Here is a 72,089-nt window from a genome sequence, read left to right as displayed (position 1 = left end):
TATGCTAAAAGATCTCTGGAATTTTTTAGTATCCACATCTGATTCACGACACCTTTAGACCAGGAAGTTTCATCATATCTTTGAAGCCGATCTTTGATTGCTGATAAAGTAGATGTTCATAATTAAGATTGTTCTAATCTATTTATGCTAAGAGATTTGACTATGATGCTACGTTGTTTTTCAGGTTTCTTTAGATACGAATAACTTATTTTTTGGCCTTTTTCTTGACCTTGATATACAAGATTCTTTTCTGATTTTACATATAACTAAGAAAAAATCTGACAATTTCAGGCAATGCAATGAAGTAATAATATCAAAAGGTTCTACAATCGCATTTCCTTATAATATGTTATGTAAATATACACGTTTCTATTAACAATCCTAACTTTTCTGATTGCTTCCATTAATATATCCCCCAGAACTGGAAATTTAATAAACACAAGATACGACTTCCCCCACCTAATGTTTAGACTTATATCTCGAATTTGACATACACATTCATCTCACTGTCGTTTCTATGATAAACGAGAATATTTTAATTTTAAAATTATAAATTCCCCCTACCTTAGAAGTATGTTCTATGACATGACTAACATAATAACGTTACGGGCATCATAAATAGTTACCAAAGGTACCGGGATTATAATTTAGCACGCCAGACGCGCGTTTCGTCTTCATAAGGCTCATCAGTGACGCTCATACCTAAATATTTATAAAGCCAAACAAGTACAACGTTGAAGAGCATTGAGGATCAATCAACAGTGAAGCAAGATGTTTTATCATTTTATTTTGACAGTCAAATAATAAAATCTGAGCCAAAATGTAGCAATTGTCTTTAACAACTTGATGTAAATTCATTGTCCTTTATATCATTCATTTGTTATTTGTCTAGATGAGAGGGTGACATTAAAAAAAGATGTCACCCGCTAAGCCATGTGATAGAGTAAATTAACACCATCGTATTAGCCAATCAAAATATGGCAATTTAATGTGATGTATGATTATATGTTATTGTTCTATTATACATTTGATAATACTTTAAACGACATACGACAAAATTTAGAGGTTTTAACTATATATAGATTCTTCAAAATTATAAAATACTTAGGTCTGTTTCCGAAATTAATTCTAGCATAACTTTTGATTTGTTTACCCTGAACACCACCATACCCCATGATAAATTATAATTGTTTTGAATATACATTGAATGGCAAAATTTCTTCATATGTTACGTTTAAGTTTTCGGACGCCAAACTAACGAAACATGTACAATGAATGCGGGTTTTTTTTTTAAATTTGAAAGATGCTTTTTGTGATTTATAGTAAATGTTTGTTAATTTTGAAATTGTTACACAGTGATGACAGCTGTCATCATATTTTGATTATTCACAAGTATGTCTGTTTTCTTTACGCATTGTTTAAAAAAAAACGGAATTTGATGCGATTGTCAGATAAATGAGAGGTTCAGTGCTTTAACACCAGGTTCAATCAACCACCTGAACCAAGTCACGAATTTACAATTGTCCATTCGTTTGATGTATTTTATCGTTTAATTTTGCTATTTGATTAGGGATTTTCCGTTTTGATTTTTCCTCGGAGTTCATTATTTTTATGATTTTACTTTTAGCTTATTTCAGTAGTCATAAGAAAACGTTACTATTTTGTCCTATGTAAAGGTCAGGACAGTTGTATAGATCAAATAAGAATAAGAAACAAAGTAGTATGGTGGCTAGAGATTGTTTTCTAAACAAGAATCTTAATTATTCGTCAAGTTTGTAACATAGGTCTTTACTGGTTCAGATCAGGTGGTGCCACATTGGCTGCCAATGCAAACTTTAGCGACAGGTGTTTTAAAAAGCACTGCAGATGGAAATCTGCCTCGAGTAAAGATGGTTATATCGTAGAATCCATAGCAAAACTATTGCAAATTTCGCAATTTTAGATTTATACTTCATATTTGGGATCGTGTATCCTTTCTTTGTATATTTATATCACGTTCGACGGGCTGTCGGCACATTTACATGTGTGCTTTAGTTATATTGAGTAAAGATAATAGTTGTATTTTCCAGCGGTTCATACTTTAAATTGGGAATATATTGTATTGTCGTTAAATTTTTATAAATACTCATTAGGGATGACAAAATTGACAAATCAACAAGTCGAATTTTGTGTTACGATATATTTGTGTTTTCAAGCGCTTCACTTTCTGAACCATCGTACAACCTTCTGATAATTGCTGATTGCAATTAAAGTTCGTTGACTATCTATGACGGATAAAAGTTCAACATTACATTTTTTTTATGATATTTCATATAAAACAGAATATCATATTGATTTGCTCTGAGAGTTCTACACAAGTATGACATTTGTAAGATCAAGAAGTGTCACATTGTCTGAAGACAGTTTGATAACAATTATTTCTCTAATCAGTTAATTGCACATCTAGGATATGCTATATACACAATAGTTCATGGTAAATTCAAGCAAAACGACTTTCGTTATTAGTCATGGAGATATTATCTGCAGTTTGTGGTTTGCTCGTTTTGGCAAAATATGGAGTAACTAGTTTGGACAATACAACTAATTATGATGTGCATCCAGAACAGAACAAAAATTTCATGCGTGACTTAAGTTCATCTCCTGAACCAAGTGTAGCAGATTATTCCGTGGAGAAAATAAATGAGTATGAAACAGCTAGAAATCAACAATTTTTAAGTGTTTTGTCTACACGTAGTTCGTTATCTGAGTATTTGAATAAAAGAATATTTAAATTGATTGTAATGTAACTGCGACATCGTTTTGATTAACCTGGTCTAAATATAATTTGTTGAATCAAAGAAATAACGAATGTTGTATTTTGTAAAATAATTGAATTAATTTAGTATTTAAGTTTTGCTTGCTCCATGGTAGAATTTTCCCTGAATTTCAAGAAACATTTAGACGCAATATAAAATTCCTCACCCAAATTCATCATTTACTTTTTGTATCCGTTTTTATAAAACACTATGACATGGATAAACGCGGGCCTGTATGATCTTACAAACCAGAGGATCATGGGAATAACGTATAGAATAAAAGGCAAAACATATAAATGAAAGTTGTCTCATTGACAATAACATGAATTATACAACATCTCCTTTAAATTGTCATATTATCACTGATGAGTCTTATGTAGACGAAACGCGCGTCTGGTGTACTAAATTATAATCCTGGTAACTTTGATAACCATCATACATGTTTTGATCCTTTTTTGTGTCATCAGTTCTTAATCGTTTTCAGCTATTTTTAACTTGCCCGTCAATGAAGAGCCATCAATTGTCAAAATATATAATGCGCATCTGGTGAAGTCAACTTCGTACCGTATTATGAGCTTTTTAATATTCTTAATGTCTTCCATATTCCATATAAATGGCACATTTGCTGCACTCCCTGACTTAATATTCACAAGTAGTGTTTCTTAGTTTGTCTAGAGTAAAATCTCATCAGTGTTTTTATTGGTCTTTTTTGTAGGGTAGACTGTTTTCAAAATATGTATAAAAATAAATCTTGTTGACGAAAGCAGCAAGAAGTAGAAAATTTCTTTGTGTCTGGTCTTTTGTATTCTAAATATTTTAAGTAATGAATTTATATCTTGCCTATGTTGCCATATATAACTTGAAAGTTTTATTGGCCGTGTACAATTATGTTTGCGAAGTGACCAATCGTAGCCACAATCCAGTCCTACTTTTCCCGAATATAACCTACCGAATTAGACTTTATCACAAGATTTGTATTTACATGAGGTAGCACTCCACAGTTAGAAAAGAAAATTAAAAATGAGCAACAAAATGTTTTATCATCTCCTATTTTTGGATTTCTAATACATTAACCTTACTGTTTGTGTTGTACATGTGCATATGTATGTAATCAGTATCTTCCATAGATTTGATTTTTCACAGTTAAAAGGGTGAAACATAATTCCTTTTATGTGTATCCATGGCAACATTCTGCATTTATTTACAATAAAATATTGCAAAAAGGGGGGTAAACATGTCACATATCCCCCCAAAATTTGGATCAAACTAGAATTTCAATGCCTTTAAGTGATACCTTTTTAGAAACTGTTTGCATAGATCTTCCTAATGATCAAATAAAAAATGGGTGTCTTTCGCCTCATTTTTTCGTAAAATCCAATCACAAAGTTCGTGCCATAAAAAGTTGGAAAAAAACATTACAATAATTGCCGGACCAATGTATGGTATGGGCATGCAAATACGGACTGTCATACAGAAAACAGCCTATATTACATGCATTACATAATCTTGATGTTCATATAAACCCAATACGAAGGCTATTTTAGTACTCAGCTATCCAAAAATGAATTTTATTTCACACTAGCTCTCATATTTTAAAAATCCACAGGGGCCAAAATGCGAAACTACACACCTAACTGTGGAGTGCTACCTTAAGGTGAAATTTTTCCCCTCCTGCCTCAATGTGTAGTATATTTTCTATGTTCTACTAGCTGTTACGACTAAAATGATACCTTAGTTTTTAAAATTGGTTCAGTAATAAAGATTTTATGAAGGTTAGCAGTTGATGTTGAAACGCGACAAAAAGTGATTTAAAAATTAATGCTGGATCATAGTGAAAAACTTCAAGTCTGTCTCATTTTTGGGGTAAAATTCAAAAACTTTTCCCTTTTTTCTGTTTAAAATCATAATAAAACTACATTAAAAGAGAAAAATTATACAATTTTTAGGTATTTGAATGCATCTGTATGTCAATTTTGCTGTAAATAGCATACCTAACCTTGTTTTAGTAGCTCTCAAGCAGGGTATAAATTTCTAACAGTACCGGCATCAATAAATTAAATTAATGCCAAATTATGATATAAAATCTTGCTAAAAATGTTTATTTGACTTATTCGCATTCAAAAATTTCAAGCGATACATTCTGGGGATATCACATAAAGCGCTATATTTGATAACAAGATTGAAGCTAATGGAGTACAAATTTAAGACCGCAACATGTCTAAGTGTCAAAATGTGTATATTTGGTTGCTAAGGACAGTAAACAATAAAATAATCATGAATTGCAATCCTAGCAGAGTTTTTAACTTCAGAACTAAAACAAGAACATAAAAGACTTCAGACTTGTGGTGAAATTTATCTTAAAAAGTGCATTTCTGTGCTTTCTGATGTGCCATAAGGTAGCACTCCACAGTTAGAAAAGAAAATTAAAAATGAGCAACAAAATGTTTTATCATCTCCTATTTCTGGATTTCTAATACATTAACCTTACTGTTTGTGTTGTACATGTGCATATGTATGTAATCAGTATCTTCCATAGATTTGATTTTTCACAGTTAAAAGGGTGAAACATAATTCCTTTTATGTGTATCCATGGCAACATTCTGCATTTATTTACAATAAAATATTGCAAAAAGGGGGGTAAACATGTCACATATCCCCCCAAAATTTGGATCAAACTAGAATTTCAATGCCTTTAAGTGATACCTTTTTAGAAACTGTTTGCATAGATCTTCCTAATGATCAAATAAAAAATGGGTGTCTTTCGCCTCATTTTTTCGTAAAATCCAATCACAAAGTTCGTGCCATAAAAAGTTGGAAAAAAACATTACAATAATTGCCGGACCAATGTATGGTATGGGCATGCAAATACGGACTGTCATACAGAAAACAGCCTATATTACATGCATTACATAATCTTGATGTTCATATAAACCCAATACGAAGGCTATTTTAGTACTCAGCTATCCAAAAATGAATTTTATTTCACACTAGCTCTCATATTTTAAAAATCCACAGGGGCCAAAATGCGAAACTACACACCTAACTGTGGAGTGCTACCTGAGCAACACGACGGATGCCACGTGTTGAGTAGGAGTACCATACCATGCCGGAGCACATGATATCATTCCCAATTTTTTTAAGGTGTTCGTGTTGCTCAGACTTTTGATTTCTGTGATATGTTTTGTATATTGTAGTTTTTCTTTTGTTTGGTCATCTTCAGGTTGTCCCATGGCGTTTATTATTTTTTTCGAATTCTATTTTCGAATGTCACTTTGGAATCTTTCGCTTCTCTTTGGACGTATCCAACATACTACTGTTAGCCTTGATTTCACGCTCCTTGCATGGTCTCAGTTATATTACTCTTCAGAATAAACCTTTTTTATCTTATATATTGTCATAGTATTATTGTCCAAATATTTTATCAGCAGGGTTATCTTGACTAAGAAGTTATACGTCATTTTTTTTTTAACTCAACACGTTTACAAAAGTATCGTCTTTTTTTATATAAAAATGAAGAAGAAAACATATTTATACATGAGCTCTATATGCAAATAGCATGACATCCAATTTAAGGATCCTTCATATGTCAAATTGATTGATTTATATGGTAAATGCCAAATTTGTTTAACTAGGATTTGCAACAGCGTTTATGTCATTAGATGACATTCTATTCAATTAAATGAATAAATTCCATTATCCGAATAAATGTTTATCTACCAAATCACCTAGTATATCTCAGTCATTATTGATAGAAACTTGTTTTCGATGACTATAAGGCTACAAGTACATCGACTGTTATTGTAAGTCTCGGTGAAAATGTATGCAATTTTAGTTATTGTCATTCTAAATATATCTGGCCTGTTTTGAGAACACGCCATTCAATAATAAACACTAAAAGAATGGCAAATATGAAATGTCGGTCTATGGTGTATCTTTGGAAACAAGTGAAGAAATGTACTCTGTGGAAAATGTGTATAAAATCACTTGTTCGTTAAATAATTTCGTTTTATGGGTTTCTTCATGTCAAAATGCCTGGCGTTGGCTATGTTGCTTGTCTTTTTCACCATCGTTTAAAAACAAAATTGGATTTTCAAATATAAAGGAATCATAAAAGCAATAATTATTGTCGAAATGAGCTCAAAGTTCTCGAAAAATTGGTACCATTAATGTAATTGTTCTGAATGTGAATTTTGTGATGATTTTACTTTTTTTAATATTTGCATGAAATCAATTTTATTAGAAATGTCGATTAAAAGATACCAGAAGGACAGTTTAATAAACTCATAGATAGAAACAAAAGACGACACCATTGGTAAAAAAGTAAAAGACAAACAAACAAATAATAGTACAAAAGACACAATATAGAAAACTAAAGACTAAATAACACGAACCCCATCAAAACTAGGGTAAGCAGATCCTGCTCCACATGCGACACCCATCACAAAGCCGGAAATAGTCTGATTTGGTTTGGTCAAATCCGTGAAAAGGAAAAGGGATTGAAATAACGACATAAGGAACATATGATATCATCTGTAAATCACTTATTTAATAACAGTCAACCAACTCGTAATAATAGCCCTCTACTTTCACTTTTACATGTTTTATGGAAATATATTCAGGATACGTAAATAAAAGAAATGTTATTACATTGGGGTCGATTTGATAAGTGATATACTCAGTTCAAGAGTATTTTTGATAATACCAAAAACAAAGTCTCCTTTTTTAACTGTTGTGGTTTTGCCTCCATATAAAAGTGTTTATCCCTGTCCGGATTTAGGCAGGTGCATGATGGGTGTGCGTATACCATGAAATTGCAAAGTATAGGTTGTCCTAAGTCTAAGTGATAAAGTCTATCTAGAACATTTTACAACAGAGGTTGTCAAGTTTGCGACCCCCTCTTTCTTAAATCCTGGATCCGCCTCTGTTATCATTGTATTAACTGGATTTTCAAAGTAACAGGGTTATTACGATTTGACAACAGATAATAACTCACTAGTTTTCTTGCTCGAGACACATCAATGAACAAAAAGTTCAAACGGCGTTTTCATGGCAAAAACCTTCCAATTTAAAAAACGATCCTACGACCAACAAAACTTCCTTTCAATACCATACAATGGAAAGTTCCAAAATCTTCTTTTCTAGTTTAGTTAAAAAAACAAACAAAAAAATAATGACTATCTACCACTATTAAAAAAACTAATGCTTGCCATTCGCAAATTATTGCAAGGGTCTTTAACGTGTTGGTATAAATTAGAACGTCCTTCGGGAATACGTATTTATGTAATAAGCTGTCAAAACAAAATACAGATAAGTCTATCAAAATACTAAACACAATGATTAAACTACCTCAGCGCCGACATGACAAATTGTATTTGAATTTGTCTAGGCATAATATTAATAAAATCCCTGAGGAATAAAACAAACAAACCGTACAGTTAGAAAATAAATTTTATATTTTGAGACACGAGCTGTTTTGAAGTCCGATGTTGTAACGGGCATGGGGTTTGAACAATTGTTATCTTTTTGCTGAGTTCCTATATTGATTTCTGTATTTATCATGCCGTAGTAGTTCACTTTACTGGTCATTATAAAATCCTATATTGCTCTTATGCAATATAGGAGACGGGTTGTATTATTATGATAATAAGTCGCATGAACAATTTTAAGAGGTGGGTAAATAGTTCATATTACAATAACAGTATTTAATGTACGATAGTTGCTGTATAGTTGACGTATATTCATTATTTATCAGAACGAAACACATATTGTACTTTTTTTATAAACAATCATTTAAAAAAAATTAAAAAGTGACTTTTTTGTTCTCCAGCTGTGTTAATACAATTTATTGATACAATTTTTACAAATTAAGTTCACCTCTTCCTTAACAACCAAAAATGTTCTAGATTTTGATCATTGGTTTCTCTCTTTTTTCTTAAACCCTTAATCGGAACAAACATTATCGTCATAATGCTGTTTAACGTTGTTAAGGTCGACACTTTTGCGGAAAACAAATTTAAGCGTATTAATAGTTTTAGTTTTCTACTAACACCAGGCTTGCATTAACATTGCAATGTTTTGTATGTATCAGTGAAAGATACAGGTCCTTAACAATAGAAACAGCACTTTAAATCAATATACCTGTTGAAAACATTTACCAAAATTTATCTACTTCTGACATCATAACATGTATAATCTGTAAACTATATCTAAAAATTAAAGAGTTTGTAAGACATATCTGTGATTGTTTCAGATTTTTCATTAGTTGTTCTTTTAAAGAAACAAACTGTTAATACCACCGTTTTAATTTGTAGTATAATATCGACATAAATTATGAGTAAGACTGAGAATAGAAATGGAGAACAGAAGTTCATATGCATGATGCATTAACCCAACAATACAGAAAAACTGCAAAACAGGTGTTTTAAAGCTTACCATCCGGTTATGGTTTTGCTCTTAATTTTTCAGATCTTGGTCGTTGAATATTTATGGATAACTGTCTCTTTTGCATTCATAACACAACATCTCCTTATTGCCGATCTGTGTTCTTTCATTATGTTTTTTTATTTTTAGAATATGGTAATCGGGAGAATTGCGAGACAACGAATATGACAAATATTGGATCGTCTTCTACGAAGGGAAGATTATACCCTGTTCAAGAATCCGGTCAGTCATTTTTAATGTGGTTCAACGATTTAAATTACGTCACAATTGACGTTAGCGATAAATGTTCCAACCTCTTATTATAAAATATAAATATGGTTCTAAATCAAATGATTAACGTTACATATTTTAAAGACTTTCTTGGGCCTTGTCTAAATGAAGTAGTTATTCGGAACATTTTATGTGACCCCTATATGAAATACAATACTTAATTAATGAGTAACTTTATTCCGTACTTTTCCGATGTGAAGGTATATTTAATAGATAAAGATAAATATTGCACAGCAAGTTTCAATACATTTGTTGAAACGAACAATAATGTTTTAACAAATCAAGATATTTTCAGATTTTAATGAATCTGACAAGCTGCGGGTATAACGTTTACTTTACTAATCAACTTAGCATTGAATTTTCGCTGCAAAGTATTTCTAATAAACAAGACATTGTGAGCGCAGTTTTAACGCGCAACACATATAATGTAGAAGTCTTTATCATACTAAAATACCAAACATGTAAAGAAACGTTCATCAGATACGTTTATTCGCAAGGCTTGCATGTCAGGAAGAATAACACGTTTGTTCTCAGTATCGATAATTTAGTGAATCTCACTTATGAGAACACATGTTTTGGAGTCTATTTAGGGTGCAATGGTTTAGGCCGATACGAGGAAGCTGGTACTTTTCTGCCACATTCAACAGTTATGTACATAACTTCAGCAGTGGCACTGGTAGTTATATTGGTAAACACCTTTGTTTTATCTATCTTTCTACAAAAGGAGAACCGAACACCAGTGACCATTCTTTTGTCAGCTTTGGCAATATCAGATAGCACTACTGCGATCATGATGACCATTTCAACTGTAATAATCAATACAAAGTATGGTCACCACGTTGATTACAGCCCAACAATACCAAGGTGGCATCTATTTGACATTCCAGAATGTTTAATGAACATGCTTTTTCATAACTTAGCTTTTGGCTTTCATTTTGTGTCTATTCTTTTGACAACACTTCTAAGTTTACATAAAACTGCAGCTCTTCTATTTCCATTTAGGAGTAAATATTATATAAGTAACAAAAGCAGTGCAATATGTTCTATCTTGATATTTATCTGTAGTTTTTGTATATTTTCGGCACTTATAAGTGTCTTTGAGTCTATCTTTTTGGAGCCGATTAATGGCAGATGTTGTATTGATTTAGAATATAGTGATCATGGGTTTGAGGTGTACGTATATTTGAACTATATAGTTAATGGGTGTTCTATCTTAGCATGCTTAGTTGTTGCTTTATGCACAATTTATATAATATGCAAATTAACAATCATGAGAAGAAATCTCCCGTGGACAGATAATTTGACTGTTCAGAAAAAACATCGAACATCAGCAATATCAGTAGTTGTCATTTGTATCATATGTTTGCTATCCGAATCAGCGTTTGTTGTCCGAACGTTCGCTTATATACTAAGTCGCCAGAATATAAGTAATGCATGGGAATTATTTAAAATACTAACAAATTACCGTAACATCACTATAATCATTGGATGCTCATTAAATTTTGTAATTTATCTTGTAATGAGTAAACAAATGCAAGATAAATTACGGATGGGTTTGGTAAATATGATGCATCCATTTAAACGATGCTGACGTACGTTGAACTTTATTGTCATGCGTCAGCACTGATGCTATTATTTAGAATTGATAAATGTTCTGATACAGATGGATTGCTGTTTGTCTTTCGTCCCTTGCTAGGTAGTTCCTTCTTAAAATGCCGACTTGGATTCAAGGCGAGACATTTTCATTGCCCCTGGAAATAAAGTTCATTATGACAGAAATAAAGATTTTGAAACTGGTCATAAACGGACTAAGCTTAGCATTTATGTACATAAAGCATGACAATTGATTGGCTAACATTTTGTAAATAAGCATGATATCCAATCAAATGATGGCTGACATTTTGTAAAGAAGCATGATATCCAATCAAATGATGGCTAACATTTTGTATATAAGCATGATATCCAATCAAATGATGGCTGAAATTTTGTAAATAAGCATGATATCCAATCAAATGATGGCTAACATTTTGTAAATAAACATAATATCCAATCAAATGATGGCTGACATTTTGTAAATAAGCATGATATCCAATCAAATGATGGCTAACATTTTGTAAATAAGCATGATATCCAATCAGATGATGGCTGACATTTTGTAAATAAGCATGATATCCAATCAAATGATTTATGACATCGTTAGAATACGAATCACTTCCAATCAAATGATTTATGACATCGTTAGAATACGAATCACATCTGATAAAATGATGACTGACATTGTGTAAATTCAATTTACAATTGATAAAATGATGGCTGACATTGTGTAAATACAAAAAACAATTGATTAAATGATGGCTGACATTGTGCAAATACAAATCAAAATTGCTAAAAGGATGGCGGACATTGTGTAAATACGAATCACAATTGATAAAATGGTTGATATTCTGTAAATAAGCCTGACAATGGATCAAGTAGGGGTTAGAATTATATGGATAAGCCTGCAAAAGGATCAAGTAGGGGTTGATATTATGTAAATAAGCAGGACTATTTATCAAATAATTCATCAGCCGATATTAAATACATATGTAACACAAATGATCAAATGACGGCTGATATACTAAATTTAGATTGACATAGCATTAAGAGATAGAAGCAGTTTTAATGACTTGAAGATAGGGCGATAGGTTAAATTATAGATAGTTATATTGCGCATATGTTACAGCTGTAAATAGTAGAAAACAACGGGATTGGTCAGTCTTTGAAAATTATAGAGAGCTGAACAAAGAAACAAATCGATAATTTTATTAAAATATTATTATTTTTAATATATCGTAATGTTTATATGCATAAGATATATTACATGGTTGTATTATTGTATTATTAGTTTAAAACAATATTATCATAATGATAATTATGCTTTAGCTTTTTACCGTGTTGTTATTGAATAATTATTTTTTATGTAAAATTTTTTAATAAAAATTAAATAGAAGTTCTTATTAATTTTTTTCTTTTTTGCCTAACAAGTAATTGTTGATTTTAAAGTTAAAGGAACGTACTTTATTATAAATTATAAATGCACAATTATATAAGAATATAAAGCTTTTTATATGTCACCGTAGCTATTTATTAGAGTACAGCTATATACTAGTACTACAGTACATGTTGTGTGTACTATATATTTACTACCTTTTACGCATTCATTCATACATTCATATTAAAAAGAAACTTCAAGTTAACATTTGAAATAAATGATTATTATAATTATGTATTTTCAGTGTGAATAAAAGGTTTGCAACTTTACATTTTGTATTAATATCGTCACAATTATCAACGCCCTATCAATTAGGATCAAGTGACCATTTACCCTGTGACAGATCCGAAAATTTACAATTTTGAAATAAAACTTCATAATTGGAACCTCAGTGTTCCTTCTTAGAAAATACTTTTAGGCAACAAATATTCTTTATTGTAACCAATATCAATTGATAAATTAATTGATTGGCCGATTATTTCGTTGATTGTATAGATTTATAAATGAACTTTTTACATACTAGAAAAACACCGAAAAAGTATTTTCATATGTTTAAAATGAAAAAGAAAGAAAGTGCACTTATTAATACATTGGATGCGATTGCAAAACAAAACAGGGAAGTATATATGATTGCCATTAGACATATGCCAAAATTAAGATGAGAGACTTTTCAATTCATGTACAAAACGTCCAATAAAACGACAACTACGATCAATATAAAAAAAAACGATTATGCTGTTGGATTACAAATGAAAAAATTCTCAACAAAATACTAAATGACTACGACTTACAAAGGAAGGTTTATATTCGGATGTGATTTGAAAAAAAAAATTCTCATATAGTCCATACGTTTTAATTGAATAACAAAAGATGATCACAATACGAATAACCCAAAAAACATATGAAGATCAACATACGGTTTAAATCAATTATAAAACGGACTTTGCAATTAATAAATCATAACGGAGTTAACAGTTTTCTATAATCAAAGATCTTAATTTAACAACAATTGCCCCTGAGTCAAAAGCAAAACCCTCTAGTCGTCACAAAAAAATAACTGGTGTGGTTTCTAAAACGGACAAACACACAAAATTGTGGCGATTGAAAACTAGCCTTAAAGATATCGATTATCCTTTTCATCATGATCAGTAAAGCAATTTACTATAGATAAAACAAGTTTGATAAAAGAAAAATCTGAAAAAAACTTCACGATAATAGTATAGTACACAAGAAACACGAAGCAATTAGCTAAGCAAAAAACACTGTCGATTCACTATTACACGTTGGATACCAATTTTCGTAGGTTTCATGGTTCCAGATGAACCCCGAATTCAAATGATCAACTCATAAAATATTTTCAATATGGCTTCGTATACAGAGATTGGTAAAATAACGAAATTAAATATCGACGACTATGCAAGTTTTCAGCAATCCACGACAATTCATACCCACGAAAATTTATGAATCCACAGTAAATGAAAACTTATGAAATGATGGAGTTTGGTACTTAGGGGACTCAAGAACAAATGATATAAAATCCTATCTTTCTACATTCCAATAACGCCAACTTAATGTCGGAACAAACCTAAGCCACTATGCGATCTTGTGTTTTGCCCGGTGTAAACTAGCATATCATTTTATCTCCGCGGGAATAAACTTACGGATCGCTACCTCGTATGTATTCAAATGCCAACGAAAACCCATAGCGCAAGGTGATTTTGGTATATAATAAAGACTAGTACATTTAATTCTTAATATAAGATAGTACATTTATCTTGAATCAATGAAACGTCAGTAGTTTGTAATCCTCTAAATAATGTCCTTACCGGTTTTCTGGGTTTATTCTCATCAAGAATTTTTAAACAGAAAATGGATTTGGAGCTGTGGATTGAAATGCAAGTAGATACAGAAAGGGTTCAATAATAGGAAAAAGGGGAACTACGACTTCTATATCTATATTCCCTCCCATGGTTACACATCAATTTGATGCGACTGTCATACAAGTGAGAGGTTAAGCTAGCTATAAAACCAGGTTCAATCCACCATTTTCTACATAAGAAAATACCTGTACCAAGTCAGGAATATGACAGTTGTTATCCATTCGTTTGATGTGTTTGAACTTTTGATTTTGCCATTTGATTTGGGACTTTCCTTTTTGAATTTTCCTTGGAGTTTAGTATTTTTGTGGTTTTACTTTTTATCAATACAAAATCCTGGTATCTATGATGAGTTTATTTATGAACATGGACGACAAAGCCGTAAAAAGAAAGTCAGGTAATTGTCGTGTTATCCATTGCATGTTAACATTTGATGAGTAGTTGCAATCGTTTATGTAACAATTTAGGAAAAATGAACGAGACAGAGAGTACGACAAGTATGTAATATACCAACACATTCCAGTTGCAGTGGAAATGTCTTGCCTTTCATCCGGCAGTTCGATCAACCTATAATAAAATTGTATATTATCCTGAATATGGATGCAATACTTGTCATTGATCGTTTAACAAGCGACAATCATTAAATCAATCTCCATTCACTGTCATTGTTAAATAGTAAAATACACAGTTTTGGAGCAGTCAAGGTGAACCATATATATTTATATATTTAGTATTTGAATTTGAACTTCAATGCCTTTTACAAAATTAAATTGCACACACTCCTGAATATAATGTGGAATTTAATTTCTATAAAATAACTTACCTGTGTCGTCGAAAACCCAAACAGTATGGCCGAAGGACCCAGGGAAGAAAGAAAAGAAGTTGTAAGTTTTCAACAATTAATAACTTTGATATTTTTTCCTTTTTTACATTACAGTGGCTTTACAAAGAGTACCCAGTGGTAAGATAAAGAGGTTTAGTTCAATTATCCATGAATGTAAAAGAGTATTACACAACAGGGCCATTTTGATAAGTTGTTGTTTGTAGACCAATCCTTACAAAACTTTATGATATCATAACCCAATGTGTATATTAGAGGTTCTGATAGTATTTCAGCTGATAAAACTCTGAAGACATCAGGAAACCTCACTTTTGTCAAAACATGTAAATTTAAAAATGTTGAGTCACTAGGCCTCAAACAGCAACGTGTGGCGCTGAATAACATTTAAAGGTCAATATCATATGATAAAATATTTTAACAATATGATATAGATTGTTCAATATTCAGTATCCAGTAGGATTAGACAACTCTTATATTTTTACCATGGAAGTGAAAACAAACACAGGTAAAATAAGCCCTACTTTCACAATGCAGTAAAAAAATGAAATTTAGAAAACAGAGATAGGTCTCGATACAATATGTATAACTCTTAAATTACTCCAGTCCAGAAAAAATTTATCACAAGGACCTCATTTACCAATGATTTTACCTAACTGCAAAATTATGACGAAGGCTATTATTGGATTGGTTCAAACGGACTTCTGTGTAAGCCTTCGTTAGCATTACATCTGTCCAATAAAGTACATAATTATTTGAGCAGCAATATCAATAAAATACAGAACAAAACATACAAATACCAGCATACTAAAGTTTTTACTAGACTTTCTAAGTTTGTATACAAAAAGAACTAGCAAGCACATTCTTATCTGGTGTGAATCAAAATATGGTTCAATGGACCAAGGGATGACATGTCCTCCTGTGAAAGGCATGTCTTCCTTATGACTATCACAAGTGTTAATTAGTTCTTGAAAACTTTCACTTAGCATATCGTTTTTTTTAAACAATTAAGTTCTCACCGTGCCTTTTATAGTTGCCACTGAACGTTACACACATATTCATAATTCTCGAATATCATAACTAGCCTATTTAGTCATTGGCAACTAAATCCGAAATTTCCCGTCCTCATTCCAACCGACGTTGTTGCGTACTAATACATTATGCATGGCCAAATACACTTACCATATATACTTGGCTTTTACAAAACTACGCCAGCCGTGCATTTCGTCATTGGACACATTCGAATAAAAACAAGTAAAAAAAAGTTCAAATAAAGAACGAAGTTCAAGAGCTTTAAGGACTGAACATTTCGAAAATATACCAAATTCATCTAAGGAAATCTATTCCCAGGGTAGAAAAACCTTAAAAGAGTATTTCTCAGCTCTTTATATGGGTCAACTTTTACAAATTGTGAATTGAATGCAGGGGTTGTCTCATTGCCACACATACAACTTCAAATTATCTACATATTTCTTTACCCTGGGAAACATCGGACTAAAAAGGTAAGTTTACTTATGGCTAGAGGTATAGGGGAGGGTTGAGATCTCATAAACATGTTTAGCCCGCCGCATTTTTGCACCAGTCCCACGTCAGGAGCCTCTGGCCTTTGTTAGTCTTGTATTATTTTTAATTTTAGTTTCTTGTGTACAATTTGGAGTTTAGTATGGCGTTCATTATCACTGAACTAGTATATATATTGTTACGGGTCAAGCTGAAGGACGACTCCGGTGCGGGAGTTTCTCGTTGCATTGAAGACTTGTTGGTGACCTTTTGCTGTTGTCGGGTTGTTGTCTCTTTGACACATTTAACACATTCCCTATTTCCATTCTCAATTTTTGTAATTAATAATAATAATATACCAATATAATTCAGTTTTGGATCAATCTTATTAAAATCAGTTCTCATCACTTGCTCCTCGATTTTTTATATGTCGCCGTGTGATGAGAACTTATTTAAATAAGATTGGTTTTGGATGTAACTGGTCTTCTGATAAGTTGTTAATGTTTTGGAGATGATGTTGTCATGTGACCGAATATTAACGTTTATTCATGATTTAACGGGATTAAAATAAATGTTTGAGTTAGATAATAACATGAATAAGGAATGATTGTAAAATTTGTTCCGTTTAATCGAATTAACATAACAAATGTTGTGCACACTTAAAAACAAAAACACTCTACGCGGTTTATTCAGTGTGTACCAGTTTGTTATGTTATTCTTCATAGACAGACAAAATGTTACACTTTCCTGTAATTACTGACAGGACTATATTTCTATTAATGCAGGATACTCTATTAAAAACACTATTTAAAAAAGAATTGATTAAACAAATAATTTTGGATGTAACGCGTTTATTGATTGGTTGACCGTGTTTTGTCTATCAGCTCGTTGGCATAATTTTGTCATGTGACCGTGACGTTATCAACGTTTTTTCGTTCAGAATTAAATCATAAGAAATGACTGAAATATTTTTTTTCGGTCTATTTAAAATGACATTAAAAATGTTGTGCATACTTAAGAAATAATTCTATCCTGCCATGCTCTATGCTCATTTTAACATGGGTAGGCATTATATTTGTTAATATCTTAATACCGAGCGTTAGCGAGGTATTAAATGTTTACAAATATAATGCATACCCATGTTAAAATGAGCATAGAGCATGGCAGGATAGAATTATTTCGATTCTAATAGGAATATTTGAACTCTTTCACTTCGAAGCGGACCTATAGTAGACGCTCGGAATGTCACCATTTTGATTTCATGAGCCAAAAACGTTATAGGAAATCAGCAGTTTATCAATAAAAAAAGAACAGAAGCATTTAAACTTACTTTTAGAATGTTTTTATTTAATTTCCTAGCGAGCAACACCAACAAAAATGTCCATTTATGATATCTGGCGTTGTTCAAAATTCATCTGACGTTGCAATTTTAATTGTGACGTCAATCACGTGCAGCCCATGTTCTATATGAATTAGAACACGGCTGTGTTTACAAAGGGTAATAAGGACGTCATATCAGAATTTAAAATAACACGCTAGGCGGGTTATTTTGTGTACATTACATTTTTTATGTTATCTCTTAATAGACAGTAAAAATGTTACAGTGATTTAAAAAGACAGTGGAAATAGTTTCGAGATAACTTTGGAAACACAATACTTACCAATATTTTCTATTCATTTTTAATTGCGTCTGTCTCTTTTCTTTCCTTGCAAATGTTTTTTTCTGGCTGTATTGTGATCTCCTTGGTCCCTGGATTTTTGTCGGTGGTTTTTCTTGTAGTGTGTAATGTTATATATGCACTTTACACTGTCTCTGTTCGATTATACATCATTAGAGTCACAGTCCTGTAAACAAGAAAGTTCCCCCTTGTGAGCCCGATCATTATAGTCACAGTCCTGTAAACAAGAAAGTCCCCCCTTGTGAGCCCGATCATTAGAGTCACAGTCCTGTAAACAAAAAAGTTCCCCCTTGTGAGCCCGATCATTGGAGTCACAGTCCTGTAAACAAGAAAGTTCCCCCTTGTGAGCCCGATCATTAGAGTCAGAGTCCTGTAAACAAGAAAGTTCCCCCTTGTGAGCCCGATCATTAGAGTCACAGTCCTGTAAGCAAGAAAGTTCCCTCTTGTGAGCCCGATCAGATCAGAGTTGTTCCCATTGTCTCCAGTTATCTTTTACGTTATTGTGAGTTTAATCACTGTGTATCATCGCCACCGGAAATTGGGTACTAACGAAGCGGAGAGAAATAGAAAAAAAAGTAAACAAGTTAAGAATTCATTCAATTTAAAGCATTTTCATTCATTTGATGGGGGTGCCGCTTAAGAAATGATTTTCTGATATAAAATTCTTTAAATTATTAGGCCGATAAGTACAAAATTAATACAAGAGTTTGTGTAATACTCCAAAACTTGCCACTTAGTACCGGAAAATTTCGAGGTCTATCGTCCTCTGTCGCCCCATTCTCAAGAAATTGAACTGTTTTTCATTATTTTTCCAGACACATTTTTAGATTATTATAGTGTGGCATCATATTTACTGAAATTTCTTGTCAAAAAGATGTTTTTTAAAGAATATAGACCATAAAAAATAAAATCTAGGGTACGGCAACTTGCTCGTGTTGACAAATTTACTGTATGGCAACTTGTTTTCAACTGTATGGCAACTTGCTAATTTAAGAATAGTTATTTACCGCACTTTCAAAGAAAATAAAGTATTAAGTTCAAATATATAAGGTGGGGGGTACCTTTTTATGTTAAACTGTTTTTGTCCTTTTTATGGAAAGAGAATCGTCCATAGATATGATTTCCAATAGTAATAATGGTGAAATATAATTTCTTTTTTTTGTGTAACCATGGCAAAAATCAGCATTTATTTGATACCAAATATTGCAAAATAGGGAGTTGAACATGTCACAAAGATCTCAAAAACTTGAATTGGTCCAAAGGAAAATTTCAATCATTAAGCGTGATACCTTTCCTGAAACCATAGACATATATCTATCAAGAGGTTAGGAAATCATATGCATTTCTGCTGTTTTTTTCTTCATAAAATTGAATTGAAAAGATCGAGTGTCAAATCTTTGTTGAAAAACATTTAAAGATGACTTATAAAACATGTTAAAAAAATTCTTAATATTCATATAGACCCACTAGGAAGGCTATTATATTATTATTCAACTATCTAAAAATCAATTCAATTGTACAAAAACGTTCATATTTAGAAAATTTACCATGGCTATAATGCAAAACGAAACTTGAAACTGTGTATTGGTATACCTGAAGCTGTCTCCTAAGTGAGCAAGTATTTACCTACAAAAAGGGGTAGAAGTTTGTTTCTTGAAACATATAAATGAACCAAAATTTAGAAATTGAAATAAATACAAAGACTTTATAGCAAAGGTTACGGACTCAAGTTGGGTCACGCAGGTGCAACAAATGCGGCAGCGTCAAACACGTAGGGATATCTCATGCCCTTCTTTATATGTCTAACCAATGTAGTTATTCACAGGCACTTGTTTCTGTCAATGTGGGGTTACTATCCATACCAGTACAAAAAAATACTGGTATGGATAGTAAACCCCATATTGACCGAAACAAGTGCCTGTGTAGTTATTTCTGAGTTCTATTTGTAATGTATCCAAAACGTTAAAAGGAAAAGCCACTTCTTATCAAGCTAAAACCCTGGTCAGTCCTATGATGAAAATAATTTAGATGTATATGGAATGTTTGATAAGTTATATTGACCCAGAGTACCTGGACGGAATTGTGAAAAAAAAAAGTACATTTTCAATTTGCAATTCGTAAAATAACTGAACAGTTTGGCCTGGTAGAAGAGGCCAGAAAATGTGGACTTGGTTCTCAAATTGAATATGTCAAATTTGCTAGTCTAAGACTTCAGAAATGTAAAGATGGGCCTAGGCTTTTATATATCAACTCAGAGTTGTTAATTAGGACTTGGAGATGAAATAGTGCTTCAACTTGTTACACCTTACATGTTACTTTCTGATTCATACACTGGTTTTGATGAGTTAAAATAAAAATCAATAAACCTTCGCAATTCCTTTTAATCAAATTATGTAGGCAATGAGTCGTATGAATACCCTGACTGAGATGTAACCATGACTTATGAGAGCCCCCGCCATAAAAAAAAATGTTTGCGCCCTATAGTATTCACTCATTCTATCTGTTTGTTCCACGTCTTGACGATAACCCAAGTTTGCTACGACTGATTGACATAAAACATTTACTCAACAAAATAAATAACCAGAAAAAGCCTCCCTTTTGCTGTTTGTAGCATTTTCGATTATTCATAAAATACATGAAGTGTCCTTTTTTTGGAGTCAATCACTCCGTCTGCTTTTCCATCCGTTCATTTGTCTGTTCATGTGTCAATAAAAAAAAATATGGTACGTGCGTGTGTATTCTGAAAATTTGTCAGCTTTATAAAAGATTCCTTATGGAGCTTTGCATTTCTGCGACTTTGTACAGTGGTTTTCAAACTTTTGAATACATTGAAGATATGCACTTCCCCTTTTTATTGCTTTTGTGTTCGTTTGGAAAAGGGTAAATTAGTTGCTGTTAAGTGCCAGTCTTTGTAAGAATCAGGCAATTTAGGTAAAAATCAAAACATGATCAGAAAAAACCCACCGAGCTAATCATTCTATTTAATACTTACCATCATCCTGAGTTAAAAATTATTAGTCTTTCGTTTGTGTGTGTCTGGTAATATCAAATAACTCGGTTAGAATATTGGTTAGAATGATAGCAAATCACAGAGTTATCTCCCCTTATTTGTTAATTTTTAGTGCATTTCAACCAAATTGTATCTTATATTACCAGAACATAAAACAGAAATGAATGTTATTTTGTGCATAACTACATATTATGAACTGAAATCAGTGTCAAATTTGGTGGTTTTTTTGGTCATGTTTTCATCACTGCAACGAGGACTTCTGAAGTAAATTAACGGCATATATTTAAAAATAATTGATAAGTACGACATTTTGTTCATTTGTAAGCCTGTGAAGCTTTGATATCAACAAAATATCGCCGCTTGATATTATTTAAACAGTGATTAATTTCCTCTTAACATTATAATAAATTGCAATTCGCCGTACAGACAAAAGTTGTTATTTTGCAATTCGCCGTACAACGTCCTGCAATTCGCCGTACAACAAACAAACAATGTTTTTGTCCATATTCTTTTAAAAACATGTTTTTGACAACAAATTTCAGTAAATATGATGCCACACTATTATTATCTAAAAACGTGTCTGAAAAAAATAATGAAAAACAGTTCAATATCTTGAGATTGGGGCGACAGAGGACGATCGACCTCAAAATTTTCCGGTACTAAGTGGCAAGTTTTGGATTATTACACAAAATTCTTATATTAATTTTGTACTTATCGGCCTAATACATTAAAGAATAATATACCAGAAAATCATTTCTTAAGCGGCACCCTCATCAAATGAATGGAAATGCTTTAAATTGAATGAATTCTTAACTTGTTTACTTTTTTTTTCTATTTCTCTCCGCTTCGTTAGTACTCAATTTCCGGTGGCGATGATACACAGTGTTAATGTCGACCAGAATATGTGTGAAATATGAGCCAGGGCACTTTTAGAGAAGAGCTACCTGTCAATTTAAATGTAATAATACGTGGTCATTAAAATAAAAGTATAAATAAATGTTTTGGCGTCTTTTAACAAACGTTTCTAAGTCATTATATTTTATATATATTTCTTATAGGACGGAGAGTGTTCATTTTCACCAACATGCGGCAGGAACATTTGTATCGATGGCTCCACCGCTACATGGACTAACAATGACTCAGGAGGTCGCTTCTTTATTGACAGATCTTTATCTCCTGACAAAGAAATTATCTTAACATTCAGTGGTAAAGGTCATACTGAGGTAGGGATTATCTCAATAGATCCTATAACAATAACAGATGTCAGTCACGTGGAAAATATGAAAGAACTTACTGTTATACAGACAGCTAGAATCTACAAGCAAGAAGGAACGACAAAAATAAAAAGATCCAAAGAAGGGGATAGAATAATAACAGACGCTGAAGGCAGAAAGTCAAGGTCCAAAGTTGATAAAGAACAGAGCATCTGGATTACAGTCAATATTTTATTTGGGGACCTAAAAGTAAAGCTAGGTTAGAATACATACATGTTATATATTAATAGCTAGACATACGTATTATTCTGCAATGAGACAGCTACACTTCACAGAAACCAAAGTAAATCTTGAAGTCAAAATAAAATCTTAAACAACAAAAAAGTATTTTAGTACATTTGTCAATAATCTCTAAATGGCCCAAAGACTAGGAAAGTTGCAATATGATTAAAATACAGATCATGTGCTTTGCTTTCAGTGAGATTAAACTCTATTTTCGGTAGTCAAGGGTTATTATCCAGTCCACTTCTCACCGGAGTACTGGATAGCAACCCTCGGGTAGCGAAGATGCTGAAGCTCCAGGTTCTACTTTCCATGAAATACCTGCCTACAAAAATTTTAAGGTTATAACGACAATACCAGAGGATCCCGAAATGTATCATAAAACATAAACACAAACAGAGATCGAATTGTTAGATCAGTGTAAGCAAAGCATGGACGCATGAGCTGTATTCTAGTAAGTCTAGAAAATCGTGAATAAGCTTTTCAAATCTGTTCAATACACATGAATAAATTGAAAATTGTAAATTGTAATATTTATGCATTTAAGTGGGTGCCAAATGTCAGGGTATAGATGGGGGAGGTAATTTATCTCTGTATTCTTGAAGTTTTTCGCACATAATTCATTATTCTCAATCTTAAAATCTAATGGTTTTTCTGTTATAACTTGGCAATGTTTTTATTCTTCGCTCGCCGGGATTCGAAATTCAACTTATGCTTCTGCGGTATCGTGGCACCATTTTGCCTTGCACTATAAACAACGCGCTGGACCACTCGACCAACTAGATTGTACAATATTATAATACGACGTGCTTGTTTTGCTTTCTGAATAAACCCATGCTCTAAATCCAATAAAATTCGTTTGCACATGCGTATATTGACTACTGCAGAATAATGAATTTTAGCAAATTGGCATGCATTTAATATATATTTCTTTAGCTTAAACACAACCAAAGTCTTAAATGTTGCACATATTGTTACTAATTCATTTATCGAGACTGTAAGGTGATGCAATTATAAATTGACATACTTGATCTAGATACGACAACCGTTCATGCTGGTTGTTCAAACCTCCCCCATCTGAAAAATCACGTTGCCTGCCGTTTGCTTGTTTGCAAACAAAAAAGGGAGGTTTGTGAAGAGCTTATACAAACACTCTACACTTATACATATCAGACATAGAAATTACCGTAATTGTCTTAATCAGAATCGAAATAATTTATGCAAGCTATACTTTATTGTATTTTTAACATGGGTAGGCATTAAAAGAAGGACTACTATCAGTTACTGACATGCCAACTCCAGACCTTATTTAAGCAAATCAAAAGATTATGTCTACATCATTTGAAAATCAAATACAACCCCTACCGTTTATGGTTAAGTATCATACAATCATATGAGAAGAACATTACCCGTATCTTGTGAAAATATATGAGAAGAACATAACCCGTATCTTGTGAACTTTTATATATACAAGCATGTTATTAACTTAAAAACACGGAAAATTGTTGCAAAGGAGGGACGAAAGATAATAAAGGGACAATCAAACTCAAAAATCGAAAATAAACTGACAACGCCATGGCTAAAAATGAAAAAGACAAACAGACAAACAATAGTAAACTACATCGTCATGAACGTTTGGAAATTAGTTTTTGTGTAGACCATCACAAATTAACGTTATCACCATCGCTCTTCGGCATAGCTCTCCACAGGATGGCGTCACACTGCCACTATCGCATTTCAGCGTTATCAAAATTGTAATTCAGCGTTGCATCAAGGCACCTCAGAATGACCATCGCGATTCGGAGTATAATTGTGGTTCAGCGTCCTACATGTATATATCTATACAATTCTAAATTGGAAACAACGTTCAAACCTTTGATTGCGATGGGTATAATCCGCAATTGTATACGTGTGCATGAAAAAAAATTCTTAGAAGGGGGGTTTGAACAACATTTTCAAAAATACCTAAAAAATTGAACAAATATATAACTATGACTAGTATGTCAAACAACGGATCTTCTTTAACCTTACTGACTGTCAAGGGCGATTTTGAAATAAACCGATCACCAGATGTATCAAACTTTAATCTTATTTATTAATTTGATACCAAGCAGATGACAATACAACTGCGGAAAAGATGATGTTCCGAAATTAAAAGGTGCAATAATTACTACACCGTATCTGCATTTCGATATTTAATGTCTCTTCAGTGATTTCAGGAATCGAAACGGTATTTGGAAGGCCATATAATTCACATCAATTAGGATAAACTCCTGAACTTTGTAGAGTCAAACAAGGATAAACAGATCATATAAACACAAAGTCAAATATAATACAAGCACGAACAAGTCTAAATTTAAATCAACGTTCAAACCTATGATTGCTTATCATGAAAATAAATACTAGTAATAGTTCATAAAAACGTCCTTGCTAGTATAGTTGATGAATGTGCATGATTTGAATAAGTAGTGAATGTGCCTATTTCTATATTTTCAGGTTCTGAAGTCTATAAATTCTTGCCAAATAAAGGAGAAAATGTTTCAACAACAGATGAATGTGCGAATTTGAAATATCCATATTCATGTGCAGTTTGCTATGTTATGAACCCAATAAAACATGGGGAAACTTTATTTTTTCAAGCCGATGATTTCGAGGCACCATCGAAAAATTGTAGCTTTAAATTAGCAATATCGAAATCTAACCCAGAGGAATTTATGTTAAGCACTGATAAATATTGTGATATTACGTCACTTCCTGTGATCCATTTTGAAGAAATTCCGACAAAATATAAAAATGAAATTCGTGTGGAACTTACAACTGACGGTTCAGTAAAAGTCAAACACGAAAAAGGTACAATTACCAAAGACGCAGGAATTGAACAGGTTTATTGCGTTTTTGAATTAGGCAGAATCCAACTGCGCTGTTCACGTAAAGAAAGACAAAATAATGAAGATACTGTTTCGCCCATATCAAAAATTAAAGATACACCGATCAATCAATCAGATATGCCTGACTCTGTAAACACGAAGAGTAAACGAGAACTAGACGAAATAAGACAAGATGCAGTAGAAATATACAGTGATGATTGTAATCCAGCTTTTGAATCCAAAAATATCGAAATTGAGACCTCCGATACAGAGAATGAATCTAATTGTGAATCTAAATTTACAACGACGGAAACAAGAGAAGACAATTACGTCACCCATGATAAAATGGAAGGTATATCTACAAGACTAGTGCTAGTAGAGGAAAAAATTAACAGGCTTGCATACATGGAGATAAAACAAGAACTAGACAAAATAAGACAAGATGCAAAAGAAATATCGATATACAGCGATAAATTTAATTCAGCTTTTGACTCCAGAAATATCCAAATTAAGACTTCCGATTCAGAGAAGAAATCTACTTGTGAATATAAATTTACAATAACGGAAACAGAAGAAGACCATTACGTCATTTGTGATAAAATGAAAGGTATATCTACAAGACTAGTGATAAAAGAGGAAACAACTGACAGGCCTAAGATAGAAAAAGAATTATCTATACAGTCACTTGAAATGCAAGTTTTAAGATCTGAAATCAAAGAGATTAAAACGTTACCCACAAGGCACTCTTACGATACAGGCGATGGTGAATCACACGTAGCTAATTATCAAACCCTAACGTCGCAAAAAGAAAGCTCTAAACCATTACATGACAAAATACGAGAACATTTCCAAATGCTTGTGTCAATGTTAGAAATCAATCCAGTCTTAGACTGTCTATACCAAACTGGAAACATAACAATGGAGGACTATCAAAAGTTAAGACAATTGTCTAAATCGGATATGGCTGAGGCAAACCGTCGACTGCTTTATATCATATCACGCAGACAAAATCTAAATATAGAATTTCTTGAGGACATATTAATCAAATCAAAACAGGATGCAGTTTTGGCTGTAATGTTTCCGCATCAATCTACCCGAAAGCGTAAGTTACCTAACATATACATTGTTATGAAATAATGCTCTCGATAGCTAACACGTTACATGATGTGTGATTTTTAAAATGAATTGTACCCTTAGGTTATCAGTTAATGAAGTATTTTATAACATGCCCATATGCTGCTTACTAGAACTGGTTTGGCTAAGAACGTATCTTATTAATGAAATGTTAATTTTTCATGGTATAGCACTTTGTCGAAGCCGCTGCTGTAAGTTAGTACCGATGTTTGCACCTGATTGGGAATCGGTTCGTCAGTTCTGGCATGTATTTTGCTATATGAATAAGGGAATTGGTGACACAACTTAGGTTCTAATTTTACACGTTCTTTATTTCAGTGATTGGACTATCATTTACCTGTAAGAAACCAGTATGTTACCTTTAGATGTCCAATATTTTAGAGTAGCCCTCCTCTGTCTTAAAAATATTGGACAGCTTAAGGTAGCATAACTGATTTACACAAGTAAATGATAGTTCAATCACTGAAGAAAAATACATTAATCTCCCCAATCGTTTTTATCAAGAACAAATGACAATTACCTTATTTTTTTCAGAGACCTTCATGCATCATTGTAAATATAACGTAATTTGATGAGACTGTCATTTTTATAAATTTCCTGTTTACAAATCTTTGAATTTTTCGAAACACTAAGGATTTTCTTATCCAAGGCATAGATTACCTTAGACGTATTTGGCACAACTTTTTGGAAATTTGGATTCTCAATGCTCTTCAACTTTCGACTTGTTTGGCGTTATAAAAATTTTGATATGAACGTCACTGATGAGTCTTATGTAGACGAAACGCGCGTCTGGCGTACTAAATTATAATCCTGGTACTTTGATAACTATCAACAAATTTACCAGTCAGAGGTTTAGCGTTTTTAAACCAGGTTTAATCCACCATTTTCTACATTTGAAAATGCCTGTATCAATTCAGGAATATAACAGTTCCTTTGCGATGTATTTTGTCATTCGATTTTGCCATGGTATTATGGACTTTCCGATTAGATTTTCCTCTGAGTTCAGTATTTTATTGATTTTACCTTTTTCCTTTACAATAATTTTATCACTCATCAAAACGGTTTCTTGAGGGGAAAAAAATCACTGTCAAATTGATTTTTAACACTACCAATACCACAGACAATTTTTGGGCTGTCTCATTTTTTCTCGTTCACCTAGTAATAAATAAAATCCATGAAGAAACAATAAACTAGTAAAATATTGAAAACAACAGGTTATTAATTTCTTGCGTCCGAAGCGCTTTTCTGGATTTACCTTCATCAGGAACGCTCAAAGCCAAACATTTGAAATCCGAAGATGTATAAGTACCGAAACCGTTGAAGAGCTGTATGTCAAAAATACCTAAAATAAATAGCCAAATTCATCTAAAGCCAACTTTGCCTGAGGGAGTTGAAACCTTAGTTTCTTAATAATTTATAAATTTATAAACGGACAATTTTAGTAAAGTTTGTAAGAGAGGACTACTTTTTGAAATATAATGTATATAAAACTTGCCATTATAAGCTGTTTTGACTATATTCTCTTTGTAACACTAAAATTATGTATCTGAATAGATTCTGAATATATTCTCATTTTATTGACAAGTGTTCAAGGTTAAAAATTAGTACTGTAATCAAGTCTGTATCTCAGGTACTATAAGCAGAAGTTAACTGTATAGGTCAATGATTGTTTTGTGGTTATATAAGTATAAGTTGTGAAACCTTCATATCATGAATTTAAATATATTAAGTACAGCATGTGACTCGTTTCAATTGTTTGTTTTGTTTATGCGTTCTTTTGACTGAAATCACTTTTAAGGCGAAGTGTACGTAATTGCACGCCCCTGGCGGAATACGGGATTAATAACGGTCGACGTTAGTTACGCAAGTTATCTCCCTTACTCCAAGAAAGGACACACGAAAGAGAAAATACTTCGTGCGGTCTATCATAAATCCAACAAGTACGCCCGTGCTGTCTTAAAATACGTAATCATGAGAAATTATCTGAATTACTCCATTTAGAAATCAAAGCTTTCTATTGTTTCGTGCAGCCTGACTTTAATACTAGTTATTTTTTTTGGTTTCAGAAGCATGGGACATGAAAGGCATTTCGTGTAAAAACTTATATCAACAGATTGTAAAAACGCCTCACAACAGAATTATAAATAAATAAACATGTGACGATTCTACCTCTATTATTAATTATTTAATTATTAAAATTATACCTGAATTGACCCAACAATATCGTTTTAAAAGCCGTAGTTTTGAACAAAAACACACAGTACTCGACATAAAGTTTTACGTTACCGAACAATTAATGAATGACATGTGAAATTAATTATAAGATTAAAAACACGTTGACATGTTCCTATTTTGTGCTAATGAAAATTTTAGGACATGTGTTATATCAATTTAGAAAATAAGACGATACCAAGAGAATATAAATTGACGACTAGTCTAGGGCAACACTTACAAGTCGGAAGAACAAAGACAAACGTTAACAAATTAGGCCCCAAAATATACTCATAGTAAACTAAAAGGTGATCACTCTAAACATTTATCTTAGAATAAGTAAAAACTATGTCATTCAACTTCCTGTTTTCATCTTTTTATACATGTGCAGAAAATAAACAGGTGTCTTCTATTCCGTCCGAAATTTATTGGAAAACTGAATCTAAATTTAGAACCAAATTGAAATTGAAAGTACAAATACACATGATTCATGTATGATAAAAATATAACACGTCATTTCTTCTTTTTCAAATTAGCAAAATTTGTTTCCTTTTATCGTGCCTGTGTGCATCATTTCAAATTAGAGAAAAAAATGTAATTTTGACTGAGTAACGTGTTATTCCGAATAGGTCTCAATTTAAGATTATGAATGAGTAGAAAATATCATTACGGTGAAAGAAAAGAGGCCAGGAAAGTTTTGTGGCACCTGTAACTGTAATTTAATGTTTAGTGGAATGAGAGGTGAAATAAGTTAAGATTTCGATAGCATTTTAAAGATTTATTTTTTAATTTATCGGAAGTCTACTGCAAGGAATGCATATAAACGACCTCAATGATTATCCCGGAAGATCTCGCACTCAGTCAGCTTTATGCTTTCACTTAGTTCATGATAATAGATCATAATACAAGAATTGAGAAGCCCGTGGTGTACTAGCAGGGGCGGATCCAGCCATTAAAAAAGGGAGACCAACCCAGGACAAGGGGGGGGGGGGGGGTCCAACTATATGTCCCCATTCAAATGCATTGATCGCCCCAAATAGGGGGGGCCAACTCCCGTAAGGATCTGCCAATTACTTGTCCAATAGTGTAAGAATTTGGAGTTTCATATCATTTACATTCAACATTTTTTTTTATAGGATATTACTTTTCTTATTATCAACGTTATCATACAAATAAAATGTATCCGATAAAAATCGTTGAATATAAATCATTTCAAACTCCCAAGATTTGTATTATTGGACTAATAGTTTACTGGTTGTTATTCACTTTGGTTCAAGTCTTTTACTTCACAACATGGTATTTGTTTTTCGTAACCATTTTTTTAATGAATAAGGCTGTTGATTTTCTCGGAATTTTTTTGCATTTTTCATATCGGGGTTTTTGTGGCCTACACATTATGTTTTCGTCCCTTTAATTGTTGAAAAGAGTTTGGTTGTTAATAGTTATTGCTTACATCGACTTCATTTAACCAGTGGCGGGTAGTTGACTCATTGGATGGCATACCACATCTCCTTATTGTTTCATATGAAATAAATAGGAAAGCCGTGCATTTGCAAAATAAAAATAAATTGATGCAGAGGCTATATTCGTATGGCACTTTGCTAGGTAAACCCGTGTAGCAGTACAGTATGAATAATCTCCGTGCATTACACTGAGTACATTCTTGAAACATTGTATTAGGAAAATTTTTAAAGCATCGAACATGATAATTCTCATAAGGTCGCATTCTTAAATAATTAATTTTACACCCTCTAATTTAAAGCGTTACTCTATATTCATCGCTATTTAAAGCATCCCCCTACACAAATTGTATTTCATAACACTGCATGGGTATGTTACGGTCGTTATTGCACTGACTAGGTACGTCGATCTCAAAAGAATCACATAAGGTGTAAGGTTTTCATTTTGAATATACATGTATGAAATATCTGCGACTGGTAGCTATACCAAATACTCCGATCTTTTCTAAAAAAAAAATGTATATATAAGCGAGTCCTTCTTTTTAACCTCATTGCGGTCTAAAAAATTCTGAAGATAAAATGAAATGAAGCGCTTTTCTGGATTAAACTAGATAAGGGACACTAAAGGCAGAACATTTTAAAGCCACCGATGTATAAGAACTAAAATAGTTGAAGAACCATAGTATGCATTATGCTTATTGTTTAAATCCGTGTTACCCCAAGGGTGACTGGGGAAACGAAATATGGTCGCTTGGTCTTCTCCCAACCGGCAGTAAAACATTTGCCGAAGAGGAGCGTCCGTTTGGATGTACAGGATTTATTAAGCTCGCAGTCACGTCCGGTCAGAATGGGAACGCTAAATCCGATGCCTCGTGTAAACAGAGTGCCACACTCTATGCCCGTTATAAACCATTGCAACAACTAAAATTTAAGGGTTGAATATGTGGACTGTTGCACGCGGCAAAATTTCTGTCCCTATCCAATATACATGTACTCTCACTTTCTAGTGGCACTCCAAATTTCCCAGACCATCATCCCGGATGGCCTCTGTTATGAACAAAACTTCCTATTGTATTTATTATTAACTTTCTCTCGTCCTGAACATGAATGACATATTTGCCACTGGACGTTAAGCAACCAACAACCAATCAATCAATTTAAATCCTTAAATGTGGATTTTTAACAAATAATGCATGGAACAAACAAATATTTTCTTATGTTACTGAAACCCTTTGAAAAAAAAAGGGAAAGTGATCGAGATTGGAAATTTTGTAAAATAAAATATGTTTTGGCAGAGATGCGTCTTTAGCATGTGTGTAAACATGACTAATGAAATAGGTTTATGATGTAGACAATAGTGTGTGCAAATCCTCAGATTAACAACATGCAGAAATGACGAACATGAAAATATGCAGAAAATAGGTCTACTTTTTTAAATACAAACATACAGAAGTAAGATTGAAAACGAGGTGTATACCCGATCTTAGTATTAAAGCCGATCAATTCATTCTGACAACACTGTGTTAACCGAGACAAATTCAAACTCGATATTTGATTCATAAAAGAATTAAACAATCCATGCCAGCATTGAAAAAGGTTCGGAAATCAGTCTAATATAGAAAAGATGAAATTAGAGTCTACGGCAAATTTCTTTCATTTGAGGTAAATATGTATCAAGTGGTTTTGGGTGGAAGTTTTTTTTACGGTAAAACGGGGTGTTTAAAACTTTTATAATACTTTATTCCGCTAGGAAAATATATAATTGTAATATTATTCAAATGAGAAAAGAAGAACTTGAACAACATATTTTTTTGTAAACCATGAACAATAGACTACTGCAGTAACATTATTTTTCGTTGGAAACCAAATTGTGTGAATTGCTGTGTTACCTAGGAACCACAAATAACACAGCACTGAATTCTGAGCTGATGATACTGCCTGGGTGTAAAGGGGGACGAAATATACCAAAGGGACAGTCAAACTAATTAATCTAAAACAAACTAAGACAACACGTCACATGTGGCACCCGTCGTGTTGCTTATGTGATATAAGATCCGGTAAATGGTCTAATTCGGTAGGTCACATTCAGGAAAGTGAAGGGGATTGTAGTACGACGTAAGGAAAATATCCGATATCATTTGTGAAACGGTTTTTCCATAACGGTCAAGCAACTCGTGATGGCGTCCGTAAAATTTACGAAGGGATGATTTCAACTTCACCATTCGAAACTCTTGGTTTAATAGTTTCCTTGCGAGCAGCAACCCTCTATCAACAAAATCATGATAGGAAATGCAAGTACGGGAATATCGTATCAATTGGGAGATATATACCCCGTATGCAGGTGCTGCTGGAATGTTGCTACTTACAAATGGAAAGTTCACAATTGGAAAGCTGAAATCATCTCTTTTGTCGTAAAGTTTTGTTTTCAACCGACCCTCTTTGCCAATTTCTAGTAAGTCAAGATTTGAAGCCGACTTAACTGCATCTGTAGTATCCTTTATCTCTAGTTCAATGGGATAGATGCGTTCCACATAGTCACTTTTTATCTCTAGTTCAATGGGTTAGAGTGCAGTTCACCAGCAGCGGTACCAATAACTGAATAGTTTCATCAGTGCATTTTGTTTTTATATTTTATAAAATCAAATCAAAAGAACATTCAAAAGGAAGTTACCCGGAAGGATTGTGCCTGATATTCATATGATGAAATCATAATCTTTCAATCAGTTTAATTGAAGTCAGGAGCTGGCATGTCAGTGAACTGCTAGAAGTCTGTTGTTATTTATGTATAATTGTCATTTTGTTCATTTTCTCTGATTACATCTTCTGACATCAGGCTCGGACTTCTCTTGAATTGAATTTTAAATGTACGTATTGTTATGCGTTTACTTCCCTACATTGGCTAGAGGTATAGGGGGATGGTTGAGATCTTATAAACATGTTTAAGCCGGCCGCATTTTTGCGCCTGTCCCAAGTCAGGAGCTTCTGGTCTTTGTTAGTCTTGTATTATTTTAATTTTAGTTTCTTGTGTACAATTTGGAAATTAGTATGGCGTTCATTATCACTGAACTAGTATATATGTGTTTAGGGGCCAGCTGAAGAACGCCTCTGGGTGCGGGAATTTCTCGTTACATTGAAGTCCTGTTGGTGACCTTCTGCTGTTGTTTTTTTTATTCTATGGTCGGGTTGTTGTCTCTTTGGGACATTCCCCATTTCCATTCTCAATTTTATTAACATAATGTTAAATTAAAAAAGTTATATTTCACTTTTTGATGTAACACGTTTTCTGATTTGCTGAAAGTTTTTCCATCAGTATATTTTGTACATAACACGATATCAATGCAAAGCCAGATATATGATTCGCATCTAAATGGGTGGATATTGGATCAATTTTTATAAAATTTTGTCTAAAAAATTGTAAATTGTTATATTACAAATGTTTTCTCAATTGCATTGCTTTAATATTTTTTATTTATTTATTTTTTATGTCAGAGCTCTTTTTAGCCGACTAAACAGTATGCGTTTTTAACATTGTCGAAGGCCTGTTACTGTTGCTGAGAAGGTATTACATCCACATCATTTGAACGTCGGTAGATTCAATTGTGTCAATGGCAATTATGTGACATATCTCTTATTTGTAAATTATATTCTTTTATTGAAATAATAATGTTTAGATAGTTTTGTTCCCCGTTGCAAAACCTCATATTTTTGGTTTTTTTTTTTAACTGAAACGTTTTCTTTATTATAAATATTTCTTGTTTTATTGTAGAATACGTCAACAAAGGGTTCATGGATGACCTAATTGACAAAGACAAACATATTACAAGGAATTCAAAAATAAACAATTACAAAGGTATGAAATTGCTATTTCAGAGCTCCTTTAAGCCGACTAAACAGTATGCGTTTTTATCATTGTCGAAGGCCTGTTACTGTTGCCTAGAAATTATTACATCCACTACATTTGAACATCGGTAGATTTAATTGTGTCAATGGCAATCATGTGACATATCTCTTTATTTGTACATTATATTTGTTATTGGAATAATAATGTTTAGATTGTTTTGTTCCACGTTGAAAATCCTTATATATTTGTATTTTTACCTAAAACGTTTTCATTAATATAAACGTTTCTCGTTCTATTGAAAAACACGTTTAAAATGGTTTCACGGACGGACTCATTGAGAAGGAAAACCTTCTTTGAAGAACTCAAAAATAAACAATTTTTTTTTTTTTTAATTTCCTGTCAGGCATATATTTTGGGATTATAGTGATTATAGTGATTATGTTAAGTCTGATGTTGAAAAAACATCAAATTTGTGATAGATGAAACACTATTTTTTACCTTCATTTTCGTTTAGAAAATTCGATTTTTGTTTTCATCATATTATTTCTTACAGATTTGGAGAATTCACATATTAGATGTAATGAATATCTTATTAACTGTGACGTCGACCGAAGACTCCATACCAAAATAAAGAGTTCAGGTTTGTATTAATTGTAAAATGAATTATAAACATTCCATTCTTTATTTTGATTGGACATTTTGATTACCTATGTTCGTATATGTATATGATGTATGGAAACAAAGAACGGTGCTCTTTTATAAATGATTAAACTATTTAAAAGCAAATTAACAAAATTAACGAACTCTCAGGAAATTTCAAAATTGGAAGTCATTTATCATGTTTATAAAATAACAAAATTGAAAAATCAAACTCATCTAACGTATAGTAAACAACTGTGATATTCCTGACATGAATTTCCGTATGACGAAAATGATGTATTGAATCTGGTTGAATAGCTAGCTAGAAAAACTTCTCACTTGAACAACAGTAGCATATAAGTCCATAATTTAGGCAACAATGTGTGAGCAAATCAAACAGACATAATAGCTAAATACATTAAAATCGGGGCACAGCAGTTCACATAGTATAATATAATGTAAAATTAAAAAAAAAAAATAACTACTTCAATAAAGAAACACAAAACGGCATAGGACAAACTACATTAGCAAAATGGCGGGATGTATACGTCCTGACGCACGTCATAAGTATGTAATCAGATAGAGCTAAACAGTAAATGTTAAAATATTATTAGTCTTGTTCATTTCGAGAGTTTGCTCTCTGCAGAATGTAGAATAAGTAACCATTTAGTTTTTAAAAAAATCACTAAGCCTAACTTAATTGTTTCGTTAAGGTTTGTCAGTAATTCATTTATGTATTTAGTTCCAGATATTCCGTCAATTGTGAAATTTAGTGGGAACCAAATATCAGAGTTTTCTAAACTGTTGTTCACATTACATCATGTTGAAAGAAAAACGTTGCCATCTACGTTTTGGATAAACATTTTTTTGCCTGTGGTAGAAAGTAAAGACTCGAACTTATGTCTATTATTACTGACCATCATGACTGAAATGACCACTGAGCAATGGGAGAGCTGTCATCATTATCTATTGGAAGGATTGTCCTTGTCAATGACCAACCAAGACAAAGATACATCAAAAGTAATAGCTTGGTTCGTTACAAAGAAGTTATTTCTAAGTCTCGATGAATCGATCCGGGGGGAAATAACTGACATCTGGCCTGCGTTTGTATGCAGTTGTAACAAAAAACAACAAATATTTTGTTCCGACAAAATTCAAATTACTGTTGCGATAAATACCTTTAGTCTGGATTTACCAGGCACCTTTTGGAAGATTGACATTCATTATATCATTGACGAACAACTCAAAAATAAAGAAGGCAGTGAAATACACAAACATTTACAAAATTTAAGTGGCAATATTCACTTTCCAAATAAACAATCTATATCAGGTGTTGATGCAAAACATCTTTTCATTGAGCACAGCAATTTAACATTGGTGTGCAAGTCATCATTTAAGTCAATTGGATTTCAAGGAAAAAAACACATTGTTATTGAACAGTCGTGTTTTCAACTATACTGTAAGAGAAAAGGATTTATACCTGTAGGCGAAAATCATTTTCCAAGTACGTTCAAAGGGTTGCAAACAGATATTTTGGAGGGAAGTCCTCACTTTTTTTCAAATCTGAAGGTTGGTAATGTGGTCGGAACAGATGCGTACAAAAGGGGCACCCTTGGGGGTTTCGTTCAGGTGCGAGGTGATAAAGCTTTTTTGACATGCCTACATGTTTTTCTTAGCGCAGATGAACTTGCATCGGAAAATGTTTCACTTGATGATGAAAAGACAGTACCGGTAAAACTATATAGTAAGAACGAATTCCCACGTATATGTGGTAAAATTAGAGACATAGCATTCGAAGTTGATAATGAGAAGGAAACAAGCATTGACGCAGCTTTGGTCGAAATACAAACAGACAGTATTGAAAACTCTAATTATGTTGATATACAGGGACGACAATTATCCTTTAGTGATATAGGTTAGTAATTTTATGTCATCGGAAAAGTTATGTTGCTGACATAATCTAATCAAGCAAACAAAGAAAATAAACATTCTCTTTCAAAAGAGCCGTTCGCTATGTTTGCAGCGCATTTAAAAGAAAAGCAAAAGATACCTAAGGGGCTTTCAAACTCATAAGTCGAACATGAGCTGACAATGCCATTGCTAAAACAGAAAAAGACCAACAGAGAAACAACGGTACATAAAACACAAGATACATCAATTAAAAATTGGGCAACACGAACCCCATCAGAAACTAAGGATTAGCTCAGGTACTCCGGAAGATTATTCCCCATGTGGTTTGTCGTTTTGCGCATGTTACATGTAGTACAAAGAGAAGCAGTATCAACACAGCTAGCCGAAATATATATTAATGGGGTACTAGACCAGGTACAATCAGGAGGTAAAGACTCAAAGTCGTCAAAACTGAGATCCTGCCACACGATTTTTTAATTGAAATTTACAACTAGCAATTGATTTAGTTTAGGTATATAAAAAAAAAATAGAAGTTGTATTAAAAACCAGTTATGTATTAACTAATTGTGATTAAGAAATAGTGATTATTTTGAAAGAGGCCGTCTAATTTTGAATTTACTTAAAGTTTTCAAATGTTGGAAATACGAATATAAAGAAAGGCTTAAATCAACTTGCACATTTTTAAAAGGAACCCGACAAAAATTGAACCAAAGAAAGCATAATCAAAGAGCAGTCATACAGAAAGAACCCCGTATTTATAGTAAAGTGAAAATAAAACCAAACATTGCAATTATTGCGCAGATCATTGATATTAAGGCTTTTGAAATATTCTTCAAAGTTGCCATGTTCCCAATTATACATATACAGTTAACTCTCGTTGTCTCGAACTCGGTTGACTCGAAATTTCGGATGAGTCGAAGTTTTCACGTGGTCCCGAACTTTGTTCCATATAAATGTATGTAATTCGACTCCTGATGAGTCGAAATTGGATGTGTCGAAATTTCGGTTGAGTCGAACTAAATTTACGATCCCAAGGTTAACAAAAGAATTCAAAATTCATTATTTATCTCGAACTAAAACACATATGTCAAAACATGACCTCCGGCATTTTATGGATTGAAGAGTTAATACACCTGTAATTAAATTTCCAGTCACTGACCACTGTATTGATTTATGACATGCTTTTTCCACGAGTGTTTACCTAAGATTATCTTTTATAGAATTTTTATAAATAATTAGTCATACATTGTTTATGTTCATGAAAAAGTGTTTAAAATGTTTACAAAACAATTAATTGTGATTTACACTAATGAGCTTGGGTGTATATAAAGTAAGGATTATGACTTCCGTTGATGATCACCTAAAAACTACTCAATCGGCGTCTTTAATCTTGTTGTATTTTCTTTTATTAAAAGAAAGAGTGAGATAAAACAAAATGAAGAGGAATCTAAATTTTCTAAAGTCTTTTGTATCCGAGAATAAACAATTTTGTCAACTTTAAACGACCTGAATTACGAAACTATCGATTGGAAATTACTCTCTCGGATAAAAGCCATAGGAAACAATTGTAACTGAAACAATTGAATAAGTAAAACAATGTTATTATAATAACGAAAGACACTGACATACAAATACATCGATCTGATACCAGAATATCGATCCCCTTCCCATATTCACCCGGATTTATTTTAGCTTTACCATGCTAAGCAAGAGTTGTGTCCCTTGTTCAGTCAAACTTCCGGTTTTCGTTTGAGTCGAACTATGTGTATCTCGAAATATTTCTCCGGTCCGGCCGACTTCGAGATAACGAGAATCGACTGTATAACATATTTACATATCATATTTTACAGCCATGAAGTCTGAGTATCTTAATGATAGCTGTGTGGACTATAGACCTCTGTGCTTTTCCACACCAAAACCAATATTACATACTTTCTGCGTAGGGGCTATTTCTGGATTTCACGACAGTGGCGCAAGTAGCGCTAGCAGAACACAGGTTCATGAAAATAAAGATAAAAATATTGATTTGGAATCAATCGAGGACACTTACAGCAAGGCAATTCTCGACGAAATTAAAACAAATGTAGAAGTCGTAATCCAGGCTTTTCAACTTATTCCGTTCGTAGTTCCTCCAGACGACACTGCAATCAAAATGAAAATTGAACAGAACTGTGATCCTAATATCTCCGCAGAAATTAAATCAATCGTTATTGATGTGATAAAGAATATTTATCCAACTCTTCAATGTGCCGGTGCCGTCGATATAGACAGCTTTATTCGTGAAGTTATATTCTGTAATACACAGAGTAGATTTTCAGCAATAATAGGGGATGTCCATATGCAGCAAGCACTCCTGAGGAGGACCGGTCAAAATATGGCTATAAGAAGAACATCGCGCAGAGTTTACAATCAGCTTTATATATCAAATATACCGTTCAAACCCGGTGATTCAGGCACGTGTATATATGTGCTTAGTCCAGTTCAAGGTTGTATTGGAATGGCAATCGCTGACCATCCACAGGGAGGTTGTATTGCAACTCCTATTATGGACATTCTTAAACATTTCAAAATAAGAATCAAGTAAAATATCAAACCATTTTTAAAAAAAACACCTTTTTTTAAAATTAAATGAATGAAACAAGATATGCATAGCTTGTGCACCTCTCGTCAGTATTTGGACCAAATACTTAAATGTTATTTTCATTAGGCCAAATACATCGTCCTTATAACTTGTATTAGTTAATAAAAAATGTATATAGATTTTTAATTGTTATTTTAATGATATGCCGAAAAACGGAATCTCATGTGCTAAATTTTGAAGGATTTTTCAGTACAAGAATTTGTTACTGGTAAATTTCTCTCCAGCTTTATACTAACTTCACCTGGAAATGGGACATACAGTTGAAAAAACAAAGTTGAAGAGCATTGAGGACCAAAAAATCCCAAACGGTTGTGCCAAATTCACCTCAATTAATATATTCCTGGGATATAGAAAACCCTTAGTTTTTCTAAAATTCATAGCTTTGTTACGAAGTTGGAGAACATTGAAGATAAAAACTTCCTAATCGTTTTGCCAAATACAAGCTAAGTTAGCCTATTCCTGAGGTAGAAAAGACTTAGTAATTCTAAATTTAGTAAACATTTAATTTCTAAATATGATCATATCAATGATAATTCATGTCAGCACAGAAGTGCTGACTACTGGACTGGGGAATAACAATTCCACCAGCAGTGGCATCGACCCAGTGATTGCGAACTCGTTAAAGATACCAGGATTGAAAATTTTTATTGAAGGATAAGAAAGTATCAATAAAAAAATTATTAATCTATGAAATTGAATGTAAAATTAAAGCATCAGCACGGAAGCAGTGACTACAATGATGATCATACCCACGGGGGTATACAGTCACTCGGCAGGGGTATCGATCAAGTACTGGTCAATCGAAATATAACTCGTGCATCCCAATCGCTTTTCTCAATTTACCTTCACAACACCAGAAAACCTCGAATATAATGGGATGCATAACAATGTATAACATGTACAAGACTTGCAAACTTTTGAAACACTATACAAATTTGACTGATCTACGCGTTTTTTTTTCTGAATTCAAACGGCACATTCAATTTCAATGTATATTGGAATGTATTCAAGACAATGCTTTCTTTTTTACAAATTTAAAAGACAAATCAAAGAAACTTGTAAAACCTGAGGGAATTGCATGGACTTAAATTGGAGTGAGGATAAATACATCGACAGAGAAAATGTTCATAATCTACTTGCCTTTTCACTATAGAATAATGCAGATGTTCAATCCTCCAAATTTAATGTACAAATAATACTTTTGCATTACTCTATGGTGATAGGGTTAATATCCCAGATAGATGACCTGAGTATCAAACTATGGTCGTCTCTTGAATCTCTCATTGGGAAAAGAAAACAAATGCCACAGAGAAATATCCATTCAAGCCCTATTTGACACTTCAAAGAACTAATGTTTGAAGAAAATAATATGTTCTTGTGCTAAGCATTTTACTTCGGATTGATAAAAGGGACGTTCTTATTTTAATCAATGACCTGTATGCTGATTGTAAAATCTGTGATTAACTGTTACAGCTGGGTATGAAATACGACGTAATTCTCAACCTCCGACATTGCAGATAGGATCAGAATCAAAATAACTTTATCGGTTTTCAAACATGTGCCAGTGAAATATTTCGGGGCCTTTTACAGCTGACTATGCGGTATGGATTTTGTTCATTGTTGAAGACCGTGCGATAGCATTTAGTTGTTCATTTCTATGTCATTTGATTTTTGGTGGAGAGTTGTCTCACTGGTATACATACAACATGCTCTTTTTATATGTTTGAATCTCATGTTTGTCATAATTTCTTAATCAACCAAAGTAGAACACATGAAACGTTTGTTTTCCATTATGTAAGTACCGAATCACCGACTCCTGAGTTGCATTCGGCACATCTCGGGCGATTATGGAGAGTAGCGGATTCAACCGAGGATTGCCGATTGTACTGAGTTGGTCATACACTTGGTTACTTACCATTCCACCGGTACCGGTATCGACCAAGTGCTGGTGAATAAACTTTTTTGTTTATAAATTTGTTGATTCCAGAGAGCAACCAGTATTTTGTTTGGAAAGATAACTCAATTAGCATCATACTAGAAATGCACGAGCCACATTAAATTTGATAACCAAGATTAAGGCTATGTTTTGTACATAAATCAGGCTATTATTTTTATCGTTTGAATTGCTAAAACATTTATCATTAAGGGGCCTATAAATTTGGTTCATTGTTGGAAGACCGTACGACGACCTATATTTGTTAACGTTTATGTCATTCGTACTCCAGCTGTTGGAGAGTTATTAATCATAGCACATCTTTTAATTTTAGTAAGGCTGCAATTTGTTTTTAAAATCAATTCGTTCACTTTTTATTATATTTTTGTGGGAACATAATAGCCAAAACTCCATCCTGTTTTGAATTTCTTAAAATTTCTTCAAGAAGATCCGTATCAAGATTTTGTCTACGTGATATGATTATCAACAGATCACGATTTGCATCTGCTATGTCTGATTTAGATAGTTGTCTTAACTTTTGAAAGTCGTCCATAGTTATGTTTCCTGCTTGGTAGAGGCGGTCTAACAACGGAATAATTTCTATTAGCGACACAAGCTCGGAAAAATGTGTTTGTATTGTTTCACGTAATGGTTTAAGATGTTCTGTTTGCAAGTAGCCGCCACCTACTTTACAAGACTGCTTACTAATAAATGTGTGTATGTCTTTGATATCAGACCTTAAAAGTTCCATTTCAGATGATTGTATAGTTGATTCCTTCCCTATATTTATCTGATTTATTTTTTCCTCTATTAACATCAATCGTAACGATAAATCTTCAAATTTATCATGCAGAGATTTTTCTCCGTGTTCATTTGCAGTGGGTTTAAAGTTCCTAGTAGATTTAGCAACGGATTCGTTATCCTCATCAGAAGTCTCAATTTCGCTGTTGCTGGGTTCAAAAGCTGGATCATATACATTAGTATCTATCGATATTTGTTCTGCATCTTGTCTTATTTCGTCTAGTTCTCGTTTCCTATTCATGTATATAGAGTCAGGTACATCTGGTAGGTTGATGGACGTTTGTTGGAGTTCGGTAGTTTTCAATTTTGGCAAAACGGTATCTTCCTTTTTTTGTTTTTCTTTACGTGCACATCGTAGTTGGATTCTGCCTAATTCAAAAACACAATAAACTTCTTTACTACCTGCCTCTTTAGTAATTGTACCTTTTTCGTAATTGATTTGTACTATCCCGTCAGTGGTCAGTTCTATCCGAATTTCATTTTTAGATTTTGTCGGAATTTCTTCGAAATGAATAACAGGAATTGACGTAATATCACAATATTTATCTGTGCTTAAAACAAACTCCTCTGGATTGGATTTCGATATTGCCAATTTAACGCTACAATTTTTCGATGGTGCTCCGACTTTATTAATATCGTCCGCTTGAAAATATAAAATATCCCCACGTTTTAAGGGATGCATAACAAAGCAGACTGCACATGGATACGGATAGTTTAAATTTGCATATTCATCATTCGTTGAAACATTTTCTCCTTTATTGGGCGAGAATTTGTAGCCTTTAGAACCTGTAAAAATAGAAATATAGTTACATCTTGTTCAAACAAACAAAAAAAACAAGTGTATTAATTCAGGTCATACAAATAAAATAACAAGGACCGAGCGCATTTTGATGGACTAGTAATTTGACAACTCGTTTTTGTAAAGGACATCGTTTCACGCGATGGTATGTAAAAACAATACCCGACTCGTTGTTACACATCGTCATGGTCAGTGGGTATTATTATGTAATGTACTAAAAGTATCGACTAACAGGAAGTTACTGTCTATGTATATTTATATGACAATAGAACAAGAAAAAAAAAACCCGAACAAATATGAAATAATTTAACAAAACAATTAAATGTTCAGCGGGTAATACTATCCTCAAACAGACATTTATTTACCCAGCAGACTTCAAAATCGCTTACACGGCACAAGTCATCCTAATAAAGTTTCAGTTGAAAATCTCAGTTATATTGCTTCGTTTTAAAATACAACAGCAGAAAAAGTATGTCATGGAATTTGTTGACGGACGGACAGAAAATGTAATTACTGTATATATGAGGGTGTGGATGTGGTATACAGAATAGTTAATAATGTCTTTGGGCAAATAAATAAGGAATAGAGAAAATGGCCAAAACAAAAGAAAAGCATGAATAGAGAATTGAGTGGTGTTAAAAAATGAAGAATAACTGCAAATATTAAAGAATAAGGTTAAAAATTAATATACTAGGTTTAAACAGAAAAAGACAATTTCAGGTTATCAAGTAATTACAGAATAACCATTAGTTTAAGGATAAAAAATAATGAGCGAAATATCAAAGAATACAGTCATAAATGACCCTATCAATACCCTCAAAATGTACATGTAACACTCACAGTGCATTATGTTAAATACATTTACTTTCAATTTTTTTCATATAAATAAGGCCGTTAGTTTTCTCGTTTGAAAGGTTTTACATTGTCATTTCGGGGCCTTTTATAGCTGACTATGCGGTATGAGCTTTGCTCATTTTTGAAGGCCGTACGTTGACCTATAGTTGTTAATTTCTGTGCCATTTGGTTTCTTGTGGATAGTTGTCTCATTGGCAATCATACTACATCATCTTTTTTTATAGATATAACATAACAATTTACAATTCATTTTTGTGAGATGAAAAGCTTTGCAATTTAGAATCATATTCAAAACAGTGTAGCTGTAGCCATTGATTGACGACCTAAATTATCCCATTGACTAGGACAGAATATGTGAACGTTTGTCTGTAACGACCACTGCTCAATAAGAACTTGTTAAAGACACTTAACTGTGGGGTCACCAAAGGTTCTCAACACCTAAATAAAGTAATTCGAAAAACTAATCAGGAATAATACGATGTTTTGATTTATATCAATAATATAAATCAAAACATACAGGTTATTCCTTATTAATTTTTTCGAATTATTTTATTATTAAAGGTGTTAAGAACTTTTGGTGACCTCACAATTTAAATTCTATAATAAGCAAGTAGTGAGCAGTGGTCGTTACAAACAAACATTCACCTAATCTGTTCCAGTCAATGGGATAGTTTATATCGTCAATCTACACTGTTTTCAAATTTGAATATGATTCTATTTAAGGAATGACTGTAATATTTTTTCTGTCTATGAATAATAACATAAAAAATTTGGTGCACACTGAATTACGCGCGTAGCGGGTTATTTAACAGTGTGCACCACATTTTTTATGTTATTTTGAATAGACAGAAACAATATTACAGTCATTTCTTATAATTTCATTCTTAATTCCATTTTAAACCGTAGAAAACCATGAAAAAACGTTGATGACGTCACGGTCACATGACTAAATTATGTCTATGGGCTGATAACAAAATAACGTCAGCCAATCAGAAGACGCCTTTCATCCAAAATTAAATTATTTACAATTGTTCAAGACTGATTAGAATACAGATCAAGTGTCCAAGATTGCTTATATGTATCTGACAATTCTCTGTTCTTATTTCTGTTTTTTTAAACATTTCGAGATCCTCTGGTATTGTCGTAATAACCTTAGAAACTTCGTAGGCAGGAATTTCATAAATTAATGTAATAGTTACCAGACCAGAAAATATACCAGAGAGTTTCAGTTCCTTGTAAGCTTAGTTTGAACACAGGATCCGTAAGTTTATCAGATTGCAACTTTTCCAAAAATAGGGCAATTTAGAGATTACCTAAATTGTGTTGTTGAAGAACACATTTTGACTTCAGCATGTCGTTTGGTTTTCTGTGTTGTGTTGCTGTCTCATTGTCATATACCCTTGTGTCTTTCTAATTCTACATAAAACAAGTGTAATCTAACCTATTTTGACTTTGAGGTCCCCAAATAAGATATTGACTGTAATCCAGACGCTCTGTTCTTTATCAACTTTGGACCTTGACTTTCTGCCTTCAGCTTCTGTAATTATTCTATCTCCTTCTTTGGATCTTTTTATTGTGGTAGTCCCTATTTGCTTGTATATTCTAGCCGTCTGTATAACAGTAAGTTCTTTTATATGTCCCACGTGACTGGCATCTGTTATTGTTATAGGATCTATGGAGATAATCCCAACCTCAGCATGACCTTTTCCACTGAATGTTAGAATAATCTCTCCGTCAGAAGATAAAGATTTGTCAATAAAGAAACGACCTCCGGAATCATTTTTAATCCATTTAGCGTTAGAGCCATCTATACAAATGTTCCGGCCGCATGTTGGTGAAAACAAACACTGGCTGTCCTATAAAAGAAAGATTTCAAATATAATGACTTTGGTCTCGATCTTCTTTTAAAAGCTTTAGTATTATATAAAATAAGATAAGAATTTTATTAATCTAATCAAGAACCCATAAAGGGCATCATTTTACAACACAATATGATTGGAAAAAGCAAAACAGAAAACTAATACATACTATAACCTTATGAACAGGATCAGAGCCTAACACAACATGTGTATTATATAACTATTATATTAAATATTATAACAAAAAAATTTCATATTACTTCATATATTTTGTTTACATCTGGATTTTATTTCTAAACCTTTAATAATGTAATTTCCTAGGCATACGAGAGTTGGTAAATGCTCATTTGTGAACAGCCAGAAATATTTCTTATCATAGTAGTTCTTTAAAATTAGAACAAAAAGTGATAACTTTATCAAATAATAATTTTCTCTGTTCATCACATAATGGACAATTAACTGTAAAATGGGTCTCATCTTCAATAGAATGTGATCCATGTGATAAGCAGTGATGACATATACGTTGAGTTCTCTCTATGTATTTTTTACTATATCTATCTTTCTCAATTCTAAGATCATGAGCACTTATTCTCATTTTACATATAGCTCTTCTTATACTAAAATCTTTTATTGATAAATAAGCCTCCTTTACAAAGTCAGTCTTGAGGTTGAAATAATTTTCTAATTTACTATTACCAAGTGATAAGGTTTCAGATCTTTTGACCAACCAAAATGTTTTAAAACTATTACAAAGTTTACATTTTACAAATTTAATTAATTTATTGAGCTTTGTATCTAAATTTTGTATATCAAGTGATTGAAGTACATATTTCATAGATGAATACCAACAATTGATGTTTTCTGTATCTCAAATTTTATTACAAACATAAGCATCATAAAGTAGACCTTTGTCCAACTTGTTAAGCCTGTGTACATATTTTACCATAGATATAATGACAGAAAAATAAAGAGGAAATCTTGCAACCTCTGATAACACTGCTAAATTTGAGGCTTTCTTATTTACACCAAGAATATACTTTAAATATCTGAAATGTGATTTTTCTAAATAATCATTTATGTAGATTAATTCAAAAAGATAATCACTTTTGTTCTTGCATGCAGCAGAGTTAATTTTAAATGAACCCCAGATTTCACTACAGTATAACAAAATTGGTTTTATTGATCATATAAATGAATTGCAGTATCAATACTTGGATTACAAGCTGACATGGATTTTTGTAATTTAAATTTTGCCTTTAAGGATTTTTTGAATAGCTCTTCTTTCCCCTGTTGAAAAAGACCACTAGAACTAAAGACTATCCCTAAATATTTACATTTATTAACACATTCTATAGCCTCTTTATCTAAATAAAATGATTCCTTCAAAAATTGTCCAGGCTTGTTAAAAATTAAAACTTTTGTTTTGGACACCAGTCAATACAATAAGTATGCAATATATCAAGTCGGTTTTGAAGACCTTCTTAAGTGTTTGATAATACAACAATGTCATCAGCGTACATAAGACAATCAATTCTACTCCCATTGATATCAACAGCATCTAGACTTGTCTCAAATTTTGGAGGCAGATCGTTAATGAAAAGCTTAAATAAGTTTGGACTTAGAACATCCCCTTGTCTTATATATTCTTTCAATCTAATGAACACTATTGCGTTTATATTGATTGATAGTTGTTTTCTAAACATCCAGTGGCAAATATTTCACACGTATTCTGGAAGATATTTAAATCTCAATTAAATTTATTGGTTGCTAGAGAAAATAGTTCGGTCAATCATTGCTGCTCTTCTTGATACAGCTGTTTACAGGACTGCCATAAATAACATTTCTAAATGATCGAATAGAGAGTACAAAAACAATCCAGTGTCTGGTGCTATTTTACATTATAAAACACTACAACAACTGACAACATACTCTATATCAACATGGGACCTAGGTGATACCAACATACTCTATATCAACATGGGATCTAGGTGATACCAACATACTCTATATCAACATGGGACCTAGGATGCCAACATACTCTATATCAACATGGGACCTAGGTGATACCAACATACTCTATATCAACATGGGATCTAGGTGATACCAACATACTCTATATCAACATGGGATCTAGGTGATACCAACATACTCTATATCAACATGGGATCTAGGTGATACCAACATACTCTATATCAACAGGGGACCTAGGTGATACCAACATACTCTATATCAACATGGGACCTAGGATGCCAACATACTCTATATCAACATGGGATCTAGGTGATACCAACATACTCTATATCAACATGGGATCTAGGTGATACCAACATACTCTATATCAACATGGGATCTAGGTGATACCAACATACTCTATATCAACATGGGATCTAGGTGATACCAACATACTCTATATCAACAGGGGACCTAGGTGATACCAACATACTCTATATCAACAGGGGACCTAGGTGATACCAACATACTCTATATCAACATGGGATCTAGGTGATACCAACATACTCTATATCAACATGGGATCTAGGTGATACCAACATACTCTATATCAACATGGGATCTAGGTGATACCAACATACTCTATATCAACATGGGATCTAGGTGATACCAACATACTCTATATCAACATGGGATCTAGGTGATACCAACATACTCTATATCAACATGGGATCTAGGTGATACCAACATACTCTATATCAACATGGGACCTAGGTGATACCAACATACTCTATATCAACATGGGACCTAGGTGATACCAACATACTCTATATCAACATGGGATCTAGGTGATACCAACATACTCTATATCAACATGGGATCTAGGTGATACCAACATACTCTATATCAACATGGGACCTAGGTGATACCAACAAACTATTAAAAATATTTTCAAGGAATGGTATAACAAAGCAACAACAACAAAACACTGGTAAATATTGTGCCCCCAACAAGGTTGTCTTGAAACCATATTTGTTTTTGCTTCAATTGTGTTATTTATGTCAGGGGCTCTTGGTCAGATGTTTTGCTCTTAGAAATTTCATTCATGTTTTAATGAGCTTTTCAGCATAAAATATTTTCTGTCAGTGATGAATTGTTGTAAATTCTTTTATGTTGGGGCATTAATACGCTAACTATATCATAAGGATTTTACTCATTGTTGAAGGTCTTTTGGTGGTCGTCAGATTGGTCTCACTCGGTTAGATAGCTAAAATTAGCACTTTTACAACACTTTATTATTATGGCTGAGACATATAGTACTGCAATAGAAACAGGTGTCACTTTTTCTAATAGAAAAGACAGGATATGGTTGATTTAAAAGACAAAAAGTATTCCCTCTATGCACTGAACAAAATAAAGCAAAGATATATTGTTTCTATCTCTATCGAGCTTATACTGAAATGCAAAACACAAACAGTCCCCAAGACTGGTTTCACCGAAATTATTTCCTGCTTGCCGTTATCACTTTGATTTATATTACACATTTCTTTCTATTTTTATTCACAAATAAATATACGCGTTTTAATTCGGTTAATTTATTTATATTTACTGTTATATATTATTTTGAAATGATTCACATACATGAGGGAAATCAGAAGGTAAAAAAAGCTCAAAACTTAAAACTGTAAATGACCTTATTTATTTACACTAATATTTTATAGTGGGTTTCTTGTGTTGTAATGTTACACTACTGTATCATGTTAGGTTCATGTTAGGTTCAAGGTTGACACATTGAAAGGTAAATTACACATTGTTACTTGGACGGAGAGTTGTCTCAATGGCAATCAATTATACCACACCAAATAACACAGATATTAACAACTATATCGGTCACCGTACGTCTTTCAAATATGAGCAAGATTCAGTACTCCAAACACTTTAACCTGAAGCGGAAATCCTAAGAATTGAGTGCTTTATTTTGTAATTTTTTATGGGTGTATAACTGATAAATCCGCGAATCGCATATATAACTAGAACAAATCCGTGATATCGCGGGTCTGTGACTGAATCAAATTATATAACTATGCTTAAACTTTATTTTAGTATTAGTATTGTTATCTGATAAAGTCATGCCGATTATAAGATACACAGTTTTCTCTGCTTTCAAATCTTTCTGTTTGGCCCATCAGCCTTGAACTTATCAATTGTTGGTAATATTAATTATTTGGAAAACAATAGGTCCTGGAATGAAGTATTTTTTTTAAAAACAGCATAGACCTATATAAGTTGTAAATAAAGTTGAATTATTTGATATGCTGTTTAACAAATTGAAAACTTTACCTATACGCCTTATTTTAAGTACAGATTTTTAGAATTCGTATTGTCATCTTTAAAGTCATACTGATTTAAAAAAATGTGACAACGATAAGATTTAGTAATGTCAACCCTGTGATTATGACCCGTGTATATAGCAAAATCCTAAATACACCGTTTGGTGGTGCACCTGTCAGATGCGGAACGTACAGATAAGGTAATAGGTAAAAGGTGAATATACTTTTGGTACCGGTATCGGATTCGACCCGGAACTTGTTTTAAAATTATTGGTAATATTTAATTACAAATGTATGTGGAAAACAAAAGGGTCTGGAGGTGTGTTTTTTAATCTACACCATTGTCCTATATTAGATATATAAAGTGGAATTCTTTGATTTGTTGTTTTTAACCCCATGACGGCTGACAAATTGGACCTCGTTATTTTAGTATAGATTATTTTAGTATTATAGATATGTGAATCGGTGAATGCTTTTACATTCCAATAAATTACTATTTTCTAATTTACCCTAATGTGAAATAAAATCAAAGGAAAATAGGGGTTTTCTCATAATCTTCAACTTCCGGGTTCATATTGGTCATGTAGGGTGTTCGATAAAATACTGGTTTTACCTTTACCGGTAATCAAAATTTAATGTTTAAAAAGAATAATCATGATTTGATGTAAAACACTTACAAGTTCTTCACTTGATTCTCTGGGTCCCTCAGCCATACTGTTCTAGGTTTCCTCTCCAAGTTAGCTTGATCATATGACGTCGTCCATTGTCATTTATACAGCGTATCATTTCATCGAAACAGGTGAACATTTTATATATAAATAAAAACTGTGTGCAACCTACACGTTTTGGAAATTTAAATACTAAATATAGATTGTTCACGTTGAATATCTATATAATTTACCAATGACCATTGACGACTGGTTTCACAATATGTGCTTGCTAAACGTTCAGTGGCAAATATTTCATTAAATTTACTTCGGTACTGACATGAAAATACGGATTTGTTTGTGTTATTAAAATTTGCTGTTCCAAAATATTAGAAATTATTATAAGTTAAGGAATGTATCTCCCTCATGCAAAGCTCTGATTCCTTTCACGGATTTGGCGATACGTTTTGGACCTTTTGTATTATAGCTCTTCATCTTTTATATAAGCTTTGGATTTCAAAATTTTTTGGCCACGAGCATCACTGAAGAGACATGTATTGTCGAAATGCGCATCTGGTGCAAGAAAATTGTTACCGTTAATTTTATTATCTTCTATGGAGGTAAATCGGACGGATAAAAGGTAGAAAACTTTCAATTAGAGGGTAGGAAACCTGTTCATCAAAAGTTACAAAAAATAACAATTGGGTGAAATTAAACTACATTTATAATTGTCAATTATTTTTAAAAAAAAACCTTTAAAGCCTGAATCGTTACGGTTATATACAAAATGTCGAGGACAAAAATTTAAATGACGAGATCTTACTTTTTTGTTTATTTTAACCAAGGATGCAAGACGACCCCTTAAGGGTACAATGGTCTTTTAGTGCAATTTGTGTTATTTTTTTGCGTTTGTTTTTTCATTATCTTGAAATCTAAACTAAATAGAAAGAAAGTTTAAAAAGTAAACGTGATGAGCAAGAAAAGTTCAACAGTTTATGAAAATAAGGAGATGTGGTATGATTGCCAATGAGACAGCTATCCATCAAAGTTAAAATGAAGTAGATGTAAGAAATTATAGGCAACCGTACGATCTTCAAAAATGAGAAGAAGAAAAAACATATCGTATGGTTGGCTATAAAAAAATAGGAACAATTCAATTGAGAAAACTAACAGCCTAATGTGTAACAAAACAATTTACAAAAAAATATAGGACAGACATGAACCAACAACAATCACTCAACTAACAGGCTCCTGACTGGGGACAGGAACATACAGATAATGGTTGAGTTTAACATGCTTGTGAGCGCTCACCCCTTTTAATGTGGAACAGCGGTGTAACAGTACAATGTAAGAACAAACAAGAAAAACCGTTAAAATGGCTTAACTCAATAGATGGATACAAATAAAAGCTTAGCATCTATCAAAACATGCAGTGGACGTGGACAGGTACTTGGATTAAGTGTAGAGACTTCATTAACAGTTAGAGAAAGCATAACTTTGTGCAATGCCAAATTTCAGGTATGATCGCCGACAGGCATTATAGAACCACATAACTTATAGTATGTACCAGAGTCTGTCCGTTTTGCCGTCATTTCGTCTTTGTCGACACACTGATACTAGTATTGATCTACTATCTGTAGGTAATGTATACTGTTCTTGTATTTTAATATGCATGCAATTATTGTAACTTAACAATTTCCCAAACAAAACGCAATCAAAATATCTTGTTTTTGTCCATCAGTATGAAACGATTGCATCTGTAAATTTTATCTTTGACAATTAATTCTAACAAATTGATTTGTACAAATGAATACTTCTCTTTCAAAAATTATTAATATATTTGACTAATTAGACTACCTCTTTTATGCCTCAGACTCTTATGTTCGTAAGGCTATAACGTTTCTGTATATTTATGAATACCTGGCTATTGAGTCTTTTGGGTTGAGTGTTATTGATGAAGGTAAATCCAGAAAAGCGCTGTAGACGCACAAAATTATCATTGTGTTATTTTAAGTTTGAATTAGAATTTAGCATATGTCTTAATGTCAGTTTCATAAATTTGAATAATATAAAAACGAGGCCTGCTAATTCATGGAATACTGTGACTTTCTCCTAGTGACTCAAAGTGGTGAAACAGTTATGTAATCTGTATTTGAGAGACATTATCGAAAACTAATCAATTTGTTTATAAATTGCTTTGCCACAATTTGAAACTTATTGACATAATGTTTTATGAAGCTGCATCTCTAAGATAAATTAAAAAAAACCATGAAGATTCAATAACTGTTTCATCCCTTTGAGTAAGAATGTAAATTCTAAGTTTTTCTAACGAGTTAAGCATTTGTTTCCCTTTTCATAAATATCACGCCTGTAATAAACTCAAGGGTAAAACCAAAAGGTAGGCATGACTTTGAAACAGACATAAAGTCAGAGGCAAGCTTTTTTTAAAACAACTTGTTTATTTATTTATATTTTTCCCTGGAAATAAAACTGCTAAAACTCCAATCTGTTTTGATTGAAATAAAAGACTTGCAAAGTGGCCGAGACTAATACTTTGTCTGCGTATTATAGTATTTAAAAGATCGCGATTAGCACTTTCTTGGTCAGTTTGGGAAAGTTTTCCTAATCTTTCGCATTCGTTGTGCCTGATGTAATCTGATTCATATAACAGATCCAATAACGGCACTGTATCTATCATTTTGATTAAGTTTACATAGTTCTTCTGTAGAACTTCATTGAGTGACATCTCAGGATTATATTCATTTAACTCAGTTAAGGTAAGGGTTTTTGTATTTGTTTGAGGTTGTATCGATAACTGAAGTTCACCCAACATTGTCTTTATGGCTTGAATTTCTAATTTAAGTTCCTGATACTGGGACTGTCGCATGCCTTCTTTTCCAGTTGTAGGGTTACCGATAGTTTCTTCAACTGACTGCAATCTTAAATTTAACTCACTCGGTGAGATATTATCGACTGGTAACAATGTTTCATTACTTCTGATACGAGATTCCGCTGTGTTGGTTATATTCGAACCATTATTGACCATCGAAAGTGAGACATCGCCGATAATATTTCTGGATTCATTAGCTGGTTTGAAATCGTTCGAGTGAATCGATATAGATTCTGCGTCATGTCTTATAGATTCTAGCATCTTTTTACTTCGAACATACTCCGGGTTAGGAGGAACAACAATGGTGTCGACCTGATCAATCGACGAAGCGCCAACGGGGTTGCTTTTTTTTCTTTTACTTTCGCATAGTACAGTCTCGACAGATGGTGAAAAGTCTACGATTTTACCTTTGCAATGAAGATTTATCCTGCAAATTTCGAAAATGCAAAATATTTGTTTGTTATTGGTTTTTTTGTTAAGTGTCCCTTTATCGTAGTTTATTTGAACAGTTCCATTATCCGATAGTCCAATCTGAATTACGTTTTTGCATTTGATTGGAATTTCATCGAAATGAATTACAGGAAGTGACGTAATATCATCATAGGTATCATTTTCTGACAGAAGGTTAACTGGATTAGACTGTGATATCGCTATTTTAATACTGAAATTTCTTGAAGGTTTACCATCTCTTAAGATGGGATCAATCTGAAAGTTTAATGCTTCCTTTCGTCTGATAGGATTTCCGACAAAGCAAACAGCGCAAGGATTGGGGAATTTTAAATTCGCCCATGTATCATTATTCTCGAGTTGTATATTTCCACCTGTTTTATTTGAAAAATTGTAACCTTCAGTCTCTGAAAAAAGAAAAAAAATATTTAAAACTTAATATATCATACTGGAACCTGGTGGAAAGACATAACACTGGCTGATATATGTATATGTGGGGGGGGGGGGGGGGGGGGTATCAAGAACTCGTGTTTCATACCGATGCACGTCTGGTGCATTCGTATGTTTTGGTGTTTAGTATGACATCCATTCTTTTGAATTAGTATGCAGGACTATATAGGAACAAGCCGATACCCCTTATTGAATGCTTAATTTGTTTCGCTACATTGAAGACTCATTGGTGGCTATATAAAGGCTGGTTTTTTTATTGTCTCTTTGACACGTTCACCGTTTCCATTCTCTTTTCTGAATGTGTATTTCCATTCTTTTTCCTGAATGTTTGCCATTAAAAGAGGTCACACCAAGCCTAGTATACTAAATAGTTCGAATGAATGTGTGTTGTTAATGTTATGTATGAGTGATCTCTAGTTTTATCTTTGCTTCTCGATTTATTGATAATTAATTAATGTCCAGTGTCATACATTTCATGCATATTCAGAACGTGTCGTAAAAAGAATTAATTGTCTTTTGACGTATAACGTATGTTTTTGTAGAGATTACTTACCTATTTCTACTTCCAGATCTCCAAATATAATATTAACAGTAACCCATACTTTATCATTCCTTTTAATTGTAACGCTAGACTCTTTGTCTGCTTTTGTTATGATTTTCCTTCCACAATCTGATCGTTTTATATTGGCAGTGCCCGTTTGTTTGTAAATTTTCGCACTTTGTATTACAGTCAATTCTTTCAACTTTTCCACATGGTTGATGTCAGGTATTGAAGCAGGATCTTTCGTGAGTATTCCAACTTCGGCATGACCCTTTCCATCAAAAGACAACTTGAGTTCTTTACCAGGAAATATTGGTTTGTCGACAACAACTCTGCCCCCTGAGACAACACTGTTCCATCTAGCTGTTGGGCCATCAACAATTATATTCCGACCGCACTGAGATGAAAATGAGCATTCTGGGACCTAAAATGAAGACAACAAAGTTCCTAATGATTCTTTTGATTTCTTTTCTAAGATTTCCGTACATTATTTTTACTTTATGGAAACCCGATAGATTTTGAATTGGGGCAAAACTGTTTGGCCAAAAATAAAATCTTAATTGTTTAAAGCTGCATACCTACCCACCTAAAAGGTACCCTACCCGAAAAAAAACCAGTGCATTTGAAGATAAAACGTATTATAGCTGATCTCTAGGGCGCTTTCGATATATGCCCGTATTAAATTGGTTTCAAGTAGAGTTCATCGATAGAAAACATTTTTTTGTAAAATACATGTAGTGTTAGTTGAATCATATTCAAAAAAGTGTGGTCCTGGCCATTGATTGACGACCTAAATTATCCTATTGACTGGGAAAGATTAGGTGAACGTTTGTCGGTAACAATCACTGCTCACTATGTTCTTGTTAAAGACACTGAATCTGTGGGAACACCAAAGGTTCTCAACACCTAAATAAAGCAATTCGAAAAACTAATCCGGAATGATACGATGTGTTGATTTATATCAATAATATCAATCAAAACACAAAGGTTATTCCTGAATAATTTTTCGAATTATTTTATTATTAAAGGCGTTAAGAACCTTTGGTAACCCCACAGTTTTTAAAATTCTATAATAAGTAAGATTTGAGCAATGGTCGTTACCGACAAACGTTCACCTAATCTGTCCCAGTCAATGGGATAATTTATGTCGTCAATCAATGGCCAGGACCACACTGTTTTGAATATGATTCTATGTGTTTTGTTACCCTCGGAGGGAACAAAAATAATATGATATAACTGTAAAGAAATTTTAGAGCATCACCTGGGTCTCTCAATGCAGCGTAAAAAATACACACAACCTCACCGCCCCTTAACAAAATAGCACTTTACAATGTATCTACCTACATGTATCGAAAACACGTTTCGTCGGGAACATTAACAAAAATAGGGTCAAAGACTTGAGCTAATGTAGATGACCAAAGCAGTGGCTGATTCAGAAATTTTCATCAGTTGGGGCCTATTGACTGCCCTCTGTCCCCCTTAAAAAAAAGCTTTAATCTGCCTCTGAAAAGTAAAAGATTTCAAACTTATAAGAATATAGCCAGAATCCGTGTTTGGTCAAAATTACTAGAGGAGCTGCATGAACCTTCGAATGCAAGTCAGCAGTATTCTAATGAATGTAATTAAAATTGAAATAATTTTAATGTCAATAAGAATAGACTACTGTAATGTGAGCCTATACTTCCGGGTATGAAAAATATTTTACAAAAAATCCAGCATTGGTATGAATGTATTGTCAATATAATGATACAAATTAATAAAAGCAAAAACACTTTAATGTGCAACACCTAAATAAATAACTTTCGTTTTATCTTGTTTAATATCAGGGTAGATGTAATGTACCAGGATGTTTGTTGAGTCGATCAGCCTGGAAATATAAATACAGTGTCAGCTGGAAGATTTATTTTAAATTTAATTTTTTGATTATAAAAGGTCTTTAATTTGTAACAGGTCACGTAACAAAATAAAAATAAGAAAATAACTTACAGCTACCGGATTAGGCTGTTCCAATGATTCAGCCATTGTTTCCAGAGGGTTTAACCACTGTATGACGTCAAACATGCACCCATTTCGGAGAATCAAAATTTAAATGTCTAATAAATGCATAATACACATGGCAGTTGGAATCTTTTTTATCTAAATATACACATCAACCTTGGGATATACATTAGTTTATATAGATTATAGACCATAGATTATAGACCATATATATATATTAGTGTTCCCGTTTGAATGGTTTTACACTAGTCGTTGTTGTGGCCCTTTTTAGCTTGCTGTACGGTGTGAGCCCAGGCTCCGTGTTGAAGACTGTACTTTGACCTATAACTGCTTACTTTTACAAATTGTGACTTGGATGGTAAGTTGTCTCATTGACACTTTTACCACATCTTCTTGCATTTATTAATTATGACGATACAGGAGATATATGATAAAAGTGTTGGTTATTTACGTCCAGTGGCAAATATTCCCTGCTAGTTCAATACGAAACAGAAGATATAAGATACGTGTTGGTTATTTAACCTCTAGTGGCAAATATGTCATACTCATTCATGACGATAGAGGATATATTAGAGAGGAGTTTTTGTTATTCTATATCTAGTGGAAAATATTCCATGATTTTTAGTGACGATTAAGGATATACGATAAAAGTGTTTGTTAGTTAAAGTCCAGTAGCAAATAGTTCATGCTTGTTTGTGACGATTAAGAAGATTTAAGATCAAGTGTTGGTCATTTTACGTCCAGTTGCAAATATTCCCTGCTAGTTCAATACGAAAAAGGAGATATAAGATAAGAGTTGGTGATTTAACGACCTGTGGCAAATATGTCACACATTCATTACGATATATGATATATTAGATAAAAGATTTTGTTATTCGATGTCCAGTGGCAAATATTCAATGACGGTAAGCGATATATACGATTAAAGTGTTGATTGTTTATAGTCCAGTGGCAAATATTTCATGTGTATCCTTGATGATAAAGAAGATATAAGATAATAGTGTTTGTTATTTAATGTCTAGTCACAAGTACTTCTTGCTTGTTAAAAGTGTTGGTTGTTTAACGTCCAGTTGCAAATATTTCATGTTTGTTTATGACGATATTGGAGATACGAAATAAAAGTATTGGCTTTTTAACGCTCAGTGGCAAAAAGTTCATGCTTGTTCAAGACGATAAGAGAGTTAAAATATTGGTTAGTTAACAACCAATGGCAAATATTTCTAATTGTCTATGACGATAAAGGAGACAAATGATAATAGTGTTGGTCATTTAACGTCCAGTGAAAATATATATTTCATGAATGTTCATCACGATAAAGGAGATATAAGATAAAAAAAAAAATAATGGTTATTTAACGTCCAGTCGCAAATATGTCATGTTTTTCATAATTTTAGAGGGGATAAAGATGAAAGCGTTGGTCATTTAATGTCAGGTGGCCAATATCGCATTCTTGTTCATGACGATAAAGGAGATAGAAAATAGGTTTTTGGTCATGTTACGTCCAGTGGCATATGTTTCATGCTTCTACATAACGTAAGTAGTGGCAAATATCTCATTCATGTCCATGATGACAAAGGAGATATAAAATAAAAGTGTTTGTTTATTTAAAGTCCAGTGACCAATATGTCATGCTTATTCATGACATTAAATGTTATATAAGATAAGTATCGGTTATTTTATGTCAAGTTGCAATAAATAAAGGCTTGTTCATGACGATAAAGGAAAACTAAGACAAAAGTGTTGGTTTTTTAACGTCCGGTGGCAAATAGTTTATGACGATTTTTATGCGGGATACTTAGTATTATATCAACGTCAGTCAATCCACAACGCAGTTACATCAAAAACAATTAAGACATCGCATCTTTTACAACTCTTTTACATGACTTTACGAAAAAAAGGAAGGGATAACCATTTCTTATTGTGAACTCTCAATTGCTTTGTAGTAGTAAATATTCCAGTAGAATTGTACAGTAATGTTGAATACATTTCTCATGTTATGAAGTATTCCGGAGCTTGATTTTTTCTAATAATATATCTATATATTATTTATAAATTGTGCAATGACATTCTACCGTACGGTGACCTATAGTTGTTAATGTTTGTGTCATTTTGATCTTTTGTGGATAGTTGTCTCATTGGCAATCATACCACATCTTCTTTTTCATATACAAAGGCTTCCAATTTTTGTCAGTCGTGTTTATGACTTTAGTAACCGTTATTTGAGGGTGTGGATAGGGGTCTTTTATTTCTGTATTCTTTAAATTTAAGCCCCGATGATTCTTCATTCTTTTTACTTGGGTCCATTTTTCTACTTTATATCCCCCTTATGTTCTCCACCTTTTACCTTTATTCTCCATTTTAAAACCCCCATACATACCTTCATGTATCAACATGTCGTAGTTTCAGTACTATCTTCTTTTTTCTCAATCATGAAAAATCAGCAAGAATTGGTTATACTTCGAAGTAACAGAGTGACTTTATTTCCTTGTAGGTTGATTTAATCTGAGTTTTTGTGTACAGTAATGTAGAGTTAAATAATAATTACTCCGTATATAACGGTTAGAACATAATTCATTGTTTTCTCTCATGTGTATAGTATGCATTTACACATTTGTTTGCTTGATGATTTATTTGCCATTTTCGTTTGACGGCCAGTTTAATAAACTTTGAGTAAACCAAGGTACCCGGAAAGAACCACGTGACTTGACGCTCGTTTTTCGACATCAATCTTCCATATGTTACACATGCATGCCGTGACAATATATTCTGTTGAACAAATTTACCTTAATGTTTTTGCAAAGAAATTTACCCAATAGACAATATAAGTTGATTGTTGCTGATCTTATTATGGCTTTACATCTTATCTGGACTTTGTCAAAGATTTAATTTAAATGTTTCAGTATTTTGTCTTATTTCAATTTAAATATTTCGGGGCAATCTTAAAGAATGTTACAGAAATACTAGTAGATTCTTGAATGTGCTAAAATTGGTTTGTTGGCCATATATGTCTTTTGTGTTTTTTGTTGTTGTGTTGCTGTCTCACTGTTGTATTAACTTCATCTCTATGGTGACTATAGTCGTTTAGAATATGCATGAAATATTTTCCACTGGCCATTTATGAAAGTATTATAATGTCAGGTAAATCATTAGGTAAAATAATGAAATTTCATTGGAATCAGATCAACGCCAAGCTACAATCAAAAAAGAAAAAAGTCACAATAATAATAATACAAATTGTTTTAACAATAAAAATGTATGTTACATTGCATTTTCTGGAAAAAGAATATCATGAACATGTTCCTGTTTACAATTTGTCAACACTTTCCTGAGCACGTGCTTATCCAATTTACGGACCATCAACATTGCCAGTAAGTCTCGTTTGGCATTTGTTGGGTCTACTTGCCACTTGTTTCGCACGTGCTGGTGATTATCAAAAGATATCATGTTCTCTTGAAAAAGATGGTCCGATAATGTCAATGGATCAATGCATATCAAAAGTCGAGAATAATTTTCTCTAATTTTCATCGCTATTTCACTTTCCGGAATTTGAGTATGGACTATTGACGATGAGCTCAATTTGTTTTTGATTTCGGATAGTCTACATTTCACGCATTCAAAGTCTTCTCTTATCTCTAACTTATCACAGTGTTCTTTTTCAAGTGCTTCGATTATATCAAATATTTGATCAAATTTCTCTTTCTGGCTTTCGGATTTTGTTCCTGTTACACTATGACTGTTTTCTTGGTTCAATCCGTTGGTTAAATTACTATGTGTGAGTCCATTAAGATTAGAACTGGGTATATTTTGCGAAGAAAAGTTTGACTCTAATGCTGGTCCAATTCTAAGACACGACAGCTTTACACGATAAAGCTCGAACAAACAATAGAAACCTCGGGATATATCGATGCCCGTGTTTGCGACAACTTCCGGTAAACTTCTTTGTTTCGTAATTACTTTATTGTCACATATTTCCACATGTATATCCCCTTCTGAGGAACAAACTTCTGGTGGTATAATAGTTACCGGTAGGTCTTCCAAACAGTGGATTGGTTTTAAATTGTTCATGAATATTTCTGGGTCATATTCACTGACCGCCATTTTGACAAAATAAACACTAGGTGGCCTGCCATCAAATTTGACTGGCGTTAGATGTAATTGGAGTTGGTCATTAGTACGAAGGCGGTGTGGAATATAACAAACTGTTGATGGGTTGACTGTCTTTAAATTGGCCTTAGACTTGGTTTCTGTTAGATTGACATTTTCTCCTTTTACCCGGTGGAAACACATATATGGGTTTTCTAAAATACGAGAAAATATAATTAATGACACGTGCATGTAGGCTTTGGTTGATTTATATAGGTAATATATATATATATATATATTTTAAATATTTAGTCTCATGAAAACCACTATAGATAGAGAATATCAAATTGATTGAATTTGAATAGGCAATCATATTTTGCGTTTGTTGCAAAAAGTTCTGGAGATATTCTTCCGCATGCGTTATTACAAACTTTCGGTATACTTGATTTGTTATTGGTACATATATAGTTCTAACGACAACACATTCTCATATCATTTATCTATGATCTTAAAAAATTATTTTCATGAATATCTACTAGTGAAATTAATATATAACAAGCGATAATATCAGATTATTACATGGCATTTTTCATATCGCATGTATTATCAGCCCTAGGTTCAATATCAGCACAAGAGCCGCATGGCTCGAGGGCTGATATTGACCGAGGGCTGATAATACATGCGATATGAAAAATGACATGTTATGATCTTTTTATCATATGCTTCAACAGTAGAGAAAAATAACAGATTCATATATTGATCCTTTTACGTGGTTCCCGAAAAGAAGTTAAAAGAGTAAAAAGATCACGGACGTCGGACTCAAAATTTGATACATTCAATATGAAATCTTTTTATCATATGCCTCAACAGAGAAAAAAAAACAACATTTTTATATGGACGAATCGACAAAATAATAATTCAACAATATACACAATGAACATTGTTTGGAAAAGTTAACTTTTTTAAAGTAACTATTTCTAAATTATGTTTCAGAAAATCTATTTATTTAATATTTTTTTTAATCTAATTTACTTATTTTACACAATATACTTTCCAGTATTCAAATAATTGTTTTGTACACTATTTTGTAATGTTTTTCACTGAAAATGTAGCATTAAGGTGTGTTTTCCGGAATTTGCCGAGTATCACCGAAATGCCATGTGATAACGTTACGGAAAGGCATGTGATAACAATCGAAGCATGTGATAAACTTTTCATATCAGCCCGCTAAGCACCAATTCGAAAAATATGGAAAATACTTTAATTTAATGCTATTATCATAATGTTATTTAGTCTAAGTATATGATAAGGAATGTTATTTTGCACTCGATAATATCAGCGAAATTATACGAAATACGCTCGGTTTTCAGTCGAAAACGCAAGTCACGTGGGTTGGAAATGTCTGTGGCAACAAACCACCGAAATTCCCTCACGGTCATCTGCTGTAAAAAGATTATTCCTACTATTTGTTAACACCCAAACTGCAAGAAGAAAAGGGTATTTGTTTTTTAGCGAAGAGTTTTTCCGATAAAAATATTTTTTTAATTTTTGGCCTTTCATCTCGACAACTATAACAGAGAGACTGATGTTTTACATATCAAAACTTAACCAAGTGTCCAGATCTACGAATAAGTCATTATGACCAAAATCGTCAGTCGATTCGTATTTTGGAGTTATTGTCCTCCCAAATTCTTATATTTTTGCCTATTATCTTCAAAAGTATAAATAAATCTATAATTGGAGTTAGTGACCTTTAAAATAAGTGTATGCCTATTATCGTGAAAACTATAAGAGAGAAAAATAATCTGCAGGATAATTATTATCTACAAATACTCCAACATGACAGAAGTTGAAAGTTAACTCTTTTATAGAGGTATTTCCCTCTACTGAAGATTTTTCTATAAAGAGGCCCGTTCAGTGTTATAGCGTCTTGTTTTATTTAATGTATACACTGACCTATTTGAGCGGTTATGTTACCAAACACAAGATTGGCTGTTATCCACGTCTTATTGTCAACATCTATGTTAGAACAACATTCCTGATTGTCTCGCCTGAACGTTACTTTTGAGCCGTCCTCTGAACAGACCACGTGTATTTTCCCACCAATTTTATGTACTCTGGTGGTCTGTAAATACTTGAATTCATTTTGATTTTCAATGGAAGAAACATTCATAAGTTCTTCAGGATCTTTGCAAAAAAGACCAAACTCTACATGTCCACTGCCAAAGAGGTTGAAAACAATTGTTTGGCCGGCTGTGATTGGCTGACATGTGAATAATCTACCACCAGAGTATGAAATATTCCATTCGGCAGTGTCTGCTTTGACCTTGACATTTTGGCCACAGATCTTGGAAAAATAACTCGTGGTCGACTAAAATTGAAAATCAAATATACATGTATATAAGCTAATTATTTTTTGTAATATTCATATTGGCAATATGCAAATATTTTTTGTAATATTCATATTGGCAATATGCAAATATTTTTTGTAATATTCATATTGGCAATATGCAAATATTTTTTGTAATATTCATATTGGCAATATACATATATTAATGATACAAAAATGTTGTAGTCAATGTGACAGCAGCAACCCAGTGTGTGACAAAATAAATAGTTAAAATCATCTTTCAAAATTATTAATTAATTTAACACCGAAAATCAACAGTCTAAGATCTGCTGGATTTTGTGTTCTTAATCCCAAAGCCTCAAATCGGTTGCATCACTAGAAATAAGGGTCAAGCTAACAGTCTAGTTGTGGTAGCATGTTGTTATTTAAATAGAAATTCAATTTGCGAAGATATACATTTTTTGTCATGTCCAGTTACGTATAATACTGATACACTCATGCATAAGGCCTTTGGAACGACAATTAACCCTTCGATTCTAAAACCATTGTTTACATGACAGGGATATGTTCTTCTCGTATATATTCTATAATGGTTTGATGCTAAACCCCAAACAGGTGGAATTATGCTAGAGTTTAACGTTATTGAGGTCTAGATCTAGAACTTGCATGTCAGTTACTGCTAGTAGTCCTGTGTTATTCTATGAATCATTGTTATTTGGGTTTGTTACTTTTGTTACCTATACTGACACGGGTACTGTGCGTATTGATGAGTGTTTGCTTATTTTACATTGGCTAGAAGTATAGAGAGGTACACAAATAGAATTGAGAATGGAAATGAGTAATGTGTCAAAGAGACAACAACACGAGCAGACAACAGCCGAAGGGCACCAATGGGTCTTCAATGCAACAAGAAACTCCCGCACCTTCAGCTGGCCCCTAAACAAATGTGTATACTAGTTCAGTGATAATGAACGTCATACTAAACTCCGAATTATACACAAGAAACTAAAATCAAACATCATACAAGACTAACAAAGGCCAGAGGCTCCTGACTTTGGACAGGCGCAAAATACGGCGGGGTTAAACATGTTTTTTGAGATCTCAATACAACACATGTTTAACCGGCTCATTTTTGCGCCTGTCCCAAAACAGGCCTCTTGCCTTTGTTAGTCTTGTATTCTTTTTATTTCTAATTCATTATATGTTTTGAAGTTTAGTGTGACATCCATTTTCACTTATCTTCATGTACATGAAGTACAAATTTAGGGGCCAACTGTAAAAGCCCGTCTACAGTTGCAGAACCTTCGGCTGCATGTTTGCTACTCTTTAATCGGATCGTTGTCTCTTTGGCGCAGTCCCCATTTCTAGTCTCAAGTGTATGTCTACATTCAAAAAAATGTTCAAATATGATTTCAACAATACATACCTTTCTATCGGCCATTTTATTAAAAAGTTTATTTAGGTACACATTTACCTGTAAATTCAAAGTACGTCAACATTACAAAGAAACCATAAGATAAATGGGTCAAATTTTATAAATATTTTTTTGGGAAATAAGAAGACGAAAAACATTGCATGTATTAAATTGTGTTCATGATTAAAAGGTCATCCAACAAGATCATTTTTACCTGAATATTTCATATTTGAATGGAAAAGCACTAGAACCTGCCTGTCTAAAAATGGATGTTTATTGAACAATGAGAAATGAGATCATAATAGTCCGCTTTAATTTTATTGTTAGGAAGCTTATATGTCCAATTTATGCTGTTCAAAACTACTGTTCAGCATTTCATAAATATGTATAAATATTTGCCACTGGACGTTAAACAAAATCCACGAATTTTGAAAGCTCTTACCTACCTCTTAACTGTAGATTAATTGAGTTTTCTTGATAACTATTTTAATGAACATATACGTTATACCTTATTGGGTCCTTCTTATATATCAGTTAGGGAGCTACCATTTGATTTTTATGGGGGCTAGGATGGAAAATGTTGTCCTACATTTATTTTTAGTTGTAATCTCTGTCCTGCTTATTTTCTTAGTTTATCCTGACTTGTTTTTTACATAAAATTGTCATCCTGCCTTTTTTATGGCCAAGTTGCTCATCCTGCCTTTTTTATGGCCAAGTTGCTCATCCTGCCTTTTTTATGGCCAAGTTGCTCATCCTGCCTTTTTTATTACTCAAAACTCCTGTCTTGCCTTTTTTAAAATTTCATCCCAGCCCCAATAAAAATTAAATGGTAGCTCCATTAAGAGAAAACCACCCGAGGTGCCTACCCGTATAGTTTATTCCCTCATCTTAGAATAAGAATGTTAGCGGAGACTAGACATTCATGATCTTGATTCTTTTTGTTAATGAATTCCGTTCGACGGATGCCACAAATGGAATAGGATGTGTTTCCTCTTCTGGAATATCTAATCTTTTCCTCGGTTTTGCCTGAGGGTTTTGCATGGTAGAATTTCATGTTACCCAGTCTTTATCTTCCCTGTGTTGTTTTGGAAAGACTATTGTATGTCTTTTCATCGTTTGTATTGCTTTAAGATTTTTTTCTAATTTTCTTTAATATACTATTTTTTTGTGTTCCCTTGGTATATATATTCTGCAGTTTCTACTAAGAGGAGCAACCCCAATCTGTAACTAGCCGCAAAACAAAACAAACAATCACGTTTAAACACAAGCAGTAATTCTAAAACGCCAATATGTCAAAAACTTATTGAATATTCCCTGATAAAAATTGTACAATAATATCTAAGATTGAGAATGGAAATGGGGAAAGTGATAAAGACACAACAACCCGACAAAATAACAAGAAACTGCCCAAGGCAAACAATGAGTATTCGAGAAATGTGGTATATCGGCCCATTATGGTCCATTATGGTGCACCTTGTTCAATGTTGAAAGAAACTTGTTAAAAACGCATAGGAGTTTCAACATTAAAAAAGAGGTTGAAGATGCATGTCACTTCTAAAGGCCGCTGTCCTTCCGAGTTGCTTGTTAATTCCAAACAATGAGTATTGACTACGTGCTCATAACACAACTTGGGATTTTTTTCAGTGATTTTTTTATACATCCATCTCCCCGACATATAAAAACAGTCAAATTGCTTAAAAAATAAAAATAGCTCAATTCCCTTATGGAAATATAAGCCCTCTGGCACATAGTTGCGGCAGCAGTATGGCTATGCTGCGGCTTTGTTGCTGCAAACTGTTGCGGCTTCGATGCAGCGATAGCATATTTCGTATGCAAATTAGTTTTCTGGCACCATAATTGCAGCTATATTCTGGCACCGTTGCGGCAATATTCTGGCATCATCATGATCATGTTGCGGCACTGATGCGGCTATAGCGTATTTCGTATGCAAATTAGTTTTCTGGCATTATGATTGTGGAGCTGTTGCGGCGCTAATACGGCTATATTCTTGCATCATTTTAGTGACAAAACATGCGAATAGGCCGTGATTTGTATAAAATCATGTATTGTGCCAGCAAAAACAAGTTGTCAATGCATATATATGACATGCATTCATGCATTATAAATTTTTATGCACAGGCACATAAAATTAATGTCAGCGGTATCTGCATAAAAAATAATGAAATTTTGTAATGTGCCCTAAGTTTAGCATATAACATTGTGTTATTTACCAAACTACAAGTATGCAACTGAACTGCTGCAAAAAAAAAAACCACAAACTTCACAGATACATGTATAGAAAACTCAGATGAGGCCATGTTATTGAAATACACAATGCAAGATTGATCTTTTCTATACATGCAATTACTTGATATGTGTTTACTTACAAGTCTTCAAATCTTCAAAAAAAAAAACCCAGCTAGAACACAAAATTCTTCAATAGTTATAATCACAAGCAACATGGTGGATTTCTAACACGTACACTATTACAGGGAATAGCTAAAAACGCAGGAAATGACATCATCAAATTTTCTGGCTATATTGTGGTGCTCATTAATTTTGAAAGAAATTAGTGTCGCAATGATGCCAGAACAATGCCGCTAGCAGCATCATCCAGCACTACTCCGGCAACAATCCTCTGTCAACCTGATTAGGTTGCAGCTATAAAGCCGCAACGCTACGGCAATGCTGCAGCAACATTTTCAATTTCATAAGGGAAGTAATTAACAAACATTTACCTGACTGAAAGTGAAAAAAGTGAAACATATTATTGATCATTATTGGGGTGTCTAAAATTGGACCTGAACTAAGAATAAAAAATCTGAATGATCCTAAAATTTTGCTAATATTTGTTTAAAAGAAAAAGAAAAACATAGACGAACAAATATGGTTGTTGAATTTCATTTGGTTGTTTGTGAGAGTAATCTCATAGGCAATCATATCACATATTTTTATACTTTCATATTGTATGTTTTTGACAAAACTCTGCAAGGAGGACATATTTCTGTCTAGTTCGTGTGTCAATATTTAGTGATAATCCAATTTAAGGATTAAAATAAAAAGTTTAAATTTATTTAGACAAATGATCCAGTTATCATCTTTTATCACTTTATCACTACAAGGTGTGAATTACACCCGGCACCATGACGTGCATGTAATAAAAACATTCCAATGGACGAATACGCGTCTTTAAAAGATCACATGGTTGATAAGTTATTTTCAATAAACGATTATTTTTTTAATATTATCATTATACTAAACTTCAGTTTAGTTTCACAAAATCTAAAGTGTAAAGATTGAGTATTAAAAAAGTTCTCATTGTAAGAATAAAGTGCATGTCAACTATATTTTGCACCGAAACCTTGCCACTAATGTAGATCTAATGAGAATAAGTCCGACCATAGATTTTCAGATCCGTTCAAGTCTTTTCATTTCTCCGTTCGGGTCGGCAACTTTTGGCATCACACATCTTTTTTTTTTTATTTCAGTAAACATCGATGTGTTAATGAAATATGAATATCAACATTGAATCAAATTCTAGCTTCAGCTTGAGGAAATTCCAATATTGAATATTTAAAAAAGTAATTGCAATTTGAATAATTTGAGTCGTAGGGCCCTACATCTTCAGGACTTTTGAATGTCAGGTCCACTCAGTTTCAGGTCTTTTATAGTGTAACCCCAAAAGGGTTTAATTTTTTTAGGGGGGGGGGGTAAAATTGACTTGCTTCTACCTTTATTAGCAGGGAACAATAGTCTAATTGAAGAAGTCTGATATTGTAAAAATATATATTGAAGTTTAGCCAAATTTACTCGGAGCCAAATCAGGCTTGCACTTTTAATATAGTCGGAACAGATTGTCTGCATTCCCGGAAATATTTTCATCTTCACCGTTTGTGCTAAGGGAGATAACTCAAATTGTATAAATATTGGTAAAGTTTTGCTGGCAAGTTTAATGACATATTTATACAGTATTCATCTTGCAAACTGTCTGTTCCAGGTTAATACTTTAGTGTAAAGGTTATCGATATGCATTTTAATACAGCTTCACTTCTTAAGCTTGATTGTTTAACTTTAAAATGTTTCTGTGTCACACCCTTATAAAATATAAGAACGATGCTGGCCGGTAAATTTCTTTCGTCATTCTTGCACTGTACATTTTGTAAGTCTGTATTTTTAGTATAACTTTATGCATCAAATTGGGGATTCTTGATGTTTGTGACCATTGACTACACTGCTGGAATTCCAGAACGCTTCATATATAATATAGGAAGTCTCCCACGCTCAATTGTGGGTCTCATTGGGGTCTAAGCGTGACACGGGATTGTCGATTGTTTGTAAGCATGACGCCTGAAAGTCAAATTATTGTGTCGTGAAAATGGGAAATGAGGTCTTACAGGACCCAGGAAATGACAAAAAAAATGAGAATTGCTCATGTATATAGTGTAAGCTGGATACAGGAATCTGACAAAACAGTAAGCGGGATCCAGGAGCGGAACCAAACATTGATTTCCCTTTTCATCCTCTCTTGAGAGTACTTCTATTTCCCATAGAGTGCATGAGTGCCCAATTTTTTGCTGCATTTATGTAAACGTTACATGTTCACCTAGGGTCAATCAACATTCATTGAATCAACCTAATGCAACTTTCCAAAATTTAATTATTAAACTATCAACTGCATATTTTAACATGTTTAAAGGAGAATGCTAGTCAATTCGTTCCAAGTCCGATTCGTTCCAACCCAGTTCGTTCCAGATTTGGACAATTCGTACCAAGTCAATTGTCAATTCGTACCAACTGATTTATTTTATTATTAATCAGACTTAACAATTTGTTCCAACTGATTTAGTTCATTATTAATCAGAATTAACAATTTGTTCCAACTTTATTATAATGTTTGTGTTCGTAAATCACTGAATTTGTGTGAATCAACCCACTGTTCATGGCAAAAATTGTCAATTCCTTGTCATTTTTTTTATGTATATTTCATATAATAGATCGTCACAGTTTCAATCAGTCTAAACAATTTGTTCCAACTTTCTTTCACTGTTTATGTATCATATTTTATGTTTTCATATTAAAAGATCGTTTTTCAGCAATATCTTTGAAGGCTTTTATGGTTCGATTTTAACAAATATATATGTTGAAAAACGCAGATTTATATGTGCAATATTTGTTTATTTAGACATAGTTTTTTTGGGTTGTCTTTGTTTTTTCCCTTTTCTTGTCAGCTTATATCATATTTCGGGATAATCTGAATCTTTTGCAATAAAAAAAAAATAAGTTTTAGGTTTACAAGTTTATTTGATATCATGTCATTGACACATATATATTAATAACCAAAATATAACAATAACAATTCATTGATAATTGTTCAAAAGTCTTGCAGTTTTTCAGAAAGTTCTACTAGTCAATGGATGGCACAACGATTACAGCAACGGATGACATCAGCTGGCTTACTGTTAGTTGCTGGCTTCTGTAGCTGTGTTTTTTATATTTCTTTGAAGTTACTTTTTTCGGTTTCGTACAGGAAACTGAGTAAAATTTTATATTGTAAAACATACACAACCGGTGCTAATGAGTAGTAACGATGCACGTAAGAAAAACATAGTGAATGTGGTATGGCTTTACTTATTATTAACAAGCATTTGTGACCCAAGCTATGACCCAAGCTAAGTGCGATATAATTCTTTTGATGACTGCATGAACAACTATTATGCTCACATCATTGGAATACAATAATCAATTATAATGATAACGAATTCTTTGAAAATAACACTAGTTAGTACTTTGTTCATTTTTAAAATATTAAATTGTCATGAAATACTTAATAATTAATTATTACCAATATATCATACCCAACGTCCTTTCTTCCCAATTAATAAATCATAGATTTCTTTTAAAGCTAAGTATTTATTTACATTATATATATCAGTACAGCATTATAAATTGAAATAATAAGGCTATGCAAATGGTTATTATTGTTTAATACTGTTCTTGAATAAGTTGGAACGAACTGACAAGTTTTGGAAAAAGTTGGAACGAATTGTCTAAGCAATTTGGGACGAATTTGTTGGGACGAATCGGAGTTGGAACGAATCATCCAGATACCTTAAAGGAAGCACCTGCTAATATTTGTAATGAATGAAAATTGAATAAACTATTGAGGAGGGTGAAGATTGTCCCTGTTTACAATTATTTTTCATTATACAATCTGCTAGTTGGACCCTGAAGACCAATTTAATCAATGTGACATCATGAATTGTGGAACTTCAAATGCGTTTAACTTTTAAAACTATTTTGCGCATGTATTTAAAAGATTTTGATTTTTTTTCTTCTAAAAGATGAACATTGATGAATGAACCATTTCCTACGGTCTGTAATGATTAATTAGGATATTATAATTCTTAAAACTAATAAAAAAAAATTAAAAAAACTTGTGAAGGTTCTGAGCAATGGGCATTGAGAAGCTCAGGTTCACTTTCAGTTAGGCAGTGTCAATCTCTGTGTGGATGTAATTAATACATTTTGTTTATTTTCAGAGCTAGAAATGGGTGATACCACCCCAACTCATGGCACTACTGACTACGATTATCTCATCAAGTTTCTTACATTAGGTAATGATTAGTTGTTAAATTGTATTGCCATATACATGTATTAGTATGATAGATTTATTGCACAATAAAATTGAGAATGAAAATGGGGAAAATGTCAAAGAGACAACAACCCAAACATAGAAAAGACAACAACAGCCCCTAAACAAATATATACTAGTTCAGTGATAATGAACGCAATACTAATTTCCAAAGTGTACACAAGAAACTAAAATTAAAATAATACAAGACTAGCAAAGGCCAGAGGCTCCTCTCTTTAGGCATTGTTAGGCTTTTGCAAGTTGAACACCCAATTCATCAGATTTTCTTTTTCAATCATGAAGAGAAAATAAGGAAGCTGTCAACCTATTCAATGACCCCAAAATGTTGCAACATGCTAAAAAGACCACAATATGTGGACTTAATTAGATGAGAAATTGTTTCATTAAAACACCCAAGGTATTGAAGGAAGCTGAAAATGGGTTAACAGACAGTCCACAATTTTGTGCAT

General features: G+C 32.9%; 4 protein-coding genes across 5 annotated transcripts in view; 1 reads left to right on the top strand and 3 right to left on the bottom strand.

The window, feature by feature from the left end:
• Positions 1 to 41,941: 41,941 nt before the first annotated feature.
• On the bottom strand, positions 41,942 to 50,972 carry LOC134717793 (uncharacterized). Its single transcript, XM_063580286.1, has 3 exons — positions 50,846 to 50,972; positions 45,471 to 45,885; positions 41,942 to 43,161 (listed from the first exon to the last, which is right to left on the bottom strand). Exons 1-3 carry the CDS (start codon positions 50,879 to 50,881, stop codon positions 41,942 to 41,944), a joined length of 1,671 nt encoding a protein of 556 aa, XP_063436356.1. The 5' UTR covers positions 50,882 to 50,972.
• Positions 50,973 to 53,273: 2,301 nt separating this feature from the next.
• On the bottom strand, positions 53,274 to 57,254 carry LOC134717792 (uncharacterized). Its single transcript, XM_063580285.1, has 3 exons — positions 57,130 to 57,254; positions 55,156 to 55,567; positions 53,274 to 54,559 (listed from the first exon to the last, which is right to left on the bottom strand). Exons 1-3 carry the CDS (start codon positions 57,202 to 57,204, stop codon positions 53,274 to 53,276), a joined length of 1,773 nt encoding a protein of 590 aa, XP_063436355.1. The 5' UTR covers positions 57,205 to 57,254.
• A 3,145-nt stretch (positions 57,255 to 60,399) lies between these two features.
• Positions 60,400 to 65,031, bottom strand: LOC134717791 (uncharacterized). The gene is made up of 3 exons (XM_063580284.1): positions 65,001 to 65,031; positions 63,181 to 63,595; positions 60,400 to 61,439 (listed from the first exon to the last, which is right to left on the bottom strand). Exons 1-3 carry the CDS (start codon positions 65,013 to 65,015, stop codon positions 60,400 to 60,402), a joined length of 1,470 nt encoding a protein of 489 aa, XP_063436354.1. The 5' UTR covers positions 65,016 to 65,031.
• Positions 65,032 to 68,891: 3,860 nt separating this feature from the next.
• Positions 68,892 to 72,089, top strand: part of LOC134718703 (ras-related protein Rab-27A-like) — a 14,788-nt gene continuing 11,590 nt past the window's right edge. Inside the window, exons 1-2 of one of the 2 annotated variants that reach the window (XM_063581370.1) lie at positions 68,892 to 68,985; positions 71,528 to 71,602. In XM_063581370.1, the coding sequence (XP_063437440.1) occupies positions 71,536 to 71,602 (67 nt within the window). In that variant the 5' untranslated portion in view covers positions 68,892 to 68,985; positions 71,528 to 71,535. Of the gene's footprint in view, positions 69,006 to 71,527; positions 71,603 to 72,089 lie in introns of both variants that reach the window. The other variant, XM_063581371.1, reaches the window with a different exon arrangement.

Source organism: Mytilus trossulus, chromosome 5, assembly GCF_036588685.1.
Source record: "Mytilus trossulus isolate FHL-02 chromosome 5, PNRI_Mtr1.1.1.hap1, whole genome shotgun sequence".
Classification (NCBI taxonomy): Eukaryota; Metazoa; Mollusca; class Bivalvia; order Mytilida; family Mytilidae; genus Mytilus; species Mytilus trossulus.
The sequence above is the reverse complement of the archived record's forward strand: the minus strand, read 5'-3'. Positions and strand labels throughout refer to the sequence as shown.

What these genes read in the sequence shown, in the direction of transcription:
- LOC134717793 (XM_063580286.1), bottom strand. Translation starts at nt 50,881, where the DNA reads ATGGCTGAGGGACCCAGAGAATCAAGTGAAGAACTT. An exon ending in GAGAATCAAGTGAAGAACTT is followed by an intron (nt 45,886 to 50,845) that starts GTAAGTGTTTTA and finishes TTTCTTTTATAG; the next exon opens with GACAGCCAGTGTTTGTTTTC. An exon ending in GGACCTCAAAGTCAAAATAG is followed by an intron (nt 43,162 to 45,470) that starts GTTAGATTACAC and finishes CTATTTTTACAG; the next exon opens with GTTCTAAAGGCTACAAATTC.
- LOC134717792 (XM_063580285.1), bottom strand. Translation starts at nt 57,204, where the DNA reads ATGTTTGACGTCATACAGTGGTTAAACCCTCTGGAAACAATGGCTGAA. An exon ending in AACAGCCTAATCCGGTAGCT is followed by an intron (nt 55,568 to 57,129) that starts GTAAGTTATTTT and finishes TCTTCATTTTAG; the next exon opens with GTCCCAGAATGCTCATTTTC. An exon ending in AGATCTGGAAGTAGAAATAG is followed by an intron (nt 54,560 to 55,155) that starts GTAAGTAATCTC and finishes TTCTTTTTTCAG; the next exon opens with AGACTGAAGGTTACAATTTT.
- LOC134717791 (XM_063580284.1), bottom strand. An exon ending in TAACATAACCGCTCAAATAG is followed by an intron (nt 61,440 to 63,180) that starts GTCAGTGTATAC and finishes CTCGTATTTTAG; the next exon opens with AAAACCCATATATGTGTTTC.